Here is a 72,089-nt window from a genome sequence, read left to right as displayed (position 1 = left end):
CTGTCTAGAAAACACAATATATTGGGTGATTATTAGACTTTCATGTTATTGGTATGGAGCACAGAGCATGTATGGCATTCATGACTCCCTTTAGCCTGTCTCCCTTTGCTGTGGGAGGAAAGCACTTGAAAGAGTATGCTATGGGGGACAGGGTTTGGTGTCATCATTTACTATGACTAAGCAAATCCTGGGACTTTAATGAACCTCAGTTTTCTTATCTAAAACTGGAGTCATAGTAGCTCCCCACTGGGTAGTTGTGATAATTTGATAAGAAACATATTGGTTAAAGCCCTTTATTGGTTAAAGCCCACACATTGGCTAACATATCCAAGTTCCAGTTCAACAAAGTTGGATCATCATTCATTCATTTCATTTAACAAATATTCATTGAACACTTAGAATATGGAAAGCATGGTACCAGGAAATACTGCCCAGAAACAGACAGAACCTGCCTTTCAGTTGACTCATGGTGTAAATACTTGTGACTTTTTCATTCATGAAGCTAATGAAAAGTCTTTGTAGAAAATTGATTTGTTCCAGGAATGCTTTACCTCTTGGGAAAACTGAACTTTAAAAGACTACAAAGCTGGGGGTGAGCACAAGTCTCTTATCTCGGGGTCATGAGTTCTAGCCCCACAGTAGATGTAGAGATTACTTAAATGAGTAAGAAAAAAGCTCCAAATTTGATGAGAATGACATGAAATGACAATCTAGAAACATGATTTGTTACAAACTTTTCAGGAAGGCAATTAATCAATGTGTATTGAGTGTCATTTAAATTCTATAACCTTTGGCCTATTAATTTCATTTCAATGATCCCCAGTAGCTATCCTAAGGAAATAATCAGGGATGTAACACAGATTTACATAAAAAGTGCTTATTATTCTGTTTTCAGTAGTGAAAAAGTGGAAACAATGTCTAATAACAAAGGAACAGTATTTGAACTCAAGGATATTGCCACTTGGGGTGCATTAAATTGAACATAACCCAAGGGAGTGTTGAAAGCAAAGAACTTTTGGGACTTGTTACCCGTACAGAGACAGGGAGATAGCTCTCATGGCACTGTCTCTTCCAACACAAACTTCAGAGCTGCTTTTATACTGCCAGCTGGCAGCCTTTTGGTCAGTTATTCTTGCAATTAGGAAGCGGTTACAGGAACTTAGTAAAACCTTTGTAATCTTTCAAGCACGGCTTAAAAGGGGTTTGCTTAACTCTGCAATTTTCTAGGAGCAGTTATGATTTTCTTTGTTCTCCAACATCTGCTCTGTTGAACAAGTTGGTGGGCTTCCCAGGAACAGGGCCGTTCTCAAGGGCCAGTGAGGCTGGAAAATAAACATGCTGGGAACAGTTTATTTGTTTTAATTTCTTACTGTGGTCCCTGATGACCTCATCCCTAATTAACAAAGTAAGTTATGTTAACACACATGATGTAATACCACATGTATATAATATTTACCCACAATGTAAATAAAATACATTATAATAAAATGCCCACAATGGAATGTTACTGGAAAAATAAAATCATGATGGACATATTCAGAATGATTCCAATTAAAGAATATACATTCAAAGAATAAAGACTTAATACAATGGACTAAAAGTTAGTCCTTGGAAAAATGCCAAAGAAATGGACTAAAATAGGTCCTTTGATGAGTTATTTTATACTTCACTGAATTTTATAAACTTTTTAAATCGAACATATTTTCTTTTATAATCAAAAGTTCCTGCATTTACTCCCCCCTCATAGCATGTTTGAGAGAAGCATGATCCCTTGCCTTCCTTTGCTAGCTTTTTAAAAAAATATATTTATTTATTTTTTAGAGAGAGAGAGACAGAGAGAGAGAGAGAGACAGAGAGAGAGAGAGAGAGCGCGAGCACGAGTGGGGGAGGGGCAGAGAGAAAAGGAGACAGAATCCAAGCAGGCTCCAGGCTGTGAGCTGTCAGCACAGAGCCTGATGCAGGGCTCAAACTCTCGAACCATGAGATCATGAACCTGAGCAGAAGTCAAACACTTAACTGACTGAGCCACCCAGGCACTCCCCACTTTGCTGGTTTTTAAAGAAACAATCAGGAACTGCTAAAGAGATGTATGACATCTCTTATATCATATTAAATGTAAGTATGTTAGGTGTTCAGATATGATCATGTAAATGGGGATATCTTTTTTAATTCAGAAATTGAGTCAGTAACTCAGAGAAGCAGTTACCCATTTTGATAAATGTTCAGCTATATTTTTGCAAATACAGCAGTCCCCTCACAGGTGAGCTTCAGGTAAGGTAATCCTTTCTTAGGTCTGGAATTAACCTAACAAGTTTCCCACCTCTACCTCTGATTTCCTGGTATTTCAGTGTTATTTGTTGGGAGAGTCTGCTAACAAGAATATGTCCAAGATCCTTGGGCAGTCCCTTCAGAAGGATTATTTAGGCACAGTGGGTAAAATAATGACACATTTTAACATAGTGACTCAACTTATATACATTAATTTAATTCTCCTAGACTTTGGAGTGGGCGTAGTGAAAGCTCACTTGCAAAAAAGTACTAAACGTTACAAAAATTAAAAAAAAAAACAGTGATTTTAATTAAAACAGTATCACTTAGCAAACTCAAATCTTATTTTTGTGTTTGCTGAGGTTCATCTGATGTTAACTCTTGAAATATTTATTTTTAGGCAGTGGAGCATAATGGAATAACCATAGTTTTTGAGTTAGAAAAGATTCTGTTTTTTAATCTTTCTCACTTTAGACCTTTGACAAGTTATTTATTCTTATATCTCAATTTATCATGAATAAAACGGGAATACTAATGCCTACTTTACAGAGTAGTTTTGAAAATAAACAGTTAAGAGTATACATGCTGAGTGCCTTTCACAGTATAGCACATACTAGTTACCAAACGTGCCATAGCTGTTATTATTTTATGTTTATTGTGAGAACAACTCCCATATATATTGCTTTCCTATCTTCTGGAGGTTGGTAAATATTCGTGTCATTACAATGAGCACCAAAACACTGACTCAGGCACAACTGAAACTAGCAAGGGTATCTTTTTCCCGCACGTCATCTCTGTAAATGTAATTGTGAGGTGTTACCTCAGTCTACGTTGCTCTGTAAAATTAAAGTACCCAATTTACTCATCCCCTCCCCCTCAAAGTGCCTCTCTGTATATTCTTCCACACAGTTCATGATTTTTATTGTCTACGTCCTATAGAAAACATTAGCCAGAGGAAAAGAAACCAAGACCTTCAATAAACCTTTGGCACCTGGGACACGGATTTTGAAAGTATCTCTGCTTTTGAAAGTATTCTGCTTTTTCTAGCCTCTCACTATTCTTCCCAGTACATCATTTATGAACACAGATACGCACACGCACGCATGCATATATATAATATTTTCAGCTGTCACTTAGGGGAGCATGAAGCTGGAAATATGCGTCTCAGGATGAATTCCAGTAAACAACTTGCCCACAGATTGTTCCAGGAACTAATTTGTCTCTATTTGGAAACTCTATTTGGAATCTATGTGCAGGGTCTTGGATGCATTTGAAAGGAGAGCAGTCTAAAACACTTGCCCCTTGAAATAAAGAAAGGTGGGCAAATATATTAGTTTTTTTAAAACTCATGTTTATATTTCTCCGGTGAAATCATCTGATTCATTCTTTGCCCTTTTATACTGACAATTACCTCTGCTCAGGAAACTGGGATGGGGCTTGGTTGCAGCCCTGAGCTTGGGGTATGCAGTGGAGGAAGAACAGGACCCACTTTCATGCTGGTAAGAAGACTGATTATCATCTGAGGCCACTGCTTTGGGTCCCCCCCGTGTGTGAAGCGGACTCAAATGTTGACTTTGATCCAGAGCCTTGGCTGAAAAAGAGAAGCACTGGACCTTTGGATCATGCACAGATGATGGAAATTTCATCTTTTATTTCTGTTTCCTCAAAGGCCACGGTTGTTTTGTGATGTTGGAAGTTCTATTTTTTCACTAGGCACCGAGGACAATAATGATGGAAGTAATGCTCACAGCAAATGTTATAGGTTCCAAAATGCTTTTGCAGATGGTTTGTCATAGTCCTTGCAGGCATTTCCTCACAATGCCCACTCAGGAGCATGGTGTGATTTGCATTTCAAATTTGGTTGGCAAATTTGACATAATGTGAAGGCCCCTGACACAGTGGAAAGTTACTAGGCCAAAGAAAGGCTGGCTTTTGTGTCTGTGTTTTTATTTTTGCTATTGTTGTTCTAGGTAATTGGAATAAAGCTGGCTACAACCTGCTGACTTTCAGCCCTCAGGATTTGGGCCCCTGTGTGGATTTCTAAAATACACCACAAACTTGATCATTTGGCAGGCTTCTTCTCCACAAAGCCTCGTGAGATCATGCATTTGTCTTCATAGGCTCATTCCTTCCCTGTGCTCTCTTTATCTGGCATGCTGCTTCCCTTTTCCTTTCATAATGCTTCTGCATCCTTCCCGTCTTTTATTCATCCCATTGCCATCTCTGTAGCTCAGGCTGCTTCCTATGTGCTACAGATAAAGAACACTTGCCCAGAGGACTGAAATTTTCTTCCTTCCTTCCTTCCTTCCTTCCTTCCTTCCTTCCTTCTCTCTCCCTTTTCTTTCTTTCTTTCTTTCTTTCTTTCTTTCTTTCTTTCTTTCTTTCTTTTCTTTCTCCTTTCTTTCTTTCTCCTCTTCTCTCTCTCCTTTCTTCTTTCTTTCTTCTTTCCTTTCTTCCTTGTTTCCTTCTCTCTCTCTCTCTCTTTCTCCCCTCTTCCCTCCGTCCCTTCTTTCTTCCATCTGTCTTTCACATATCATCTTGCCTCCCTTCTCCCACTTTCCCTCAATGGCAAGCATCTTCTTAGCTAGCTGCCTGCTTCATTGTCTATTTGACACATGCTGGAGCGGATGGGGCCCTGATCCTGGTTGCCTAAATTTATTCCTGTGGATTTCTGAACTCTCTTTATTTCTGATGTTTTCCTGACTTGCAGAGCCACTCAGTTGCAGACTCCTTCCTGTGTCTCATGCTGGTGGAATATTTCACAATCTGCTCACTGCTTTCTACTGTGGTAGCTGCCAGGAGTGTTTTGAGTGGTGGGACTGTGAGAGGAACAATGGGAATCAGGCTTTTATAAAAAAAATATGTTTTGAAGTCATCCCTTTAGTGATATTGGCCACATTGCTACCTAATCAATAAGAGGCAAGACTTTTTTTTTTTTTTTTTTTTTTTTTTTTTTTTTTTTGGTCTGGGCCACATTTACAGAAATAGCCATATTGGGAATCTGTAAAGAACGTTTAGAAACTTGGCTTAATTTCAATCATGTAAGTCACTATATCCTACTTTTATTCTGATTTAGTGTGATTAATCCATTTTGTCTCAGAAACAGACTCTCACTTTTGTTTTCAACAGTGGAGTGTGAATAGTTCACATAATCTGGAAAGAGGAATAAATGAGATCCTGGAACTTGAATGTCATGCTGTGGCAGCCTGAGGCCGGGAGAAGTCCTGTGTGCTTACTGGTACTTGAACATTTTCATCACAAGCTGCAGGTCACACCGGGACTCACCTTCTCCGTAGTGGTATCTGGAAGTCAGCCCTTGGCATCCCTGCTTGGAAAATAAGGGTTAAGAAAGCAAACCATGATACCCCGGCCAGAATGTTCTTATTTGGGGCCCTTATGAGACTGAAGGCAATGACTGACCAAATTTGGGATATATGTTTGCCCTCATGGAACAAATAAATTGCATTAACTTTGTGTTGGGTGAACACGGGCTTCACTACGACTAGCTGTAGCCCTGCAAACCTGGTTGGATAGAGTAAGCTCTGTGAGTTTTATCTTCCTCACTATGGAGGGAGGATAGTGGTGGTGGTGGTGGTGGTATGATAATGAAGGCTGCCATACGGTTGTAGAATCAATTGAGATAGTATGTTGGAAAGTACTTTATATAGCATAAAGCTTTGTCTACACTATATATATAGCATAGGATGTTAACAAACTGTATCAATGTGCTCATTTTTATTTACTAATACTTCTTTAAAAATTCTTGAAAATATTTATTCATTTTTGGGAGTGGGGGGATGGGCAGAGAGAGAGAGGGAGACACAGAATCCGAAGCAGGCTTCAGGCTCCGAGCTGTCAGCACAGAGCCCCATGTAGGGCTTGAACTCCTGAACCATGAGATCATGACCTGAGCCAAAGTAGATTGCTTAACTGACTCAGCCACCCAGGCACCCCTATTTAATATTTCTAGCAATCAGAATTTGTTTATAAAGCATAACTCTTTGATGTTTTTGCAGGCTTTAGTGAGTTTTTAGCTCTGCTTTACCCTGAGGGTTTTTTTTTTTTTTAACCTGTAATTTATCTTGTGCAGGGTGCTTTGTGAGGCCATATGTACTAAAGGGGTCATTCTTCATTGGAGCTGTATTTGTTATAAGTAGTTGATGAACAATTCTTTGTTCTTTGAGTTCTAGGTGAATGCAAATGATTTTCATTGGTTTTTTATTACTTCAAAGTCACAAGCATCAAAGGAGTTCAAAAATAAAGTTTATACAGTTAGTATAAAACGAGATTATTCATGCATATACTTCAACTCACCTTGTACAAACAAAACCTAAGTATTCATTGTTCTCACATAGTATTGCAGCTTGTTGTATTAATTTTCTGACGGATTCTAACCCATATATTTCCCTGAAATGCATTACATATTTTCCTTCATTACCCACATTTCAAAATTATTTAGGCTCTACCACTTGTGTCTCTCAAAGCCATTCTTACAAGGGAATAAATGTAGAATTATTGGAAAGTATACTTCCAGGAAATTCCTTACACTTGTCAGTTGATACTGTATATTACCCCTTCATATATTCATTTGACCAGAATTTAGATAGCCCTGATGTCCACAAAGTGTCATATCTTTTTTACAAAAGTACTTAAAATCCCAACATTTCATACATGCTTCTGATAGCTCTGTGGTAATGAAGGGTCATCCCAGGTTTCTGTCTCTAAGCCAAGTGTGGGAGAGATCGTGCAGGTTTGTGTCACATTAAGTTTACGATCTGGCAAGCTGCAACCAGAATGACTACTATGGCCAATTCCATTACACTCTAGAAAAGGAAATACCCTTTGCCATGTCCATTTATAAGTGGTTGACAATGGCCTCAAGTATTCTTATATATCCAGTGCCACAGGATGGACAGAGAAAAGGCTTTAACCTTATACAGACCTAGTGGGAATTCTTGGACTGTCATATGGAGGACCAATTTCCTCAACTTTATAATGTAGTATTATTCATTTTGAGTGAAATATTGTGTATGAAGCATCAATGCACGCTGCCTGCCCAAAAAGGTGTCGCTTCACAAGTGGTAGATTTTTCTTTCCTGAGAATTCCCAAAGAAATTGTTATCATTAGCTTTAATATGAAGGTGAGAAAGTTGTGTACATGTGGGAAGCAACAGCATCCATGAGTAGAAAGGAGAAAGTCTTGAATGGCACCTGCTCATTTGGGTCACTGGCTACTCTAGAAGATACTATTCTTTCTCCTACCCCATCCAGGTGTGAAAACTCCCTGTCTCTGTTCTCATGTTGATAGTTATTGATAGTTATTGATACATTATATCTGGGTAACATGTGATAGCAGTCAACTGTCCTTTTTGTCAATCAGGAAAACCAAGTGAGAATTATGATTCCATGCCCATTCATGCTCAAACCTCAGCTGAAAGTAATCAAATGTAGTAGTTTAATTTATAGAATTCATTGTGGTATTATGAATTTACCTATTCTTGGAGAACTCTGATCTAGCTCTCATTAGATCTAGTAGATCTTAGTGCTTAAAAGGAATTCTTTAATTTTCGAAGAAATAAAAACTTTTTGAAAGTTCTAAGTTTTATTTGCAACATAGGGAGTCTTGGTTGTCCTTATGTAGTTGATAGTTCTTATTGTTCATTATTATAGAAAATTGCATCCATAAAAGCAGTGTGATAGTGGGATAGGATGGCATTTGCATCAAAAAGGGGAGAATCTTAAAAAAAAAGAATTATAAAGCTCCTTTTTTAGTATGTTCATTGTAAAAGGATGGATACTTTTCATTTTAAATTAAAAGTGTATTTTAGAAGAACAATACAACTTTCTGTTTGGATGAAATATAACATAAAACAGAAGTTTTCTTTACTCCTTTTGAGACCACTGACATATAGAAGCTTTTTTTTTAAATTTTTTATGTTTTTATTTTATTTTGAGAGAGATACAGAGTGTGAGCGGGGAAGGGGCAGAGAGAAAGGGAGACACAGAATCTGAAGCAGGCTTCAGGCTCTGACCTGTTGGCACAGAGCCTGACGCAGGGCTCGAACTCACAGACTGTCAGATCATGACCTGAGCCAAAGCCGGACGTCCAACCGACTGAGCCACCCAGGTTTATAGAAGCTTTTAAATCGAGTATTTTGGAAAGATACAATAGAATGACTAATTTGCTTTCACTTAGCTATATGGCAGGACTTCTTTATATTCTTTAGTTCAATTTCAAAAACTAGGTATTTTAAGACAACTATACACAAGATGAAAACTCTGAGTTACTCTTTGTTTTATGTATAAACACACTATACAGTAAGGATGTTTGTATAAATAACAATTCAATCAAATGACTATCAAAAGATATTTAATTGTTGTACACACATCTGTATTCCTCAATTGGACTCTGTAAAGATTGCATATTTCATATAGTGTGTATTCTCAGTTCTAACTTAATATTAGGTATTTAGTAGGAATTTAATTAATACTTTATTTAAATAATTATGATGTTGGTAAAGGGCACCATATACTGATTAAGAACAACTTTAATAATTAGGCAAGGTCAGTATTTTCTTCAATATATATGCTTACAGGTGAATTAAGCTGCAACTGTGGCTGGAAACTTAAAATAATTCATAGTTGGAATTTTTATTTATAGAAGTTTAAATATATTTATATATATAAATTCTCAGCTCAGTTTTTTAGGTATAAAGTAAAATATGGTCTGTATGGACTATGTGTATAGTACTCTAATAATGCTATCAGATAAGGATTAAAAATGTAGTTAGAAAAATGCAATCCTGAAAACCAGTGTATGTGCATCATGATTACGAATCCAAGTGAGTTCCTGATTTTTCTTTTCATTGGGATGCTTAGAGATTATATAGAACATGTAAAAGATTATGCATGATGTATTTTTATAGCAGAAGCAATTCTATCAAGAGAAAACTTAGAATATTGATTTAGTTGGAAGCTGGCCCTGCCTGACTAGGAACATTTTTTGAGGTTTGAAACTTTTCTTCCAATTTACACTTAATGAATGGGAAGAGCTGTGATTTTTATTGAAGCCTCGGCTGTTTGTTGGAGCAACACTACACAAATGGAATATTAGGCAGACAGGATTAATCTGGAACTTTCAGTTCTGACTTGATCCAGTTCTAATAAGATCTGAAGGCCATTCATTAAAAGTCCATTCTTACAGACTTTTACGGTTTATTTCACCATTCCTAAAGCAAAAATTTATGAAACCAGATTAAAATGGTGGGTCAGATTCTAGATACCACAACATCCTAAATATTTTCTACATTTCACTTTACTTCATTTTATATTTTCTTTATATTAATTTATATATTATATTCTATATATATTAATATATATCTATATGTATTTATAGTCAAATATAAAATACTTTATATATACTATATATATACTATAAGTACTATACATATTAATATATATGTCTATATGTTAATATATATCTATATATATTTATATTCAAATATAAAATATTTTATGTTTTTGGAAAGGTGGATTTCAAAATTTATTCCAAATATATGATACTTTAATATACTGTGTAAGTTTTTAGTAGTTGCCAACTAATATTGATTAAATATTATTAAGGATTTAAAAAAGATTATTGTCCTCATATCTCACTGGGTTGATTTTCTGAAAGCAGATATGAAACATTAAGCTTATAATATACTCCTAAAAAAACAGAAAATACGATGTGTAATAGATTTGAGGAAGAACAACTTATTGAACATTTTTTCAGTGGTACCAGTGCTTTTATTTTCTGTGACATCTATATTTACCAGTATGTTTGAGACTTCTAGTTGCCTGCTCAATAGCCATTTTCATCTTTTAAAAATTTTCATCTTTTAAAATTCCTGACTTTTCTGGGTGGAATGTGCTCCACTAAAACACCATATTTCTCAATCTCCCTTATAGCTGCCCATGGCTGGTTACATATTAGTAGTTCTAAAACTCCTTAATTTAAAATCAGATACTTGGCATGCTGTGTTTCCCTCTTTAAATTATCTACCTCCTGCTACGTGCAAATGGTCATGATGGCTGGAACTTCAGCAGTCATTTTGGACCAAGAAATGACTTTGAAAATGGAGGCCATGTGTATTATCTCATGGAAAAGTACAAGATGAGTTGTTCCCTCAGCTTGACTGAACTTTAGATAGGTTTCTTCCTGACCAAAGGACCATTACATTCCTTTCCTTAGAGCATTTATTTTAGAAAACTTTCAACTGTAAATTCTTTGTCTGCCTCTATGAGATATAAATCTTATCCCAGTCTCTTGTCAGACTTACAGACCAAGAATGTTACTCTCAAGGACCCGGGACAATCCCTTTAAAATGTAATAATCAAGACAGATAGCTGTCCTATCTCCCAGTCTCCATGGGAGGGAAGATAGGAGTCTAACTAGCTAACTGAGCTAAAACTAGAAAACACAGATGGCCCGATAACATTGACCAGCCACTCCCCCTTATATCCTCTAGTATCTTCTACTGGGTTTAAAATTGACATATCGGACAAAGGGCTAGTATCTAAAATCTATAAAGAGCTCACCAAACTCCACACCCGAAAAACAAATAACCCAGTGAAGAAATGGGCAGAAAACATGAATAGACACTTCTCTAAAGAAGACATCCAGATGGCCAACAGGCACATGAAAAGATGTTCAGCGTCGCTCCTTATCAGGGAAATACAAATCAAAACCACACTCAGGTATCACCTCACGCCAGTCAGAGTGGCCAAAATGAACAAATCAGGAGACTATAGATGCTGGCGAGGATGTGGAGAAACGGGAACCCTCTTGCACTGTTGGTGGGAATGCAAATTGGTGCAGCCGCTCTGGAAAGCAGTGTGGAGGTTCCTCAGAAAATTAAAAATAGACCTACCCTATGACCCAGCAATAGCACTGCTAGGAATTTACCCAAGGGATACAGGAGTACTGATGCATAGGGGCACTTGTACCCCAATGTTCATAGCAGCACTCTCAACAATAGCCAAATTATGGAAAGAGCCTAAATGTCCATCAACTGATGAATGGATAAAGAAATTGTGGTTTATATACACAATGGAATACTACGTGGCAATGAGAAAAAATGAAATATGGCCTTTTGTAGCAACGTGGATGGAACTGGAGAGTGTGATGCTAAGTGAAATAAGCCATACAGAGAAAGACAGATACCATATGGTTTCACTCTTATGTGGATCCTGAGAAACTTAACAGGAACCCATGGGGGAGGGGAAGGAAAAAAAAAAAAAAAGGACATTAGAGTGGGAGAGAGCCAAAGCATAAGAGACTGTTGAAAACTGAGAACAAACTGAGGGTTGATGGGGGGTGGGAGGGAGGGGAGGGTGGGTGATGGGTATTGAGGAGGGCACCTTTTGGGATGAGCACTGGGTGTTGTATGGAAACCAATTTGTCAATAAACTTCATATATAAAAAAAAAAATTGCCCTTTTGTTTCAGCAGAGTTGAGTTCAATCTCCCCTATTGGAATAATCTTGAATAAAGTTTTCTTTGTCCGTTTACCTCTGTCCAGCAAAGTTTTGCTTTGAGGGCCTAGAATATTTATTGTGCCAGAGGAGCTCATCTTTACAAAAGAATGTTAGTTAATAAGTGAAGAAGGAATGATACAATTAGACAATTGCCATACTGTGACTCTCCCTCCATATAATAACTATTTAGCCAAGGATCATCAATGGATACTATAACTATTAGGTAAAAAGTTGTAGGGGAACAGGATATATCAGCATGGTGCCAAAATAACACTATTCAGGTCACTTATAAATTGCAGAGGAACAGGGTACCATTGCAAAAGAGAGATCTGGCAATTTTTGGAGGGTGGAGGGACTATAAAGTATCTTTCAAACTGAGACGGTGCTTTGAGACCAAAAAATGAAGCAGGCAACTCCATACAGTTTACACAGAGTTTTATTCAGGGTAACTTAACAACAGGACAATCAGGTGGATGGTGATCAGACATCTGTGCACCTATTCTCTGCAAAATCTAGGCCTTAGTCTACAGATTTTGTAGAGTGAGGGACATGCAGAAGGGCACTATAATGAGATCAAAGGGTTCATACACATTTAAAAGGGTTTACCTGCACACCGAATTGACAGCTAACATAATTATATCTTGTGGTGCCACCTGTGTCAGGAAAGGGAAAGACTATGTTACCTTTAATAGATTTCTTGGGAAAGCAAGCCTTCCCACATTACTGCCTTGGTGGACATTTCTAATGTATGTATATGAATCTCCAAGAGGCCCAGAACCCCAAGAGAGGTCATGTAGCAGACACGAACAAGAAGAGGACCAAAGATGGAGTCAGTATTGTCAGCACTCCTACAGTCAACCACCAATAAAATGGCCTCATTTAAAACAAACAAACAAAACAAAACAAAAACGAAAAAAAAGGCACCTGGGTGATTCAGTCTGCTAAGTATCCCAACTTCAGCTCAGGTCATGATCTCGTGGTCTGTGAGTTAGAGCCCCGCGACGGGCTCTGTGCTGACAGCTCGGAGCCTAGAGCCTGCTTCAAATTCTGTGTCTCTTTCTCTCTCTGCCCTTTCCCCACTTGCTCACACTCTCTCTCTCCCACTTTCCGTCAAAAATAAATAAGCATTAAATGGTCTCATTAGCATCACTAATAAGGAACAACCTGATATTATATGCCTCCTGATGTAATATAATATAAAATATGTGACATTGTCTATGAAATTTCCTTGCCAAAAATGTTTTTTTATTCCAACCAAGTCTCTAGACCTAAATACAAGTTTGCAGGCAGCTATTATTTTTTTTTTAATGAAAATACCTCTCTTTTAGAAGGTAGAAAATAATTAGGAGAATGAATATTTTCCTTTGATCTTCACAGTTAGAATATGGTAGAGTCCGAAGATAAAATGGGCCTGGATTTTTTTGTGCTACTTGGAATTGCTCTAATCTAGACTGCAAAGCTGTCAATTCATTATTATATGATATGGAAATGAACTTCTTTCTTACATAAGGCACAATAGCTTGGAGTTTCAATTTTATGAAATTGAAACTGATATGAACAGAAAGTTTGGGAATCTAAATCATCGTTCATTGAAATCAGCAAAAATCATAACAACATTCTCTGCCACATTGAACAAACTCTGCTCTCCATTTAAGGAAGGCAAAGCCACTGCATGGAAGGAGTGGGTGAATAAAATCTACTTATACATATTTAAAACTGAACAGTCCAAAAATAGTGCAGATTTATATATTGATCACATAATCAAAAAACTAATTAGCATCACATGAAAAAGTATAATGAATAATAAATAAGTAGCTAAATGTCCTTGAAAATATAAAATCTTAGAAATATATATAAAAAAAGATCTTTAGTCCAACCTTCTCTTCCTGTAAATGTGAAAACTACATTTCTAGAAAGTAGAGTGATTTCCCCAAGGTTATATAGCTCATTAGTAAAATCGTTGGGACTAAAACATAGGCCTTCATGTTCTGAACAGTGTTCCCTTCCCACTAACAGGTATAAATAACTGAAGAAGTGAACAGGACCTAAAGCAGTTGCATCTAATTTAGACATTCTATTGAAGTAATAAAAAGGGACCATAAGTCAGAAGAATTTCCCTATGGCTTAGATGGCATTTGAATGGGATTTTGAAAAAGAAGATAAAAATATTTTTCAACCGTGGCAATAAATTAGTTTAGTTTTTAAAAGCAAGTAGATATTTGATGATACATTTTCTACCCAATGGTTACTTTCTCTGCTGTGTATTTTCTGAGAACAAAATTCTCTGCCTAGGCTTACAAACTATTACTCAAACACCTCTAAGGGTCTTCCTTGCCTGTCTTCCCCCAGTTTCATGCTTTTAATGCATTCATTGATAAAGGATGGTTTAAAGGTTATACTTACTGCTTGGGGATCATCAAGAATTTACCATTTGGAATAGGGCTTGCCTTGGAATAGAGAATGAAAAAAAAATCAATCACATGTACTGTGACTTGAGAACATTCACTGTTTACTGGACATTTGTATGGCACACAAAATGTTTTAGAATCATTTACACTAGCCTTTTCTCACAATGATAGTCAATAGAATTCTACAGATGCCATTATTCAGGACATTGTTTATGAATTAAAATTTCTCATGAGTATAATATAGAGGGTTCAAAATCAGTCACTCTCCACAATCCCAATGTAGTTCTTTCTGCCCATTGCCCTGTCCACATGCTTTAATAAAACCATCTTTTTGCACTGAAGACATCTCAAGAATTCTCTCTTGGCCATTAGCTCCAAACCCCAGTATCGCCACATCAGTGTTTTGTTTTTGTTTTTTAGTGTTTTTTTAAAATTTATTATTTATTTTGAGAGAGATGGAGATAGTATGATCAGGGGAGGGGCAAAGAGACAGAGAGAGGGAGAGAGAATCACAAGCAGGCTCTACACAATCAGCACAGAGCATGATGTGGGGCTCACACCCACAAAGCCATGAGTTCATGACCTAACCAAGAGTCAGATGCTTAACCAACTGAGCCATCCAGGCTCTCCTCCACATCAGCTTTAATGTACATTAATTCCTTAGTATTAAATATGTAACTATGTATAGTTCTGTAGCATTTCCCTTAAATAATTAAGAGCTCTATGGGCAAAACAGTTGGCCTATCCTAGCTTAAAGAAGTTTTTAATTTTAATTTTCCTGTTGCTTGCAAGAGGAATGGAATAGATCTAATTTGAGATATATTTAGAGCTATGTAGAAACATTCCCATTCTGTTACCCTGGAAAAAAAATGGGATTCCAATAGAAATGAGTATCAGAACCTCATAAAAGACAATTGTCAAATTTATCCTGTGTTTCTCCTTCTCACTTGATGTCCAAGCTACAAACCACAAAAAAGTCATAAAGATTGAAGATTTTAAAGCTGGAAATGTTATCAGGGAAAAAGGTTAGACATAAGCTCTTAAGATTAGTCCTGATTTCCTTTTTTCCCATGCTGTATGTTTTCTTTTGCCTGTACTAACATAAGGATATATTTTCAGAATGTCCAGGTATGCAAAATTATATTTATATATTTATTTATTTAAACTCTCAGAGCCTAACCAGTTTTATGAAAAACTTATAAGTTAGCAAAGCAAATTTTGCTGACTGAAAAAAAGTGGCATTGCTTGGTTAGATAAACATGATATATAGAAAATGAAGGCAACGAGAGATGAAGAAAGTATTATATATACATTTTGAGAAAATAGCATGAAATTTTTAGCTAAGGATATATGAAAAAAGTTTTATAAACTTTAACTGTTTAAAAATTTTATTCAATATTAAATAAATATTATTTAAAATATTTTATTAAAATAGGGGCACCTGAGTGGCTCAGTTGGTTAAGCATCTGACTCTTGATCTTGGCTCAGGGCATGATCTTATAGTTCATGGGTTCGAGCCCCACCTCAGGCTCTGCACTGAGAGTGGGGAGCCTGCTTGAGATTCTCTCTCTCTCTCTCTCTCTCTCTCTTTCTCTGCCACTCCCCTGTTCATGCTCTCTCTCTCAAAATAAATATTTAAAAAATGTTAAAGTACAATTAAAATATTTTTAATTTAACTAATTTAAAATTCTTTTAATTCACACAAAAAGATTTCCTAAATGAGTATTCCTTAGTATGTTTTTTTTAATATTTAAAAAGAATTTAACATTTATTTATTATTGAGAGACAGAGAGAGACAGAGCATGAGCATGGGATGGGCAGAGAGAGGGGAAGATACAGAATCTGAAGAGGTTCCAGGCTCTGAGCTGTAAGCACAGAGCCGCACGCGGGGCTTGAACTCACAAACTGCGAGATCATGACCTGAGCCGAGTCAGACGCTTTACAGACTGAACCACCCAGGTGCCCCTTGAATATTTTTAATAGAATATATAATGTTTGGGAGCTCAAGATTTGGAATTGATCTGGATTTGAATCCATGAAAGTGCTCTCTCTAAACCTCAGTCTCTTCAATCAAACCAAAATTATAGCCTTGTGAGTCTGTGGTTAGGGTTTTGTTTGTAAATTGAATGTTTACTAAGTGTTTAACATAGGGCTCTGGAGCACAGGAAGAAGTCAAGAATGCTAACACGATGTTATTACCATTATCGTTACTATTAACATTACATGTATATTATCAAGTCATGTGTTCCAAGAGACTGTTGATAGTGCAGCTGTCCTCATGGTGCTCAGAAGTCCTCAGGTGACAATTGGGAAAAACTGCCTGCAGTCTTATTGTTGTTTTTTCTTAATGACTGGTGTTAACAGATGTTATGGGGGCTATCATCCTTGTCCAGAGGTTTGTTTTTACTTCACTTAGCTCCATTAGCTGTATAAGGCCTTTACAGTAAATGTCATAGTCTACTTTGTAAGCGCTTCCATCTTTCATTTCCATATATTCTGTTTAGTACATTTGAAAATGTCAGAGTTAAGAGATTTATGAAGTCAAATCATCATCCCTTCATCAATTTGAAGGGAATCAATTTGTCAAAACAAAGTGACTTGGCTTCTCTTTGTTTTTATTTCAGGCATTAGAAGTTTTCAAACACTTAGTAGAAAATTTTAAGGTTAAAGATGCCATGTAAGTGCATAAGTCAGACATGTGACATGGGGGAGTTAAATGTGAATATTACCTCTGCGGGCTGGGATTAAAACATTATGCAAATGGTGATGTTTTGGCAATGGGAATATTCAATATAAATAAAGAAATATAGAAAAATAGTATAGCCTAAGAGATTCTTTTTTGGATAGAGCACATTGCCATGTTACATCTTTTCTATTATTAGCTGGAATGTGGCATGGGCTTTTTAAATGTTTATACTAGCTCAATCCTTAATCTTTCTTGAGTCAGAATGGCCAATTGTGACAAATTTTACTCAGTTACATGACTACTTGCCACCAGAAACTGAGATAAATTTGCTTTGTTATTGGAAACTAGAGCCAGTGCGTTGGTAAGCCAAACTGCTCTTAAAATTTTTGAAGGGCTGCAGTGGGTTTATTTTTTACTGTGGAATGTGTTCTCTGTAACTCTCTCTGTCTCTCTCTCTCTCCACATATATATTTATTTGCTCCCAGAAGGATAAAAATGCACATAAGGATGGCATTAATTTCAATGTGAGTTTAGATGGCCTGAAATTTGATGTTTGTTAATCCAGATCAATGCAATGGCACCCCAGAAAACTTATCCTAAAACTAATACCACTGAGTAAAACTGATACCTAAATCCACCCTTAGAGAATTGGTTCTGCCTGAGAATCACGTTTGACTAAAATTTGAAGTGATTCTTCTCTACAGTAAAAATTGAATGTGTGGTCAGGTTACCAGAATATTTATATTTTTGGCATGTTTGCACTTGAGGGTTCTTTCCAGGCTCAAAGATAGAGTCACAGTCAAACCAATGTATTGTTCTGAACTGATTGTACTTAAAGTGGCTGGAGAAAGATGATTGAAAAGGTCCCTTCTACTAAAGACCAATAGATCTGGTCGTACATTAGTGGATTATTCTTGCTGCAATGTTAAGATTGGAGAGGCTGAGTTGAGAGAGGGTAGAGAATAGCAGTGTTGTAAATACAGACTGATCGTTCCCAAATATGAACAAAAGTGATGTAATATTCTTAAAAAGCATGTCCTTTCATCTTCAGAAGAAATACTTGTTTGTGTGTTTGTTTTAATAAATGATCTTTGAAAAGGGGTTTTGATAAAGCACCATCTGACAGTTTATAGTATCTTAGCAAGATTACAGGCTGCTTTTGATACCCTATCATTTGGCCGAGAATTTCTAGTGTTATTAGTGTTGAGGAAGTTAAAATTTCCCATACAGTTCTTGATTCCAAATGTCAAATGTTTGGTTTTGCAATTTATTGGGTTTTTTTCTCTTAATGTTTTGTTTTCTTGGGAATGATTTGGCAGCTATGCACCCCTGTGGAATCCTGTGCCAAATGAACTGCCATCTGGATTCTAGAGGCTGGGAGAGAATTGGGATGAGGACAAGGAGTACTCTCTCTATATCAGGAAGTTCTCAAGGATGAATATTTTTTCACAGTATACTACAACCAAAACAGTATCATAGGTTTAAACTCATGATTTTTATAGGTTTTTGATTTATTACCTTTGTCCTTGCCAGAAAATCTGATCTTTTTGTGGGAAGCCTAGATGCGGTAGAGTTGGAGCCAGGTTTCGATTTAATATAAAATTCATCCAAGTCTGGTTAGATCTACGAGAGAAGCCATTATGTGGCTCTTTTCCTTTAGGTTTGTGCAAATTTATAATCCAGATTCTGAGATCCTTCTTCTCCTTTCCAGGTTTGAGATTTGACCTTTGTAGATTTAAATGTAATTGCTTGCTTAGGTAATCCTTTGCTATTTCTTGATACTTTTTATAGCAAAGATGTTTAAAATTATTAGTTGCTGAATTTCATATTCTATAATTAGGTTTGCTTTGTATAGTTTGTTGATATATGACTACATTACTTAACTTACATTGAATTTTCTTTCACTTAAATAGTTTTAGCTCATTTTTAAAGTATTACTAATATAATATCTTTTTATAGAAAATTTTATAAATCATAAAGTTCTAGATAATAAACAAAATATCCAAAATATAATACCTAGAGTGCTTGCTTCGGTAGCACATATACAAAATATAATACCCAGAGATAAATCATGGTTTGATGTGTTTTTAGTCATTTTTTTCTTACTTATTACACACACATGCACACACACACACACAACATTTATTTTAGACTAAGAGATCATACTGCAGGAACAGGTGTCTTGTGTCTGTTATTTCATTTTGTATCATGAACATTCCCCATTTGGTATCACAAACAATATTGTGTCATAAATATGTTCCACATTGTATTAATTATTTTTTAAAATATAAAAGTTTTAATTCATATTTTCCCCTAGGATCTTAGGTAGCCTTGAATGAAGTAACAGAGCTACAGTGAATTTTCTACCAGCTCAAAAACTTGTTACTACAGAAATTTGTTGGCTGTGTTACAATTCTATTTAGGTGCTTTGAGCCAATTTATTAATATTAAAATGTCAAAAGTATGCTACATAATTAACTAAGAAGTGTAATTTCTAAGAGTACATTTGATAATTTATAAACTAATACATGCATTATACCTGGTCTACAGATTTGTGGATTAAACTCAAATACTCATTCTTTCTAAGACAAACTCATTTACTATGTGCCAGGTGCTATTCTGTGTACTAGAAATAAATCAGTGAGCAAGTTAAATTACCTGCTTTCTTGGCGCCTATATTCTGGTGGATAGACAAGTAAAAAATAAATACATATAGGGGTGTCTGGGGGCTCAGTTGGTTAAATGTCCAACTTGTGGTCGGCTCAGGTCAGGATCTCACTATTGATGAGATCGAGCCCTGCATTGGTCTCTGTGCTGACAGTGCTTACAGAACCTGCTTGGTATTCTCTCCCTCCCTCTCTCTCTGCCCCTCCCCCATTTGTGTTCTATATCTCTCTCTCAAAATAAATAAACTATTAAAAATGTACATATATTTACAATAGGCAGACATAAGTGCTATAAAGATAAATAAGGTGAAGTGAAAGGATTGAGAGTTGATGGGGTACTTACTGGGTAGGCCTATTTCAGGTTGGTCACTACCTTTCTAAGGGAGGGATAGTAGGAAGGAGAATGGCCATTATCTTTGTTAGAAAATATAGACTGCTTTCTCTCCCTTCATTACCATACTTTTATCCTATGGAATAATTTTCCCAAGATAGCACTTGGCATATATTATTCCTTAAAAAATCAAGCAAATCCCCTAAACCCCAAATCCAAACAAAGAAAACCACAAACTTGCAGTGTCTCCTTAGTATGTGGAAAATAAATTCTAAACACTTCATTTCAGTGTGCAGGACACTCAGTATTCTGGTACCAGCTTCTCTTGCCAATTTCATCATTTACCTGTTCCCATCATGGAACTTCCATGTCAAGCACATAGATTTATTTCTTGACTATGACCATGTTATATTTCTTCTTCAGACATTCCTTCTTTCTTTCTTTTGGAAATGTCCTCCTTTCTACTTTCCCAAATATCTATTTTTTTAAAAATTAAAAAAAAATTATTTGTCTTGGGAGAGAGAGGGAAAGAGTGAGCAGAGGAGGGGCAGACCGAGAAGGAGAGAGAGAATCCCAAGCAGGCTCCCTGCTGTCAGCACAGTGCCTGATGGGCCGGATCCCAGGAACTGTGAGATCATAACCTGAGCCAAAGTCAAGAGTCAGATGCTCAATCAACCCACTGGGCAACCCAGTCATCCCTTTAAATATCTATTTTTAAAGACTCAACTTCAGTCTACTTAAATAATTATTTATTGAATTGGGATTTATGAATAATGATTTTTTGATGGTTATTCTAGAGACATTTAAAAAATATTTCTTTAGTATTAGATATATAAAAACCTTTCTAAATCCATTATTTGTTTTGTTACATTCTTAAACACTTAATAGTAAACATCATTTAATCAGCTTTAATAAAACTATGCTGATTTGTATCTTAGTAGCACTCATATCTTAATTATTTATTTGGTAGTAGTCAGTTTGTCTATATAAATATTCATTCACCTTCACTTCCTCCATCTATTCATCAACCTGTGATCAGTGCATGCATCCATCCTTCTCCATCCATCCATCTTTCCATGCACCCATCCTTCTGTGTGTCCATCTATCTTTTCTTCTACCCGTCATTTATTTATCCATTAACTCATCAATATACCTCTACTAATCTACAAATAGACACCCTATTTTCGATATGAAATATATTAGAAATAGCATTTATATTTTTCTCTTTAACCATATTTTAATCTTGATATAATTACCATAGGCCTCTCTGTGGTCTTAGCTTCTAATATGGTGACAGATTCATATAATAAATATTCAATGAATATTGGTAAAGGATAAAAATCCTAAATGGAAAACATTAATGAAATGTTTGTGAAATGACTTTCTCTAGAGCATCTATTTTTATTTAAATGAATGACTTAGGCCCTGTTGGTACTCAGAGGGAAGATTAGAACTTTTTGAGTTCTATGATGCAATGAGTCTCATAGTAGCTGATAAAAATAGAACTACTCACTTTACTTCTTTGTGCATCTTTAAGCCCGTTTATAAAATAGGGACACCTGTCTTTCAGCTCATTTCATAGAAAGATGGATAGGATAGGATAAAAGGGTATTTCTAAAATACCCATTAGTTCTTTAGAGTAGAGTAAGTAGGTGTTATAATACCTGTTTAGCCCCACAGAAAATGCACTTTCCTAAGTCACTGTTTTTCAAATTGTTTTCTGTAAAGCCTAGGGATCCCTTTCCTTAAAGAATCTCAAAGGGCAATTAGGAGTGTGAGACTGAAGGTTGGGTGTCAGCGGCATCCCCACTGTTGCTTCAACCAGAACAGACATTCATTTGTGTGTTGTACGTATGCTTCCACAAAAGTTTGCCTCTGGAGAAGTGCCTCAATTTCCTCTTCTGTAAGATGCAAATAAATAATAGTTCACACTCAGAAGACTGTTGTATGAATTAAATGAATTTTGATAGGAAAATGCTTGGTACAGTGTCCAGTATGTGGTGTTTGTAAAGGGTTAGTTGCCATTATTATTATTTACACATCTTTATCTGACATTGAATCTTCTCAGCCTCATGTGATTTTTTGATGTTTGTCTGCTTGCCACTAGAAAGTAAGCCCCATGAGAACTGGGTGTGATTTTTGTTGTTGTCACTCAGTGATTGTCCTCAGTTCCTAAGGCAATGGTGGCATATACTAGACATTCAGGAAGTATTTGTTGAATGAATGAATCCTATTTAGTTTTCTCTTTCATTCCTGGCTGGATCTTCCTCGCTCCCTGCTCTCATTATTACGCCTTCTGGTAGGCCTTTTCCCTTCTGACTTGATTCTTCTATTATGTTATAGGCATGGCATCTAGATATACTGGGCTATTAGAATTGTATGTAAAATAAAAATAAATACTCTGAAAAGAAAAGCCTATGCACTTGACTATAAACTTCATGACAATTGAGACCCTTTTGGCTATTCATCTATGCCCAGTGCTTGACACAGTGACTGCCTGCAGTAAAGCACATAATTCTTTTTGATGAATAAAAGAATGAATGTGTCAATAAATGAAATAGAGTGATACTCTTCTTGGCTAGTCAGAAACTGAGTTTGGGGTTGTGTTTCCCAGAGACAAACCTTTGAGATAGAAAGTTCCAGGTAGGAAAAGTATTGTAACTACAAGACAATATTGTTATTCTACACATTCTGCTTTACATTGTGACACATCACCAAAGGAAAAAGTTTACAGAACTTGAAACTTGTCTATTTTATTTCACTCTTCATTTCAAAGTTATTAAATATTCTAATTGCTAGCTTAGATAAAAGTAAAGAAGATTAAAAAAATAGGTTACACAGTATATAAAATGTTTGCTTTTGGAGCATCCCTAAAAGAAGAGAGTTATAAAATGTTTGTGTGAATCCATCTGTTTTTGCAAATTAAATTGATTTGACATCTTAAAAGCAGAGTAATTGTTTCAATTTGCAGGACCCAAAGACAGGAGTCATTCTCAGGGGAAAGTTCTTTACGTAACATGGCAGAGCCCAAGAATCTGCTAATTGGATACTTGACTCCTGAAGGCACATTTGATTTATAAGTGTGTGGGGTTGTGTGGTCTCCCTAAATATTTATTTCCTGACTTCTTCAAGTCATCTTCAAAAAGCGATGGGCTTTAGATCCTGCAGTGATTGATGCCTACAGTGATGTGGCTCCTCAGGAGCAAAAGCCCATCCCGTACATAAAATAGGATAATAAACGATCCTGCTGAAGGACTCCGTTTATTCCAGGTTACTTTTGGTTTCCTTCAAGACTCTTCCTTCACTTAAGAAGGTGGTTCCTGTGGCTCTACTCATTGTTTCTGAGTATCCAGTCTGAAGGGATCATGGATAATTAAGCCTAATAACAAAATTCACAATTAAGCCTAAAAAAATCTGGTCCTGAATTATTTGTGCTTAAAAGCATTCCACCCAGGTTTAATTTAATCAGTGAAATGGCTAATTTAAAAGCTTTGAATGCATAAGTGAATTTCAGTTCTCTCAGAATATTTTTCATATATGCACTCTATATGTGCATTTACTCTGAGATGTAAGAGTTAAATTCATTTATGAGAAAAAGATAGTGAATATTTTGTCCAGGACCTATTTTCTTTGTTAAAATAAAGTTATCTAACAGAGAGAGGGATGCTGAGAATATGCTGTCAGAGAGAAGAATCTTGGGAATATGACATGAGAGAGAGGTATGCTATGAACACCTTTCCAAGAAATGGATGCTGAGAACACTCTTAGAGGGAGGGATCCCAGAAATACTCTTATTCAGAGCTGCCCCTCCTCAGAGCACCAGGGCTTGGTACTGCCTATCCGAGTCCTTATTCAGAAGTTTAAGTGTACAAAGGGCAGATCCTAAGATGTTTAAGGCATTAAGTACTACAGACAGTAATTCTCTGAGACGTTTAGGTCTGATGGATTTTAAATCTTATATTTATTTAATTAAAGTTCATATTGTCTTTGGGTAATGTTGACCTTAAAAAAACAACAACAAAAAAACAGGAGCTAGTTATTTTACCAGCAAGAAGAGTTTATTTGGGAGTAGTAGAGCATTGCAATTTGGGGCAAGGAAACTATGGTGAGCCTCAAGCAAGTTTAGAGATTGCAGGAGAGCGGATTGCTTTTATAAGGAAAAGAAGGAAGCTGGGGTCGGGGGTGGGGGGAGGGGGGTGCTGTTGTGGCTTCTCATTGGCTGAGTGTGGATTTCTCGTTGGCTTGTCATGGGCGGTTGCTGGGCAAGGAGAAATTCTTCATTCCTCCTGCTAGGGTATGTAAGTAAGCTTCGTTTTGCCGAATGCAAGGTATATACTTCTTATAGCAAGTGGTAGTGCATGAAACCTCCCTCTCCAGGCCTTTCTGACTCCATTTTTAATGAGGTTTCTTTGATTTATTTTCATAATAGACAAGTTAAAAAAAAGGGGAAAAAAGGTATCTAGAGGGATCACGTGCAACAGAAAGAATCCAGAATCCTAGGTTTATTTCTTTTCCTCTACTGATTGACTTTTTATTTCTAGTAAAATACTTAGTCTCTTTTATCTCAGGCTTCAAATAAAAATGATCTTTCTTACTTTTGCCATAATCTGAGCAAATAAGAAAAAATGTTTGTGGCAATTCTTCCAAAATGCTATCCAAACACATTGATTTAATCAGAAAGAAGACATAGGAATATCCTTATCCTACTGACTATCCCTGAAACTTGCAGTATGGAGTAACAACAATCCTCTTAAAAAAAGTCTGAATTGTTTGCTTCTGTCCTTGAAGCTACCCTGACACCTGTCAGATAAAAGTACAGGACACACAAGTGAGCTCTGAGTGAAGAGTGATGGTTCAGTACAGTGACTTTCAAATTTGGGGGATACAGAATCCTTTGTCAAACAACATTTTTTGAGGAAGTCAAGTATATTCTACAATAAGCAAAGTTGCTTTTGCTTCAGGGACAAGGCAGGCATTCAGGTGTCCCAGTTAGTCTCTTGCTACTGTTAAATTATTGAATTCAGTTTGAGAGCTGCATAGTCTGAAGAAAGGGCCTATAGTTATAAAGCTACTCTGAGGGGCAAGTCACAGCCTTGTGGTCAGGACAGGGCTTTGCCTCCCTTGTCTGACAATCATATTTACTAACCCAGCTGCAGGGTTTCTATTGTGTTCCCAGATATCAGATCTCAAAGTGCAAAATAAAATAACTCAGAACCACTGACATGGCAACATTGGAATTTACTATTTCAGTCAGGACTAACATAACCATTGTCCAATCTGGTGGTTTTCAGGCTGTCCTGGAGGAGCCTCCTTGAAGGCCATGTGAAGGCTGGGGAGAGATTGGGGTGGGGACAGTAATGACCTAGACCTGTTTTATAGTTGGTATTTTTGGTAAGACATCAACTGAGGAAAAGATTCTCCTTTGCTGGTATAACCAGCTTTCTCTTTTGCCATGTAAGGCTGTGGAGGTCCAACAGGTTATTGGCTGGCCAAGAAGACAGGCTTCCCAGAGGCAGATCGAGATCTGGAGCCATCCAGGGTGCTGAATTCTCATTTCACTGCCCTTTTAATTATGATGGGATGTTCAGACTAGAAATAAGAAATTTGGTCACTTTTAACACCATTTTCCTTTTTATCTCCAGTTTCTGAGGGCTGGCTAGGGATACCAAATTAAAAGACTTCATTTTCTGGCTAACAGGTACACTTTTCCTAAAGGAGAAGTGAATGTAAAGAGAAGATGAAAGATGCCAGATTTGAGATAGTTTTAGTTGTAATGTGACCAAAAATATTCTGTTTTAGCATTGGCTCAACTTCCAGTTCTGTTTCCTGGCAGCTGCTTTTTGAGAAGGGTTTTTTGTTTGTTTGTTTGTTTTCCAGATCATGTCTATAAAGGTTTTCATCCCTGAGGGTACCACTCTTCCTAATATTAAACAATAACAATAATAGCTATCACTTGGTGAAAGGTTAGGTAATAGCTAAGGGCTACATGTGTATTTTCTCATGTTCTTGTCTTTTAAAACATCCTGGGGGTACATATGATTACCCAAGTTTTAAAGATGAGGAATCTAAGACTCTGCCAACCTTATAAGCATTCCCACATTCTGGTGGCTAGCAAGTTGGAGATCCTGGACTCAAACCCAGGTCTGCCCTCAACAGCTGGGATATGAGTTGTGATGCTGTACCACCAAAATCTTTGTGCTATTAAGGAAGAGAATCCTCAGCAGACAACAAAACCAACATCCTCTTGAATTGATTTTAAGATAAATACTACACTTCTAGATTCTTATATTATTTTTTCATTGTGGCTTAAATAATTTTGGAAAAAGAAGCTGAATGAATGTAAGATGTACAGAACAGATCCTTAGGTATGTGCAAGGATCATTAGGCTTGGCAGTTGTGAAAACTAAGTCTATGGGCCAGTGCAAATTGGTATGTGGAATCCCTGTTCTGCTTGGCTTGTTACATAAACATTAATCTTACCGGAAGAGTAAGAAACATGGTAAATATTCAGCAGCCAATGGAAACTCCAGCATTCCCCTGACACCAGGTACAATTGTGCCACTGTGTTTGCACACTAAACTTCTCCTAATAACTATGATGTTCGATTCTCATAACTATTAACATGAATTAAGCTGTCATCACCACTGAGATATATATATATATATAGATATAGATATAGATATAGATATAGATATATGATATACCACTATCTTATAAGGTTCCAGCACTTTTTTTTCAAACATAGTATGAAATATGTGTATAAAACATATTAAAATAACACACATTTGCTACCTTCTGTCCCCTAGAAAGAATAGTATTTTCATCACCATTCTTAATCTCATTAAAATTGTATTAGTGTTCTCTCTTGAATGAAAGACTATAATATCCCGATCTCTGTTTCCTAAACAACTGCTTTGTGTTCTGGAAAATATATGTTTACCTATAAATCAAGAAGATAAAGAATGATTGAATAAGTGGTGGAAGATGGAAACTTACAATTCCCTTACATGAACGTGATTAAACATAACATGGTTATTATAATTAACATTAAATGCTATAACATTAACATTAACATCTATCCTATTTAATATTCTACCTTCCTTGACAAAAGCATGAATAATATACCATATTAATCACTGAGCCAGTTGACTAAGACAAGAGAAGCAGCTGCCGCCTACACATCCTGACTTTCAGTGTCACTCATGATGTTTCAGAAGAGGTGATATTATACATCACATAATGGCCGACTGGTCCAATTCTACCTATCACAACATTTCAGCATAGAATAGATACCAGCTTTTCAGTTTTGAGTATGTAGCTTTCTCAGAAAGCTATTCCTTATACTCATGGAATACAATTATTTCATGAAGTATCATTAGAGTTGAATTTGTTTCTAAAACTGTAGAAGGATGGAACACTTTTATAGGTGAGACAACATCATAGAAAATGTACCCAGTACTATTCCTTTAATTTCCTTACTGATTAAAACATTCTTACTTTGGATTGTTAGGAGATGGTCTTTAAAAACAAAATCAGCCTTGATTTCAATGTAATGGTTGGTCAGATTCAGTATTTTGTTAATAGAAGTATGTACAAAAACATAATACTACAGAAAAGATTGTATTGACTGGAGAACCAAATGATCAGGTGCCTAAGTTTGTCGCTGCCATTCTACTGCCCTTACAACACGGGCTATTACATATAGAGCACAGTGACTTGCTCATGGTAAGTGCCCCAGATGCTAGCTAGTGATGATGGCAGCATAATGTCAGCTTGACACAGTCATCGCGTGCATTTCCTATTTGTGTGACATGTGTGACTGAAGATACAAATGATTTCCACAAAGGAATATACCACTGATGTGAGAGGTGAAACATGAATTTTGATTGACTGCATGATCCCAAAGTATTCCACAGTGTATTTCATTATCTCTAAAGTACTTCCAGATATAAAAGCAAACCTAGGACTTTCCAGCATGTGGAATGACTAAAACATTCATACAGTGCTGATGTAAATTGGATAATCTCTTTAGAAAATTGTTTGGCAATATCTAGTAAAGCTCAAAATACACATGAAACAGTCCAGCAATTTCACTCCTACATATATGCCCTACTGAAGTGTATGTGCGTGTGTGTAAATATATTTCTTGTTCTTTCCTTTAAAAAAATTTTTGTTTTAATGTTTATTTTTGAGACAGAGAGAGACAGAGCACGAATGGGGGAGGGGCAGAGAGAGAGGGAGACAAAGACTCCAAAGCAGGCTGCAGGCTCTGAGCTGTTGGCACAGAGCTCAATACAGGGCTCAAAATCATCAACCGTGAGATCTTGACCTGATCCGAGGTCAGACGCTTAACTGACTGAGCCCCCCAGGCGCCCCTCTCATTCTTTTCTTTTTACCTAATGACATCTACTAGCATAACTCCAACCTGGAAACTACTCAGATACCCATTAACAGTCAGATAGGTGAATACATTCAGGTATATTCACACAATGGAGAGCAATAAGAATGATTGGACTACAGCTACACAATAATTAGAGTAAACCTCAAACATGACATTGAATGAAAGAAGACAGGCACAGTAGAAAACATACTATAATTAATGTTTCTTTTTTTATAAAATACAAAACCAGGCATTATTTATACCTGGGGACGTAGCAACTGGAAATAGTGACTCCTTAATCTGAGTAGTGGTTTCATAACTGTATTTAATTAAAACAATTCAAGTTGACACTTATGTGATCTTTCATTATGCATTTCACATTCTGATGTTAACAACAACAGCAGGCTGTTACTGTGAATGAGTTTCAACTTGTTCTCTTGATTTCTGGGTATATTACTGGGTAAAAACCATGACAATGATTCTGAAGTCTCTCAAACTTATTGCACTGAAAAAGAAAAGTTTGGTTTTACTAATCAGAAAATTGATTAAGTAATTATTTGAATATTACCTGATGTTCGACCTGTATTTTTTTTTCTGCCACCCTATTTATTTGGTAGCCCATTCAGATCCTGAGATAACTTAAAATGTAAAGAACACTGGTCAGCCTATGGAACTGAGGATTTTATCTATTATTCCATGGGAAGCACGTAGTGTTCCAGCCTAAGTCATGGAGGTAAAGGTGATACCTACTTCACAATGTAGTATCATATCTGTCTTCTCTCAATTCCGCCCTTCTCCTGCACCAATGCCAATTCTCTTGGGCAATTACCAGTAGAATATTCATAAAACAGAAATCTGACCACATCACTCTCCTGCATAAAATCATTCAGTGGTTGCCTATGTTCATATCTCTGTCACTTTGGCCAAATTTCTCTCCCTTTACTCCTTGTTCATTCCCTGTAGTCATACTAGCATTTATTTTTGGTCTTTTGAAACAGCCAAGCTGGCTCCCACCTCTAGGACAACGCACCACGTGTTTCATCTATGCAAATGCCTTTTCTTCAGATGTTTCTAGGCCTTCTCCTCGTTCAAGGCTCTGTGGATAGTTCCCCTCCCAAGAGAGATCTTCCCTGACTTCAGAGTTTCCAGGGGTAGCTTACCTCCCTGTGGCACTCTCATCTTTTACATGCATTTTAAAAATACTAGATAAAATCATCTTAGTTCTTCAATTGTTCATTGTCAGTATCCTTCAACTCTCCACTTCTCCAACAGAGCAAAAATGAAGGAAACTATCTTTTGTTTTCTGTTGCATCCCAAGACCTAGAATAGTTAGCACATAGTAAACACATAAGAAAAATACGTTAAATATATGGATATAGTATAATAAGAGTGGTGACATAGACATATTTCTGCTGTTTGTCATTTTGGGGTTCTTTTAACAAAACACTTTGAATTTCTGAAGTTTCTAGACTCAATGTTTTTTTTTGTTGTTGTTCTTTGCATGGTTTCTTTATTTTAAAAGTTTCACTTACTATTCTGTAATCAGAAAAAATACATATATGAAGTATATATATTTTTAATTTATTACTATATAATTGTGGTGATTGATTTTAGTTTTCATCTAAGCCACAGAGTGTCTAGATGTTTGGTGAAATATTATTCTGAGTGTGTCTATGAGAGTATGTTTTGGATGAGATTAACATTTGAAACATACCAAATAAAGCAGATTGACCTTGCTAACGTGGGTGGGCCTCATCCATCAATTGACGGCAGAATAGAACAAAAAGCTGACCCTTCCACAAGTAAAAGGGAGCTCCATCTGCCTGACTGCTTTGAGCAGGGACTTTGATTTTCTTTCTTGCCTTTGAATTCCAACTGAAACACTGGTTCTTCTTGGGTTTTTTACTGTTGACCTTCAACTGGAATTTACAGTATCAGCCCTCCAGGATCTCTAGCTTATCAACTATATACAGATCTTAGAACTTGTCAGCCTCCACAACATGTGAGTATGTGTGTGTGTGTGTGTGTGTGTGTGTGTGTGTGTGTGTATACACAAACACATGCTATTATGCTATTGAATCTGTTTCTCTGGGGAGTTCTGGCTAATTCAGTAATTTATTTTCATATTTACTGTTGTTAGTAAATTATTTTTTTCTTATTTTTTTATTTAGCAAATTTCATATTCACTTAAGTTACCTTCAAAAATTAGGGAATTAAAAATTGATGAAGAAAGTAAAGCTATAGAACTGGTTTCTGAGATAAAGTTATTTAAAGGCCAAAATTGAGTGTAAATCTAGGAGATTCAAGTTGAGTTGAGAAGTCCTATATTCATTCTATCTTATTAAAAAAAAAATATATATATATATAAATGACACTTGAATTTAATGAAATTTGAGAGAAGTGTGTATCATACTTTTGAGAGCCTATTTGCTCAAAAGTCCTTTGGATATTTGTGTATTAACAGTATGTATCTACTTTAGAGAAATGACTCTTTAGAATCTTATGTTAAAGTCTCATGTGCTTCATTGTCCAGCACCTATATATCAAATATACTCAGTAAGATTATTCTTTGTCTTTCCCTTAATTATTCCCTATTCATGGGAGGCAATAACAGACCTTGAGCAAAAGTACTCCCAGACACAGGAACCTGTATGTCATTAGCTGAGAGCTAATGAAAATAGAAGAGCCACATGTCATTACTTAAACACAGCCAGGGGTTAAGTTCTGGGGGAGAATATTGGATCTCCATTAAAATTGGGGAAATGTGGTTGATTGAAAAAAAATTTACTTTCTATACAAGCATTCTGTCAAATTTATCTCATTTCTCACTGAGTATGCCCTTAGAAATGTTTCAGAGATTTAAAAAAAAATGCAGAGAATGTAAAATGCAATTGCCTTACTGTCTTGGCTTTGCATCATGCTTTCTTTTTATTGACTATTTAGCATTAATTGACTAAATGACCAGTTGCATTCTTTATTTTGGGTTTGTTTGGGTTTGATAAAATGTGTCATATTAAATGACTTGTTTACACAAAGGGATAGAGTGAGCCTGTGCCAGGATTAGGTGCCCTGCCTTCTTCTCTTTATGTAAACTGTGTCTTCCAGTTCCAGTTGCTGAACTCTGGGACTCTACTCTGCTTATAAATACCTTTAACACAAAATTTTCACTTATGTCTGGCTGTTTAGAGTCAAATACAGTAGTATTAGTTGGATAATGTATAGGTAAAATAGCATTGTCTGTGAGGTAAATGACCACCGTGGTAGCATGGGATGGTGATGCAGGGGATTTTCCTTGGACATTCTTAGGTGCTTAGAAATAAATTTGGGGGCCAGGGAAATGCATGGTGCTATGCTTCTTCTAGTATCACCATGGGCTATATGTAATCCTGGCCAGCCAGCACAGGCTTGCTCTATCCCTTTGTGTAAACTAATCATTTAATATGACATATTTTATCAATACTTGCAAACCAAAAACAAACAATACAATTGGTCATCTAGACAATCAATGCTGAATAGTCAATAAAACAAAGCATGATTTTTTTGCTGGCCATTCACAAGGACAGAGGTTACTCTCAGTTCAGACTATCCCCAGTAGAATGCTGCTTTCTGTAAGTGCATGCTAACAGAGGATAAATATGGGCTGGCCACATATTTCTTTATTGTCTGATCCATACCACCACACACAGAAGAATGCGTATATTAGGCTTTCATGAATTGTCGTGATGAAATTAACACCGAGTGTTCATGTAGTGAATTACTATGTGCCATTTTAAGAATTTTATATCCATTTTCTGTTTTAAGAGTTTTATATCTATTATTTAATTCCCAAAACAACCCTATGAATAGGAAATATTATTATTGCAGTGTTGTAGTTGAGGAAACATAAGCAGAGAAGGGTTAATATTTCTTATTGGCTTCCAGCAATTTTAAGATGGTTCTCAAGGTTGCTGCTCCCAAGTTTACATTTCTCATATAATCTGCTCCCCTTGAGTAATATGTGATGGGATATCTCTCCCATTATGTTATATCAAATGGCAGAAGAGACCTTTCAAATGTAATTAAGGTTCCTGATCAATTGACTTTGAGTTAATAAAAATGAAATTACCCTAGGTGGACCTAACTTAACCAAGTAAATCCCTGAAAGAAGTCCGGAGATATTTAAGGCAGCAGAGCTTTTCCTGTAGCCTTGAAAGAGCACACTGCAATGTTGTAGAGAGGGCCACATGGCAGGGAATGATAGATGGCCTCTGAGAGCTGAGAGTGGTCTCTATTTGACAATTAAAAAGGAAATAAAGACCTCCCTCTTACAACTTTAATAAACTAAATCAACCAACAACTATATGAACTTGGAAGAGGATCCCATAATCCAGAAAGGAATGTAGCCAGGCCCATGCATTGATTTTAGCTATAAGACACTGAGCAGACTGCCATAATATGAGCCATGATGTGTTCTGACTTACAGAATGTGAGAAAATAAATGGGTGCTGTTGATGCACCTAAGTTTGGGGTATTTTATTATGCAGCAATGGCATATAATTTATATGACTTTTCCTATATGATGGGGTAGTTTAGGTCTTAATGAGACCGACTCTTAATAAATGACTCATTTCTTAATCTTGCTTCTCTGTACTCCTGACTGGATCTCTCTGTGAAAGTACTGAAAAGTAATTTCCTGAGACAGTATCTTCTAAAACTTTAAGGAGGAAGAACATATTTTCTTAATTCTAATATAAAGTGGAAGACTGCCTCTCTACAATGCAATCAGTGCTCACATTATTGTGCAGTAATTGAGTCCCTCTCTTGGTAATTGTGTCCCTTGGATTCTAGCTGAGTCATATGCTCCTAAAAGCCATTTGTCTTAGCTACACAAGTACCTTGAAAGAAACTTTAAAACAATTACCTATAAATCATTGATTAGGTTCTTTAGCAAAGGTACATACTTTTCACTATTCTGTATGGCAGGTTGGGGTGGAGAGGGAAGTTGGGTTTATTTCAGTTGGTAGCATCATATGTTATTGCATATCTCTGTGCTCTTCTATAAATACATACGTACATAAAGACATGTTGAACTTATCCCACTATGAAATAGGGTAAAGTTTTGACTACCTTTCAGTATTGTTGGGGCCTTACCCATTCTTTATAAAAGCAAGCAATATATTTGAGTCTAAAATTCTCACTATTACTAATCATGGGAAGCTAAGTACATTGGTGGAGCTGACAAACAATATTTTTATTATGTAGGCATTTGAACCACTAGCTTTTGACATACTGTATCAGGTAGGACATTCCTCCCCCCCCAACTGATAGAGAAATGTTTGGTTTATAATAAAATTAGTGTGAGGTGTGTATGAGTTTTGTTCAGATTTGCTTTCTGTTAGGGGCTCTGTCATGAATCAGCTCCAGGAAGATGAAAAGCCAAGTGTGGCCTAGTTTATTGAGTGAAACACACAGCTGTGAAACAAAGCCCGAGGATGTGGAGGTGAAAGTGAGCAGCTGTGAAGCGAGCTTCCAGGTAGGAATTGATCGAGACCAACTTGCTGGGGCTGATCCTAGTCCTGAAAACCTGATGACAATGAGGTAGGGAAAATGCTGAGATACCAGTGAGAGGGGATCTCAGTTACAGCTCTACCGCAGTCACACGATACATTAAAATTTTAAAACAAAAACACACTCTATGTCGAGGAATGGGTTTTGATGCATGCAAAAAATATTTGGATGGAAAATTTTAATGTAAAAGTAGTCCCAATATATTTCTGTCATTATTGGAGATGGAAAACCTTCAGGGGTTGTCAGTAGGGGCAGTAGAAGAGATGAGCACAGTGCCTGGCACATGGCAGGTACTTAAATTAATCATTTTTGGACAAATAGAGGAGCAACGTCTAAGTCCTTATCATGTTTTTTTCAGGTTTGGGTAGGTTGAAAGGAGTTATGATTCTCAGTACAAAGTTTCTGTGTTTCGAAGAAAACCTAAAAAACCAAAACACTTTTTTGATGTTTGGTCACATCGTGTGCTAAAATTAATAGGGCTCACTGTTAAGAAGGCTGCACACACAAGTGCAACTTTGTGGCGAGAACACTAACCAAAGGAGCAACTGGGTCTGTGGGAGATAACAGACCACTCAGACAGGCAGTTCAGTACAGCTAGAGGCTGTCACAGAGGGTATGAAAATGTACAGGATAAAATATAGGGGAAATGCTGGCAACTCGTTATTAGCAAAGGGCTGGCAGCTGGATAGAAGAGATTCAAGCCAGTGGGGCTGCTTTGAAGTTGTGTGCAGGGCAGAGTGCAACCATCCTGAACAAGAGCCCTAGCAGGCTGGAGTGCTCCCTGGGTGTGGCAGGGGAGTCCCAGGCTCAGGACTCATTTTAATTTTATGAAAACGATGCTGAAAGAGCTCCAATTGCTTAAGCAAGCATGGGCTGAGGGCTTTATCTTTCACTTGGGAAGGTTCTATTTCTACTCCTGTGTTTCTGGTTCCCCTTGCCTAGAAAAAAAACTTACATATGTAGCAGATTATTTGCACATTATACCAAAATAATTCCTCTATTTCCCAACTATGTGTGAGCTAATTGGTATTGACAAAACACGTTCTATAGTACAACAGACTGTTAGTGACTTGGAATTTTGTAAAGAATGGATCAGACTGTAGGCTCTTAGATCTATGGGGATCCTTGTAGCCATTTAACAAGTTTTATTTTACAAATGAGGCAACAGAATTAGAGAAATTGCACGCTTGGTGCAAGGCCCCTATAATAATTTAATATTTACCAAATTAAAATAAAATAAAAAGCTATCATGCTGGGTAGGGGGACTTTGTAAATTTGTGTTCAGTGAGAGAAATAAATGCTAAGAAAACCTCCAATTAAATGAATTGATTTCAAAGCGATTAATAATTGCTATTATGTACAAATATTCTGCTTTTCTTGATGGCTTTATGGACTGTTGAATCAAAAAATTACACTGGACAAAGTTAAACAGGCAAGGAGGACTTTATTCAAGATTATTTCAATATGGAAGAAAGGCTAAAACCTAGTCTGAACTCAACTACATGGAAACAAAGGGCTGGAGAGTTAAGAGCCACCTGTGTTTGCTGTTGGCTTCACCGGAAGGAAAGTAAACGGTCTCTTACCTTGTAGTTCTGGCTGTCCCATACTGACTGGGAGACAGAGGTGCTATCTTCCACAGGATGGTTCCCAGGTCTTTGAGAAGGAGTCCTGGATTGTAAAACTGGCAAGAAACATTTTTTTATAAATTTTTTAAATGTTTATTTTTTGAGACAGAGAGAGAGAAAGAAAGTGTGAGCAGGGGAGTGGCAGAGAGAGAGAGAGAGAGAGAATCTGAAGCAGGTTCCAGGCTCTGAGCTGGCCACAACGTAGCCCAACACAGGGCTCAAACCCACAAAGTGTGAGATCATGACCTGTGCCAAAGTTCGACACCTAACTGACTGAGCTACCCAGGTGCCACCCAGGTGCCCCAAGAAATTTAAAAACACAATTACCTGTCAAAGGGTCAGAGAAAGAATTTATAACTACAGGCTTTCTAAAGTAAATGATCTGAAGTCTAGAAACAGGAATAGCCTGTCTAAAGTTTTGTCAAGATGAAGGGAACATTGAAGCTATTTTGGTCATCTCTTTGCACCTACCAGTTCTTTCTGTGACCCAATGTTAACTGACCTTTTCAGGACTGTTATATATTCTCATTGTTTAATTATTCTAGCTCCTTCTTCTTCAGTATTAGGTCTAATAGGGCATGTATTTATATGTTACATTAAAGGGATCTGATATTGTCACACTTTGCTGGCAGGAGGGCACATTGATATAAATAATCCTTTGTTAGGACAACTTATTCATGTGCAACAAAAACTTGAAAAACCTTCATACTCTTAGCCATTTTAATTCCTCTCTAAGAAATAGCCTTAAATAAATAGAGATGTTCTCAAATATATGCACATGAGTTTAATGATTGCAATATTTGTTTTAAGAGTGAAAAATGGAAATAACTTATAGGTTCACAAATAGGAGATGGCTCAAAGGGGCGGGGGCGGGGGGAGAAAACAGTAATATTCACATTTATATTATTGATGCCAGCAGGCTGGTTCCGGGAACCCAGAGCAGGTCCTGCAGGGCCAGCCAAAAGGATCCTTGGTTTCTCACAAGATGAAAATCAAACTCAAGCCATTGGGATGTGAGAGCAGAGTTTATTGAAGACATATAGAGAGCAGATACAGATGGAACATCCGGGAGACTCTGAAAGGAAAGGAGCATGAGTCTCATCTTTGTTCAGGGTCTGAGGGTTTTTCCTGAGAATGGTGGTCTGGTGTACATGGTCCTTTAGGCAACTAGGAACTGGTTAGAACAAAGACTAGGGCCCAAGGATTATCCTTGGAGCCAGGGGGACCTTGGCATTGAGATGTCTAGTGCTGATGGTCTGGAATATGCACACATATGATAGCTTTGTCTGGTCGTTCTTATGCTTATGCTTAACATTCTTACGCTTCCTTAGATGTTATCTATTTTAAAGAAATCCTTAAGTCCTGGGACCTTATAAGGAGGACATACACTATTTGCCTTACAAGGCACAAGTAAAGTACGTAGGGTGGAAGTGCAGGAATAGAAGCAAGAATAGAAGCAGGAAAAGAAACAAAAAGCAGATTTTTATGGGTCCCTTCAGTTTCCATATCTCATCATTATGGAATTCTTTGCAGCTATTAAAAATAAAAAGTAGAAAAGTACTTGAAAACATGTAGATATACTTTAAATAAAAAAACAGCATTTCTTCAATGCCGTTGTGTATTTATATATAAATATATAATATATTCTATGACAATATATTACAGAATTTGTAATATAATCTTTTTCTACTTCCTAAAAGTTTATATTCTCATGGTTACTTCCTCTTCAGTCTGATTTTTTTTATATACCCCTAATGTCTTGCCTTCTGCTATCCTTTATTTCATTTCAAAAAAATGTGGAGTGTACTTTGACTTCCCCTAAGTATCATCAGTATAAGGCAGTTGTATATAGCAGTCCACTTATAATGAATATTTAAGGGCAATTGAGAAGGATTCTTGTGTATCAGATCTCAATCTAAAATCAAATGATAACATCCCTCTTCTGAAAGTCCCTTAGCCATTTCTTCTACCAGGCATTTCTCAGATTGTTCCTTCACCGTGGGCAGTTGCTTCCTGCCAATATCTCTCCTCTTCTCTCTAGACCTCTTCAGCATTATCCTTTTCTAGACACCTTACTTTTTTTAGATATGTTTAGAAAGCTCCAGAGTCTTTGTAATGCAAAGCAACATAGCTTTCTCTTAGTTTTATTTCTCAGACTTCAGGAGCATGCCCTGGCGCTTTCTATTAGCAAAATGGCTCACTGGTTTCCTTTCTTAAGAAGAGAATAAATTTTTTTTTTTCTTAGTATCTATCAATAGATTTCATGTCTTTTGACAGTCTTGTGCAAGCTCATGGGTACAAATTGGACACACAGTTACAGTACTGTGAGAAATAAGCTCACTGACCCAATCAAAGGAGGGAGGCAGAAATTTGGAGCACAGTGAAGCCAGGCTTTAATCAACGTTCTTGCAAGAGCGATGTCTGATGGACAGGCACACTCGGGGCAATTTATCTCCTACTGTGCAAGGCCCTCCCCTGATTCTTCATTGACTGAGTACTACAAAGGTTACAGCCTTACCCAGAGTCACCTATGCCCACGTAAGGCAAAAAGTAGTCTGATTGGAGCAAATGTGCATTTCCTGAGATGATGCAGAGACTTTCAGTCCTTTCTTTGTTCTTTGGCACATGCTCATTGCAAAGCCCATGAAAATAAGCCCGCGAAACAGAGAGGGGAAGAAGAACCAGGAAGGAAAGTGTCTAAGAGTTTGGGACTCCATATGGGTGGGGGGGGGGTTCATACATATTTCCAATAGGTTATAAACCTACTGTTAACTAGACAGCATGGCTTTTATTTGGCATTTCTGAAAATGAATCATCTCCCTTACTTCTCACACGTACTGATCTATATTTCCCTGTTTTTTCCCCTGTCTCTGAAATAAGGCCCTGCTGTTACTCAAAAGTCTTTTTATTTCCTGGAGTTCCCATGCTGCTGATATATTACACCTTTGAGGTATTAATGCTACTAAGTGGTCTGGAATCTTCACTGCCAAAGGTATATGCCAAAGCCAGACCTGTTCTTACTGAAGGAAGAGTGTCATCCCTCATTCTTAACGTGTTGCAGTTAGCCCGAGAGGATCAGAGTAGAACAGCCTTGCATCCACAGTATCTTCATGAGATCCTTGAGAAGGTAGTCTTCAGTAATTCATTTGTAGCTTCCTGCTCTCTGGGATTCACTTGGAGCTGGACAATGGGACACACCTGAGTGACAGCCTCCATACCAGACCTGATGGCCCTCTTTGCTGGCTACTGGTTTTGTTGGTAGGTCTAGTTGGTTTGGGTCAGGTTTTGGGATGATTGTGGGGGCTCCAGAGCCGATGTCCAAGAGAGAATTCTTCAAGATGTCTTTGGTACAAAAAAGCTGACTTTATTAAAACATGGGGACAGGACATGTGGGCAGAAAGAGCTGCCCCAGACCCTGTGGAGAGACTGGTTATATATTTGGGAGATGGGGGAGGTAAAGTCCAGGGTAGGTTTCCAATGAGATTTTCTTTTGTTAACGAAGACTAACAGGATAGTGGAGGCCTAGTTATTGTCAAGCTAAGGTTGGTTTTCCCTCTAGCAAAGCATTAGCATTAAGACAGTAGGTAAGCCTAGAGAAACCTTTTACTCTGCCTGCTTCAAGTAGTTGTCAACGGGCTGCAGATTATAAGGAAATTTAATTTTATCTGCCATTTCCTTCTGCCTTTGTTTCCCATATCAGTTTTGTTTTCTTACCCCCTTAGAATACATTATTCCTAGGAAGCTCTTTAAATGTGTTTGGAAATAGAATCCTGACTATCCTACTTTACCCTATCCTAATAGTTTATTAGAGAATCCTGAAAATGTCTGACTGTTGGTAGTAGTTAACGTTATAGACGGGAAGGAAATATATCAAATCTTTGAGTTGCTATCTTTAAGGAGTAAGACCATGAATAATTTTTAAAGGTTTATGCTTTTCTGTTTTCCATATTTTTTATGTTGAACATATATTAATTTTATAATCAGAATAGTTAAAATACAAAAATAAAAGTAAAAAAATTGAGGTACTTGAAACACATTATAGTTTGAAAATTTTGCAGTAGTATGAGAGTGATAGATAATATTCCTTTACGTGCAACAACAACTAGTCTAAACACAGTTATTCTACTCCCTCAAACATGGGCTCTATGGGCAAATATTTATGGTCCACTTTATCCAAAGAATTTTTTTGTTTTAATTCCTGAAAAAAAATTTATCCAGGGATATTTATGGAGAATTATGTATTTTGGCAAAAATGGGGCACAATTGCCAAAGCTGTTAGAGTTGTGTTTAGTGTTAAGTCTGTGGTTTTTTTCGTTTTTGTTTTTTTTTTTGTAGGAACTAGATGTTTCGAAAAAGAGACAAAAATTACATTTCATCAATTAAAAATACTTCATTTCTAAATTCCTTCATTTTCTTACTAAGCTGTTGCTCCGTGGCATGCATTGGGATCAGTGGTGGATTATCAGTACTTACTAGAAAACTATGGGCTCTAAGGCTGATGGTGGTATGAAGTACTCCTTGCTGAATTTCACACCAAGGGGAATGCTGTCTCTACTTTCTTCCACTGAATCATAATGGAATTGTTGAGATGTAGAGAGAAACAGCATCAGATGAGTGAGAGGATTCTACTCCCCCCCTGCTGTGAGGCATTTGGATGACTGATTCATTGGCTATGGCTGATGTCCCGGTGCTATCAGTACTGATGCTCTTGGCCACCAGTTCTACAATGTTTTGATGGCGGTAGCAGCTGTGCTTTGAGAGTCTGTCAGAAACTTGCTGTGCATTGACTGAGAATCCATAGCCTCAGGGAACCCCACAATGGCCTGTTTCAAAGAGAGGTTTTCAATTAGGACCTAATAGTATACGGAGACACCCTTTTTTTCTGGAAAGTTACAGCTCAGAAAGTTAAGAAGAGTTTTCTTACAGTGGCAAGTGGGGACTTGTAGTCATATTCATTTTTATTGTTAAAGTCACATGTTCTTAGTTTGTACTCCATGCTGAAGATGTGAAATTTTGGCTATACCTAGAGTATTCATACCTATGATATGGACTGTTTCATCATATTAGAGCATTGGTTAAAGAACGTGAAAATATTAATACTTCTGTGTTGAATACATCCTTAAAAGGGTTTACATGGTATAATGGTTAGCACTCTAGACTCTGCATATATTCTAATACAAAACATTGTGTTAAGATTTGATGGTAGACAAAGATATATGTGTGTTGTTTCTTCTAGAAATTCACAAATTCATTATTGTAATATAATAATGTAATTGTAATATAACATTATAATAGAATAATTATTTTAATAGAGATACATTACAAGTGCTATGGAAATACAAGTAAAACATGGATGGACTAAAAAATAAATAATACCCACCTAATTGTGATCTCCATGAATACAAAGGCCACTTTGATCTTGCCTGAATTACAGGCCCATACTTAGCACAGAATCCAGTGGTGGATAGTTATACAGATAATATCCGTTCTATAAATTACTTTCTCTTTGCCTAACACCATTACTGTATATGACATTTCACTTTTATTCATTTTTGAGAGATAGAGTGAGACAGTGTGTGAGTTGGGGAGAGGCAGAGAGAGAAAGAGACATAGAATCCAAAGCAGGCTCCAGGCTCTGAGCTGTCAGCACAGAGCATGATGCAGAGCTCGAACCCATGACCCATGAGATCATGACCTGAGCTGAAGTCAGATGCTCAACCGACTGAGCCACCCAGGTGACCCTGACATTTCAATCATATTACTATAAACATATGGGGAGAGTGTAAGGAGAGAACACCATTCTGGGATACTAAGCTGATGGGAGGAAAAGGGAGGAGTTATCCCTGTAGAGGTGAAACAACGCATACACTTTGGAATCAGAAATCCCTTTACTCAAATACCGTCTTCATTCTTATAACCTAGAGTTATTTAATGTCTCTGAGCCTCAGTTCACTCTTTTGCATAAAAGTTTAGACAATGATAATAGCACCTACCTTATCAAATAGCTGTAAAAAATAAATGAATTCATTGTTTAACACTTTATTTTTTATTTGAGAGAGAGAGAGAGAGAGAGGAGAGAGAGAGGAGAGAATCTCAAGCAGCACAGATCCTGAGGCTGGGCTTGATCCTATGATCCTTGGATCATGACCTGAGCTGAAATCAAGAGTTGAATGCTAAAACAACTGAGTCACCCAGGCACCCCAATAAATTCATGGTTAAAAACAAGTGGTTTAACTGTTGGAACATAGAATGTTTGATAAACAGTAGCTATTATTATAAAGTTATAGGATTTTCTGGATTTACTAAAGGCAGTTTAAGAAGAGCAGGTGCAATTAACCCAGTGCTCAGGATACAAGGAAACAATCATTTTAATGAAATCATTATGAGATGGGTACAACTGTAAGATGTAGAAGAGGATCCACATATGAAACATAACTAGGTTGATGAAGGAATGGCATCATCAAGCAGAAACATGGCATTGTATATATTTAGGTGTATACCTTTTGATGTTAGCCACTTAGTCATTCTATCTATATGTGTTTTTTTCTGTATCATACTATCTATAGCATTCTTTTCTCTTAGCAAAATGTGACGTTATCTGTCTATTTAATAAATATGTACTAAACATCATGAATTTTGTATCCTATCAAGGGAAGGATATGTATATTTGCCAGACTCCTGAGAATAAGTGTGTTCAAATTGGGAGGGACACCAGACACATGCATGCATGATAAAGAGTGAGACAGAGACAGAACAAAAGAATACTGGTTCTTTTCAACATGTCACTAGAGCCTAGCCCTCTCACCACTCAAAAAGAAACAGAGTGGAAAAGACATGATATCCATATGTGGTGGACGTTTTAACCTTTTGAAAGTTCAATCCCTGCGGTTTTGGTGCTGTTTGGAACTGAAGCACTTCTCATCCTTAGGAATGCAGTACAGTTTTTAGAATTTACCTCATCCTTGTTGGAAGAGTGATGAGGAGGATCATAGAGGAAAGAAGAACATTAATTCCAGTTTCTCCCCAGGGAAGAGAATAAGCTTTGTATCTGTCATTTATTTTCATCTATTATGGATGCTCTGTTGATATTCTTACCCTTTATTCTATTGGGATATGCATTTTTATATTGAATTATATGTGCTGTGTATATATTTATGATTATTATCTATTTCCATGTCACATAGGTTACAAGTATTGATTCTCAGGTTGATATGAACCTTCTATTTTGCTTATGGAGTTTTGGGATCTATAGATATGAAAAATTATAATGCTGTTGTATATTCTGGTGCTTTCCTATATGATTTCTGTCTATAGTATAGTGTCACACTTAGAAAACCTTTTCATTCTGTAAGTATTTAAGTGCTTATCTATGTTTCCTTCAGCCTTTCCATTAAAAAACATGGGATAGTTCTCCATTTAAAGTTAGTATTTATATTTCTTGATAATTTTTATGGTTTTCTACATATTGGTACCATATTTTTGTTGTTCTGTTATTCTCACACATGTGATATACTTTCTTATTTTGGGAATGGTAATATATTTCCTTGGTTTTTAAAATGTGTTATTTGAGCCATAAAAGAAAGGTGTGGAGATACCTATTTTTTTTTTTTCAGAGAGAGAGAGAGAGCAAGTGCACAAAGTGAGGGAACAGGAGAGGGAGAGGAAGAGAGAAAATCCCAAGTGTAGCTTGATCCCAGGACCATGAGATCATGACCTAAGCTGAAATCAAGAGTGGAATGTTTAACTGATTGATTCACCCAGGCACCCCAATATTTATGTATGTTTTTAAACTGGATACTTGAGTGATCTAGTTACTCAAATAATTTATCTGTGATTATTTTGAGCCTTCTAAAAAGAAACTCATTTTATCTGTAAATATTGGGAACTTTGTTTCTTTATTTTTATTTATTCTTTCTTCTTTCTTTGGTTAAGAATTTTTTTTAATGCCACAGCTTTTTCACTCTTGACTTCTTTTATTTGACTTACCACCCCCTCTAGGAAATATTTTGAAGTAGTTTTTATTTTAGGAATGACACGTGCTTGACTACCCCAGAATATCTTTATTTTGTCTTTGAACATCATTATCAACTTGGTTGGTACTAGAATTTCAGGTCATAGCTGTTGCTCTCAAATCCATGTAGACCTAGCTTCACTAGATCTAGCCATTTTCTATTGCAGAGGTATTGAGTTTGTTCTTTTTTGATTAGTAACATTAGTACAACAAAATAACTTATTTTTTTCTCAGATAAATCACCTATGACACTAACTATCTTTAGAACATTTGCCCTTTGTCCCATTAAGAAAAGAAGCCCTTAAGGAAATCTTTAGAAGTTAGGATGAATGGGGGAGGGTGTGCAGAGAAGAGAGGGAAACAAACTGCAAGAGACTTCTAATGATAGAGAAAAACTGAGGGTTGATGGAGGGAGGTGGATGTGGGTGGGCTAGATGAGTTATTGGTACTAAGGAGGCCATTTGTGATGAACACTGGATGTTATGTTGCACTGTATGTTAACTAACTAGAATTTAAATAAGATATATTTTTTAAAAAAGGGGAAAAGAAAGAAAAAAAGAAATTAGGATGAATGGAAGCCTTTTGGCTGTGGCATGCAAACTTATCTGCTTATATTTGTCTGCTTGTGATGCTGTTAAACTGTTCAAAGGGTTCTGATGAAGATGATGAGGAGGATGATACTGATCAACTACCTACTAGGCTTTATTATATCCATGACTCTTAGGGATTTGAAAATGATTATCTCATTTATTTTGCTTTGATGTCGATTCCTTTGTCATGGCACCATATAAGTTTGCTTATACAAATAAAATAGATTTTTGTGTGCTTTTTAATGAAAAGTTTTAATACATTTAAGAATCAAGAAATATTTGAGCTCTTCTGATTGGGGCAAAGACCTTCCAGTGATTCCACATTTATTGACCAACATGTTGCTGACATTTTCTGGCTATGTTCTGGAGGTGAGCACCAGAGGTCAGAGTAATCCCTGAGTAGACTTCTCTGACCTGACCATCTGGAATATTACTAGAAAATGCCAAATAAGGGAGTTTTACTACTTTATCTTTAAATCAGTATCTAGTCTCTTTTGGGATAATGTGATAGGAACATTAGTTTTGCTTTTGCAATCAGGCTACTAGTCTGTGTAATCCAGATGAGGTATACGGATACATGCTAGAAATTATGGTTTAAATATTTTAGCAACTATGAGCTACATTAAAAGCCTGGAATACATCTCCACACCTCCTCAAATGACCAAGAGGATGAAATATTAAACTTTTTCTGCCTGACTGTTATGGAATTTTTCATTTATTCTTTAGGATTTAAAAACAAATTATCTAACTTGAAAATTTTTATTGTGATTTTGCTAGGATTTCACTTTTTCATGAATTTTGCCTTGGACCTACTGATGCAGCTTGTGTCTCTAAAAAGTGGCTTTTCTTTAGCTAAAAATAGTTTTATTCAATTGTATCTTTGATTTTTCTAATTTATTCTGCTCTTTATTAATACCAGTTATTATTAGATAACTGGCATTATTTTTCTTCCTCCTCTACTTCTGTCCTCTCTTTTTCATAGTTTTCCTCTGTTATTTTTCTTTGCCTTTGGAGAAGCATTTCAATATTTTTTTCCATACCAATAATTCAGATTTCTTCAGTGCAGAGTCTACATCGTACAGGTGGATTTGCAGTTTTATATTTTACCATGCATTTTGTATTTTAATAGGTTTTATCAATAAAAAAGTGCCTCTCAACAATAGCCAAATTATGGAAAGAGCCTAAATGTCCATCAACTGATGAGTGGATAAAGAAATTGTGATTTATATACACAATGGAGTACTACGTGGCAATGAGAAAGAATGAAATATGGCCCTTTGTAGTAACATGGATGGAACTGGAGAGTGTTATGCTAAGTGAAATAAGCCATACAGAGAAAGATAGATACTGTATGGTTTCACTCTTATGTGGATCCTGAGAAACTTAACAGAAACCCATGGGAAGGAAAAAAAAAAAAAAAGAGGTTAGAGTGGAAGAGAGCCAAAGCATAAGAGACTCTTAAAAACTGAGAACAAACTGAGGGTGGATGGGGGGTGGGAGGGAGGGGAGGGTGGGTGATGGGTATTGAGGAGCGAACCTTTTGGGATGAGCACTGGGTGTTGTATGGAAACCAATTTGACAATAAACTTCATATGTTGAAAAAAAAAGAAAAAAAAGGTGCCTATAACTTAACTAACCCCTTGTATTTACAGAGTTGCCTTATCATCTCATTATTCATCTTTTATTTCAGAGAATTGATAATTTTTTAATTTCATTCAGCAAACTATTACTTTATTCAGCACTCTATTATTTTATTTCTTTATTTATCTGGGAGCCTCATTGTCAGACACTGTGTTTAGTACTGTGGTTTTAATAGGAGTTTGCAGTTCTAGTGGTTGCGACGGGTGCAGATAATTTGGCATTTATGAAAGTGATGGGATATGCTGTGTGGCCATTTTGGAAGTTACTTAGGTTTGAATAGTCAGGATATGTATTGTGGAGAAATAAAGTTCAGAAGAATGGGAATATTTGATCTATATGAAGTAAGCAGTAAGGGTGATGGAATTGGGGTGAAACTTGGTGACAAGATAACATCATATGGAAAGACCCAGGGACAAGAGACCTGGTTTGACACTTCAGTGTGGCTAGATATGATGATAGAAGGACAGATGATTAGAGAGATAGAAATGGGTAAAGCTTGGCAGGGTCCAGATCATGGAAAATAGTAGTGTTACTTAAGAGCAAAGAAATGCCACTGAGGATTTTAAGTAGAAAGGTGGCAGGATCACATTTGAATATTGAAAAAACCATCCTGACTACAGTATGAAAAAAGGAGCAAAGCAGAAAAAGCAATGGAGTCTGGCAGCCCAACAAAGGATGTGTAGTATTCAAGGTTAGAGATAATGGAGTGTTAGAAATAATCAGATGTTAGAGATAATGCAGTGTTGGGAAGATGTGAATGGCTTTAAAAACATTAGGAAAATAGAATCTAAAAGTTTTAATGAAGTGCCAAAAGAATAAGCAACAAAAGCAAAAATAAACAAGTGGGATGACATCAAACTTAAAAGTTTCTTCACAGCAAAATGATCAACAAAATGAAAAGGCAACCTACAGAATGGAAGAAAATATTTACAAACCACTTATGATAAGGGTTTAATATCTAAAATATATAAGGATCTTAGGGCAATAGGAAAAATGCAAATAATCCAATTTAAAATGGGCAAAGGACCTGAACAGGCATTTCTATGAAGATATACAAATGGTTAATAGATATGTAAAAAGGTACTCGACAGTATTAATCATTAGAAAATGAAAATCAAAACTACAATGAGATATCACCTCACATTTGTTAGAATGGCTATTATCAAAAAGATAGTAAGTGCTGACAAAGATGTGGGGAAAAGAACCCTGTACACAGTTGGTAAGAATGCAAACTGATGTAGCCACTGTGGAAAACAGTATGGCATTTTCTCAAGAATTTAAAAAAATAGAACTACCTTGTGATTCAGTAATTCTACTTCTGGACATATATGTAAAGGAAATGAAATAGATATCTTGAAGAGGTATCTACACCCTCATGTTCACTGCAACATTATTGATAATAGGCAAAATATGAAAGTAACCTGAGTATCTATTGATGGATGAAAAAAGAAAAAGTGGTGTGTGTGTGTGTGTGTGTGTGTGTGTGTGTGTGCAATGGAATATTATCCAGCCATAAAAATGAAGGAAATCCTACTATTTTCGACAACATGGGTGGATCTTGCAGGTATTATTCTAAGTGAAATATGTTGGAAAAAGACAAATACTGTATGATCTCATTTATATCTGGAATCTAAATAAACAAACTCAGAACAGAGAACAGATTGATGGTTGCTAGAAGCAGGGATGGGGTTGAGGAAAACAGGTGAAGGGGATCAAAAGGTAAAATGTTCCAGTTATAAGATAAGTGACAGAGAGAGAGAGAGAGAGATAAGGATCTTAAAAGTCTTATTACCGTGGACATCTGGGTGGCTCAGTTAGTTAAGCCCCTGACTCTTGATCGTGGCTCAAGTCATGATCTCAGTTTGTGAGTTCCAGCCCTGTGTTGGGCTTTGCACTGACAGCACAGAGCCTTGCGTGGGATTCTGTCCCCCCCTCTCTTTACCCCTCCCCAATTGTTATCTCTCTCTCAAAATAAATTTAAAAAATAAACTTCAAAAAACAGTTGTTTGGGGTGCCTCCGTGGCTCAGTTGGTTAAGCATCCAACTTTGGTTCAGGTCATGATCTCACAGTCTGTGAGTTCGAGCCCTGCGCCAGGCTCTGTGCTGACAGCTCAGAGCCTGAAACCTGCTTTGGATTCTGTGTCTCCCTCTCTGCCCCTCCCCCACTCGTACTCTGTCTCTGTCTCTCTCTCTTTCTCTCAAAATAAATAAACATTAAAAAATTTAAAAAAGTTCTTATCACAAGAAAAAATTATAACCGTGTGAGGTGATAGATGCATCAACTATATCTATCATAATAATGATTTCACAATATATGCATATATCAAACCATTGTGTTGTACATCTTACATTTATATAATGTTATATTTCAATATATCTCAGTAAAGCTGGGAAGAAATAAAAACCTTAATGCTTGATTATTTGTATAGGAAATATGAAAGGCAGAGGTCAAGGATGACATGAATTCTGGTGCCACTTACCAAGAAAATAAAAACCAGTTAATTGACTTCTGTTTCTTATGCTTACCTTTTAATAAGTTTTAAAAGTTTTTTCATGGTGTGTGTGTGTGTGTGTGTGTGTGTGTGTGTGTGTATGTATTGTTTATTTATCCTTAATAGAGGCAAAATCTAGCCTGGTCTGTTAAGTTATTCATTTGGGTAAAGCTTATAAAATTACTTGGAGTAATGCAGCTGAAGGACAAGTGAGGGTAGTTTGAAGGGGGGAGGGTCTCTCATGGTCATCTATTATAATTACCAATTAGCAAGATGGAAACTTTTTTAATCCTTTCATCATCATGGATGTTGTTTGATGAATACATAGCGTATTCTAAGTGATAGTGTCAGTGGCCATGGGTTAAATATGACCCTTCTACATTGAGGATTACACTTTATTCCGCTTTCTGATGATCTTACATTGTACAAAAGAATTTATTCGGGAACAATTTGCAGGAGCCTTCAGTTCTTTTCTTGTACCATTCATATAACTTTTTTTTGTTTGTTTTTATGATTTGTTGTAGGGATGGTCTTCTTATTTTTTTTAATATGAAATTTATTGTCACATTGGTTTCCATATAACACCCAGTGCTCATCCCAACAGGTGCCCTCCTCAATGCCCATCACCCACTTTCCCCTCCCTCCCACCCCCCCATTAGCCCTCAGTTTATTCTCAGTTTTTAACAGTCTCTCATTCATATAACTTTTTACTCCTTCTCTCTCTTCCTTCTATTAACTTTATACCCAGGGCAGCTGTGTGCTGCTGGTTTCTCTTATACTTCTAGCTATACGGTATTACATGGAACTATCATCTCTAAAAGGATGGAGATAGGAGTCAAACTTGACAGGCAGAGAGGCAAGGAGATGGTTGTAAAATAGTGTTGGTTATTTCCAAACAGAACTTTCCAAACAGAACTTCAGCATGCAGAGATCTTTCTTGTCCTCTGGATATTTTAGGTCCATGTCTCTGAGGATGGGTCACAAAGGACAGGCAGATGAAAGTCTTTCACCTTACTCTTCTTATTCCAACGGAGTCTCAGAATTCATCCACATTAAAGGTGGTGAATGCTCATCTAGGGTTCTTGAAACCTGTATCAACAATTACCACACCCACAACAATTACCACACCCAATTCTCTCTGCTTAAGAATTGTAACCAAGTAGGACATCATTTCTTCAGTAACCCTCTCTCTACCCACAAAAACTAAGTATATAAGAGCCATTTTGCCTTACAGATTTCATGCTAAGTTTTGAGGACTTTGAATGAGAAAATTGAAAATAACCATTCTAGGAAGTTAAACAAATTTGTCCCTTATTTCTGCCTTCCTTTTTAGATTGACTGTGGACATGTGCAGTCACATGGGGTGTCAAGTTTATGTGAGATGATTGATTTTATTGATCTTCTCCTCCCACCTTCACTGTTGTTCTTTCCTGGGGCTCTATCAGTCTCAGATATTTTGCTGCATTGAAATAATAGGTGTGAACTAGTGTTAATCAATTAGTTTCTGGAAACCTGTGTACAATTTACTTTTCAGAGAAACTCTCAAATAGGTGACTGCTTAAGAAAACTTCCTATGCTGTATATGGGAACTTTAGAGCCATTCGCTATATTCTGTTCCTTAGAGGTAGGTTCAGATTTCTTCTTTCAGGGTCAGTCTAACAATGTGTTCAACAGCCCATCTCTGTAAGAGTTCTTCATTATGCCCTGCCCCACCACACACACTCATACACATACAGCCAGTAATTTCTTGCTATTCTTTTACAGTGGTCTCTTTACTGGTTTGACTTGATGGGTTTAGAAAAGGCTCTCATTTGTGCCAGCTAACTCAATATTGCCAGTTATCTTAATGACTAAATATATATTATTGTGTACATTAAAGGATTAACTCAGCAAATCTGGGTGGCACAAATTCTGCATATTCTGGAGACATGTTTGGCATTTACCAGGCTCTTAGAGATAACCTCTAAGTTCTTGGAATAACTTGCTTAACCAGAATGTCTGTTTATTTGGGAGAGGGCCCTTAAGTCACATAGTATCAACTTGAACTTTGACAGTTACCCATGCCTACATGACTCACCTGCCAGCGAAAAACCTGGACACTCAGGTGAGCTTCCTTGGTTGGTAGTACTTCATGTACACTGTCACACTTTGTTCTTGGAAGAGTAAGCACAGTCCACATGATTCCACTGAGAGAGGACAACTAAAAGCTTGCATCTGATTTTTCCTAGACCCTGTCCTATATGCCTTTTACCATTGGTGATTTTAATCAGTGTTCTTTTGCTATATAATCAACTAACCAGGAGTATGGGAGATTTGCTGAGTGCTGTGAGACCTTCTAATGAATCATTGAACATGAGGATGATCTTGGGTATCCCCGAGCATATATATTGCAATCTATATATTTGGAATAGAAAATCTTCTTTGTGCTTTCTTTTTAAAAATATTTTTAATGGAAAGCACAAAATATTAAGTTGTCACTACTCTAGTAGTAGTGTGAACTTCCTGACTGGTTGGATGAAGGGAAGCACTCATTCATTCCTTTAACACATATTTATTAAGGACCTGCTCTATGCCAGAATATGTACTAGATGCTGAGGACATTGCAAAGAGCAAGACTGAAAAGGCTCCAGTCCTCATGAAGATTAGGAAAAGAAATGTAAATAAATAAGTAAGGTAAGTGTAGCTGTGGGAAGTCATATGGATGAACTTACTTTGATGATATGGAGAACACATGGGGAAGTTCACTCTAAGAGAAGGTTTCTCTGAGAAGACATTTTCAATGATCACAGAGGCTTAGAATGATGTAGACATTTAAAGAGCACTGGGAACCACCAGCTGCAAATGACTTAATTTCCGAAAGTACTTGACCTATTCTCAAAAGAAAAAGGAGGCTGGTGTGGTGGGCATATACTGACAGAGGGGAAAAATTGTGTGAGACAAGATTAGAGAGGGAAGCAGGAACCTGGTCATGTGGCTCTTGTAGGTAAAAGTAAGAAGCTTGTAGTTTATCTTAAGAACAATGGGAAGTCATTTAAGAAATGTAGGTAGTTTTATATTTCTACAACTGCACTTAATTTTTTGAGACCCTATTAACCAGGTGTAAAATATGTAATAATCTTAGTCATCTTGGGAGAGTTTCTTATATTGTTCTAAGACATTTGGGAGGGGAGACTGAGATATGTAATTTCCCTCAATGCTGGCATCTGTTAAGGCATGTTTGTCTCTTTCTTTCTTTCTTTCTTTCTTTCTTTCTTTCTTTCTTTCTTTCTCTTTTTCATTTTTTAAGAAGTAATCTCTATACCCAACGTGGGGCTCAAATGCACAACTTCATGATCAAGAGTTGTACACTCCACCAACTGAGCCACCCAGGCTTTCCATCTGGTCCTTGGTTGTGACTCACGAAGACTGCTTCTTTTTGTCCCTCACCTTGGCGTAGGGAGTCTACAGATGCCAACTCTTTTCTTTATGTGTCCTTGGGGACACAGGAAATATTTGGTTGCTTGCCTGTGGTGGTCTGGAGATGAGGTAAACTTTTGGGGGTCTTCCCTGCTCTCTTTTGTTTAGATATATCACACAGCCATTTCTCCTTCTTTACTCCTAGACCGTGCTGGGCTCAGAAAACTGGGGCTTTGTAACTGCCTCAGAACCTCTTCAGACATAAGACATAGGGTTTCCCAAACATACCCAGAATTGTGTTCTCTCCTTGGAAGAGAAGGAGAGCATGTGGGGATGGGGCCTGAGACCACTACTCTCCTGACCAAATAATCTTTTTCTAGCCTATGGTTGGCCAGTCTGGTTTTTATTTGTTCTTTCCAAATCATCTGTTTACAGTAAAAACTTTCTGCCCTGAAATATTTGAAACCCAAAATGTCTTCTTATTTTTTTTTAAAAGAATGCCTCTGCCAAGAGTTTTGAAAATCTTATTTTCTTGATGTCATTCTTTCCCTGAGGCAATGAGCATAAAGTATCCTAGCAGCTGCCTGAGTTGGGATATTATAGGAGATAGGGAAAAAGCCACTTTGGTGAACAGCTAACTTACTCAAGTCAGGAATCCATCTAATCATTTCACATGTGTTTGCTCACTTAATGTTCAAAATAATTCTGTGATGGAAGTATTCTAAACATTTGTGCATAGTAGATGAAAGAATGGAGGCACAGAAAAGTAACTTGCTGATGGCCACACAGGTAGGAAATGATAGGTCTGGAATTCAAACCCAGGGGTTGACATGACTTGATTTACATTTTTATGTTATTTTCTTTAATGCTGAGTGAGGAGTCCATTATAGAGAATAAGAGTAGAAGAAGGTAAGCTAGTAAAGGGACTATTATACAAATAGTAAAAAGTATTGTTGTGTGTGTGCATGTACACGTTGAAGCGTGGCACACTGAAGGAGAATAATTCTTTCCTAGATGGTTCGATGGAGACAGAGATGAAGAAAACACACTTGTACTACTCTGTAATTTAATGCAGACCAACTCAGATTTCAAATGACAATCAGTGCATATACATTGGACAAATAGGAGACCATAATTAAAATAAGGTAATAAGTTTTAATTTGGTCAGATTATTGGTAGATATTGTTTATTTTTCATAAAAATTTAACCTAGAATGTTAAAATGGTTCTATAAAAAATTTCTCTTTCCTTTGGTATTGCTGTGGCACTGATTATATTCTTTTTTGATATTCATACAGGAAATAATTATATTGTCAGTAGTTGGGAAATACTATGTGGTATCCACAAAGAGCTTGGAATAGAGTAGAAATGTACTTTCTGACAGTTAAAATAAGAAACCAATTCATAATGGGTAAGAGAGTGAATTTATTCCTCAGGGTGTATTCCCAAACCCAGCATCTGCCAGATGTATCAAAGACAGCATATATTTATGGAAAGCATGGATGAACTAAAATCATTTTATAGAGACATAATGGTCCTTAATCCTGCAAGACTTGACTATATAAATGAAAAATATCCTAAAAGAGGAAATGTACTAATCAGAACTGTATATGTGGAAGGAGTTTGGGTGGGATGGGGGATATAGCTGTTGCTTTGAAAACTCAGTAATAGAGTCAGAGAGATAAATTTTGTCAGTGTAGATTCAGTTACTTTTTAAGGATAGACTGCTGTGGCCTATTATGGCTTCAGAGAAGTCATAAAGGTAACAGAAGAGGCCCAGACTATGTTAGTCTGATGTCATAAAATATTTGAATAGTATAATTAACTCCCCTCCATCTGAATCTAGACTTACCAAGCATACTTTTGAATATTTGACTGTAAGTTAGTTTCTCGTGCAAATGCTACAGTAAAAAAAAGTAAACTGTCAGGACGCCTCAGGCTCCCAATCCTCCCGACAATATATATTATTGCATTTAAACAAATTAGCACTCTGGATTTTATCATGTCTTCCCAAGCTTTGTGGTCATGGATCCAGGTTTCTAAGATAGGTGTCTAGCTGAAAGGATGAAAATAAGACTTTGGTTAATGTTAAATGCATCAGGTAGTTCCATCCTGTAAGCTGGCAAGGTTTTCACAGAAAATAGAATCTAGCCCGGGTGGTTCAAGCAAAGAGACTTAATTAAGAAACCACTTGCCAGATGTGGATTGGGTTAAGAGAATGAACAGGGAATAGTGAGGTAACGGCAGAGAGTAGAATGAAAAGCCTTCCTCATTCCCAGGGCCAAAGGGACAAAGAGAAGAAATGGAGTTCATTAGAGTTCAGTGAAAGCTGGAACCACTGAGGAGAGGTTACCTAGTGGGAGCTGTGATTATGGAAGAAAGTGTCTACCTTTAAGCGGTGAGCCTCTAAAGCAGAGAATAGGACAGAAATACCACCACTTCCTCTCTCCCAGCCTTCTAATCTCTTGCTCATGAATTCCATTGGCCTGAATAAAGCGGGGCCAGCAAGAAAGCTCAGGAGATGCCATCTGAAAGTTAGTTTCTCAGGCCACAGAGCAGGCAATGCAGGGCAGAAATGGACAAAGTGGGGTGGGGTGGGGTTGCGTGGGAGCATGTAGAGAGAGGCAAGGGAGAGTTAGCAACACAACGTCAGAGAGAGCCACCAAACTCAAGAGACAGCCCAGATGGACGATAATGTCTTTGTTTTTTTCAATCAGAATTTATTAGTTTCTCGTATAATTTTGATAGGACAAATAAAATGTATTGTTTATTTGTGTACAACTGTGATAAATTGAAACTCTTAGTTCAAACCAATTCAGCAAGGTTCTTATTCTGAGAGCAGATGCTGGGCTCTTTTGAAGTTCCAGTGTTCCGCTGAATTCAAAACAGACTCATTTCCTCCTATATTCGTTGCTCTTTGAGGTGCTTTAGGCAGAAGGTCAAAAAGTAAAGACTTCACACTCTGCATTTGGTACAAAAACAAAAACTCCCCCACACAAAGCCATATGTAGAATATTTAGAACAAAATATTTTGTCTTTCCCATTATTGAAATTTATTACTATTCAGTAAATGCAATGCCATGCTTGTTTAAAAGCTGGCCAAGAGAAAATCAGTTGGCCTTTCAAACACAGGAAACGTCTTTGCCTGTTTGGTTTATATGGAATGTTGAAGGTCAGTGATAATTACACCGTATCTTTAGCATCACAGAACTTCATATGAACTCTATGTCCACTTCTGAATTTCAGACTTTAAAGGGATGTAGAAAAGTTTTAGACAGGGGCGCCTGGGTGGCGCAGTCGGTTAAGCGTCCGACTTCAGCCAGGTCACGATCTCGCGTTCCGTGAGTTCGAGCCCCGCGTCGGGCTCTGGGTTGATGGCTCAGAGCCTGGAGCCTGTTTCCGATTCTGTGTCTCCCTCTCTCTCTGCCCCTCCCCCGTTCATGCTCTGTCTCTCTCTGTCCCAAAAATAAATAAACGTTGAAAAAAAAAAAAAAGAAAAGTTTTAGACAAAATTCACCATCAAAACTTTTCCCCCAACCTTGTAGATAAAAAATAAAAAGAGGTGACCCCTCAAGAAAACCCCCCAAAACTAAAAAATCAAAACACCATCTTTTAAATTTTAAGTACCAATGAAATAATGATTTCAGAGCAATTTGAGACTAAGTACCATACAAGTCTGTGCATGTATATTTGTAGTATTGCATAAAATACTGGTTATGGTTTTTATCCATAAGTAACAGAGACTGACCCATCATGGAAGTTTGGATGGATGCTGGGCAGCTCATAGAATTTCTGTGAGAATGCTGGAGAAAAGGCTTGGGAAATAACAGGAATGAGGAGAGACTAGGCCATCAGAACCAGTCTTGTGAGGATCCCACTGCTGACACCTCTGAATACTGGACACCATGGCTTACAAGGCCTCCCAGGACACTGGTCACAGTGGTGTCCCCACTGCCACTGTTGCCATTTAGGAATGGAGTCTCTCCTGTATCACCAGCTGCTGAATCACATATCCAGCCTATATCACATGCCTGTACCCCATCTGGAGGCGGTTTAAGGTCCTGAGGACCTGGGTCTTTTTGCTTCTGTAGGGAAAGATACACTGTGCCTCTGATTAAGATTCATAAGTTAGAGAATACTACAAACAAGCCAGATTTTTAGATGTTGGGTAACCAAACCAAACCAACAAAAAAAAAAAAACAAACAAACAAACCTTAATCATGGTTAATATAGATGCAAAGATTCTAGCATTATCTCTGTTTCAAACAAGTTTGTAGCATAAAATTTTCAAGATGTAGCATTAAATTTTAGACCAGATCAAAGGAAAGTTACCTGATTAGCAAATATTAAACATGACTTACTGAGGTGAGTATGGTGTCTCTTTTTCAGAGACCTTTTAAAACAAGATTCTCAACTGATTAGAGAGATGTAGTATTTTGCTCTATTATTACCTCTTTGAGTTTGCAATATATGACTCAACTGATACTTATTTTGAAGGTTGTGTTATTAAATGAGGAGAGAGATTGTTAAACATGAAGAAGACAAAAACTTAATAAAACTTGATAAATGGAAAAAGAGAGTCAGAGCAGGATCTAATGAATCTTGTAAGCTCATGCTTTATGTCTCTTAGCAAAAACGTCCCAAAGATTCATAGGACATAGAATAATATTGTGAATCCAGTGGGTGTTTTAAAAATGTAAATGTGTTTCTCCAAAAATAGACAACCAAAAGATGCCATTGTATCTTAGCATTTTAATTTCTTAAAAAATTTAAATCCAAGTTAGTTAACATATAGTGTAATGGTTTCAGGAGTAGAATTTAGTGATTCATCACTTACATATAACACCAGTGCTCATCCCAACAAGTGCCCTCCTTAATGTCCATCACCCATTCAGCCCATCCCTCCACCCAACACACTTCCAGCAACCCTCAGTTTGTTCTCTGTATTTAAGAGTCTCCTATGGTTTGTCTCCCTCTCTGTTTTTCTCTTTTTTTTCCCTCCATTCCCATGTTTGTCTGCTTTGTTTCTTAAATTCCACATATGAATGAAATCATATGGTATTTTTCTTTCTCTGACTGACTTATTTCGCTTAGCATAATACATTCTAGTCCCATCCATGTTGTTGCAAAAATGTCAAGATTTTATTCTTTTTGACGACTGAGTAATATTCCATTATATATAACATATATAATATGATACTCCATTATATATATAATATACTTTACTATATATATATGTGTGTGTGTGTGTGTGTGTGTGTGTGTGTGTGTGTGTGTGTATCCACATTTTTTTAGCCGTTCATTAGTTCATGGTGATTTGGGCTCTTTCCATAATTTGGCTATTCCATTATATATATAATATACTGTGTGTGTGTGTGTGTGTGTGTGTGTGTGTGTGTGTATCCACATTTTTTTAGCCGTTCATTAGTTCATGGTGATTTGGGCTCTTTCCATAATTTGGCTATTCCATTATATATATAATATACTATGTGTGTGTGTGTGTGTGTGTGTGTGTGTGTGTATCCACATTTTTTTAGCCATTCATTAGTTCATGGTAATTTGGGCTTTTTCCATAATTTGAGTATTGTCAATAGTGCTGCTATGAACAATGTGCCTCTTCCAATTAGCATTTTTGTATCCTTTGTATAAATACCTAGTAGTGCATTTGCTGGGTTGTAGGGTAGCTCTATTTTTTAATTTTTGGAAGAATCTCCATACTATTCTCCAGAGTTGTTGCACCCGTTTGCATTCCCACGAACAGTGCAAAAGTGTTCCCTGGTCTCCCCATCCTTGCCAACATCTGTTGTTTCCTGGGTTGTTAATTTTTACCATCCTGACAGGTGTGAGGTGGTATCTCATTGTGGTTTTGATTTGTATTTCTCTGATTATGAGTTAGCACTTTAGTTTGAATTTACTCTGAAATTAGTTTCAAACTGACCTATCTCCTTGTCCATTCTTAAGAGAAATTGACAATGACAGAGTCAGAGTCCTAGTGTGCATTTTAGTAAGTATTTATAAAAATGATGAATTTTTAGATGAATTCTACAGATGTTTATTAAATACCTTGTACATTAAAAGCACTGGGATTACATGTGAAAGATGAATATGACACTATTTATGTTTTACTTTGTAATTTAAATTCAAGTTAGCTAACATACAGTTTTAGTCTTGGCTTCAGGAGTAGAACCCAGTGATTCATCTCTTACATATGACACCTGGTGCTCATCCAGAAAAGTGCCCTCCTTAATGTCCATCACGCATTTAACCCACCCTCCCTCAACCCACCACCCCTCCAGCAACCCTCAGTTTGTTCTTTGTATTTAAGAGTCTCCTATGGTTTGCCTCCCTCTCTGTTTTTATCTTATTTTTCCTTCCCTTCTCATATGTTATCTGTTGTGTTTGTCAAATTCCACATATGCATGAAATCATATATCTGCCTTTCTCTGACTGACTGACTTTGCTTAGCATAATACCCTCTAGTTCCATCCACATTGTTGCAAATGACAAGATTTCATTTTTTTCATCACCGAGTAGTATTCCACTGTATATATATACCAAATATTCTTTATCCATTCACCTATCGATGGACATTTGGGCTCTTTCTATACTTTGGCTATTGTTGATAGTGCTGCTGTAAACATTGGGTGAACATGCCCCTTCAAATCAGCATTTTGGTATCCTTTGGATAAATTCCTACTAGTACAATTGCTGGGTTGTAGGGTAGCTCTATTTTTAATTTTTTGAGGAAACATACTGTTTTCCAGAGTGTCTGAACCAGTTTGCAGTCCCACCAACAGTGAAAAAGTGTTCCTCTTTCTCTGCATCCTTGCCAACATTTGTTGTTTCCCGAGTTGTTAATTTTAGCTATTCTGACAGATGTGAGGTGCTATCTCGTTGTGGTTTTTGATTTGTATTTCCCTGATGATAAGTGATGTTGAGCATTTTTTTATGTGTCTGTTAACCATCTGGATGTCTTCTTTATAAAATGTCTGTTGTGTCTTCTGCCCATTTCTTAACTAGATTATTTGGTTTTTGGGTGTTGAGTTTGGTAAGTTCTTTATACATTTTGGATACTAATCCTTTATCTGATATGTCATTTGCACAATCTTCTCCCATTCTGATTGTTGCATTTTAATTTTGTTGATTGTTTCCTTCACTGTGAAGAAGCTTTTCATCTTGATGAGGTCCCAATAGCTAATTTTTGCTATTATTTCCCTTGCCTTCAGAGACATGTCAAGTAAGTTGCTGTGGCTGAGGTGAAGAGGTTGCTGCCTGTTTTCTCCTCTAGGATTTTGATGATTTCCTGTCTCACATTTAGGTCTTTCATCCATTTTGAATTTTTTTTTGTGTATGACACCATTTCTGTTTTGAAGAGTGTTTTAATTCAGTGGGGTAAGAGACATGAGTGGTACAAACCAGAAGGCCTAAGAAAGAGAAATTTCAAAGTATGGAAGACTAGAGAAGGGAGGGATTCATTCTGGTGTAAGTGATCAGATGATGTTGCTTTTTGAAATTGATGTCAGGAGATAATTATGATTGGAAGAAAGTAGGGAAGAATTTCATAGAAGATGATGAGACTGAATTTTCAAAGGGAGGATGAATATAAATGCTTGACTTATTCAGAAAATAGCAGGTAAAGCTGCAGCGAATAAATATAAGGTTTGTGGAAGAATGTACTTGAAGGGCTAAAAGGATGGATGGGAGCTTACATGTGATGGTAAGGAATTTGGCTTTTAGCTTCCACTATCTGGAATTCTCCTGAAACACACATGGCTACTTCTCTGTCTCACAACCATCACCCTTCTTTGTCAGCAAAATCTGTATTTTACTCACTATTGTGCACCCCAAGTGTTGAATGTCTATTAGCCTAAGCCAGGCATAATTTCTTCTCCTTTGGCAGCAATTGCTTTAGGCATGCAAGTGGGAAAAAACCTTACTCAGTAAGATGTAACTGGATGTATCCTGGGGACCTTCTGGAAAAGGGACCCAAGACATCATGCTGACCCTTTCAGCCTTGGACATTGTCTGGGAATGTGTTGTTTGGGAAAGTGGCAAATAATGAAGATCCATGAGTTAGAGCAGAGAAGTCTATGTAGAGTTCTCTCTGTACTGGGTTACTGAAATAGCCAACCATGGAACCAGCTTTCTGGGCACTTAGGAATGATGAGGAATTTACTTCTTGCTTATGGCATTTTTCTCTTGATATTTCATTGTAGTGAAAGCATTGGAGCGATGTATCTCTTCTGTTATGACCCAGTACTGCATTTTCTTTGGAATATTTAGAATTCAGCTAAATGCTTAGTTTTTCATCTGTCACTCTATGTACAAAGCTTTTCCTTATTTATCACAATTACTTTTGTAATCGATACTTTTTTCTTTATGAACAAGTTTACTCTCTGAAGTTCTGTTAAATACTTATTCAGTGCTTGTATTCTTTTAATTTTTTTTTTAACGTTTATTTACTTTTGAGACAGAGAGAGAGAGAGAGAGCATGAATGGGGGAGGGTCAGAGAGAGGGAGACACAGAATCTGAAACAGGCTCCAGGCTCTGCGCGGGCAGCACAGAGCCCGACGCAGGGCTCGAACTCACGGACCGCGAGATCATGACCTGAGCCAAAGTCGGCCGCTTAACCAACTGAGCCACCCAGGCGCCCCACATTGCTTGTATTCTAGAAAAGAACAGATCAGTATGGGGGAAAAAGTTCAAAAGTATTCAAATACATTCAAATGGTAGAGTGTGCTTGTATTGTTTATAAGAGAATATTAATTTTTCTGTAGAAACGTGGATATTGGTAGTTTCTGCATTACTTGGGAGAATGACAGTCAGTTTTGTTAGCCTTCTTATTTGAAGAAAACAAACAAACATTCAGCAAAGTTTTCATGAAAGAGATTATTCCTTACACTCCAGGGAGTCCTTGAAGATCTGTGCTATGGATCAGAAAACTGAACCAGGCAACAAAGACTCCTTTGGAACCTAAGTTTGCTTGTTGAGATTTTGCCAACTCAGGCTTTATTCTTTTTTCCTCACTTCTGATGATTCTTTTATTTTCCCTTTGTTTTGAGCAGACACGAATGGAATTTTATCTATTCTGATCTTCCCACTCAGTGCCAGATCTTCTCCTCTGATCATTGTGTTAATTTATAATTAGAGTTGCTCTGTGTAACTTGAACATGACTTCATCTGATCAGGTGAAGCCTGAAATTCGATTTACAAGGCACAGTCTCCTTCACTTCCATGGTTATTTAAGGCTAAGGGTGTGGTAAACTAACTGGGGGTGAAACTTGGTTGGAACCCAGAACTTCAGACACAGTGTTGTATGTTTTAAGTTTAACTTCATGAATTTCTGAATGCCTAATTGCCCAACTTCCTCAAGTAACGAATATTTTTTGAAATACTTTAGTTTCTCCATTTAAAGATAAGACATAGAGGCTGAGTTGTACTTTGAAACCATTATTTATGTAAACCTTCTTATGAAAAGTGTTTTAAATTTTCTTATAAAATTTTTTTTACCGTTTATTTATCTTTGAGAGCGAGAGAGAGACAGAGCGTGAGTGGGGGAAGGGCAAAGGGAGAGGGAGACACAGAATCTGAAGCAGGCTCCAGGCTCTGTGCTATTAGCACAGAGCCTGACGCAGGGCTCAAACTCACAAACCATGAGATCATGACATGAGCTGAAGTTGGACACTTAATGAACTGAGCGAACCAGGTGCCCCTAAATTTTCTTTTTTAAATACTCTGTCTGTTTAGAAATTTGGAAAATACTGAGATAATGCAAAAAAAAAAAAGTTCCAAATCACATCATCCAGTGTAAATTGTTTTTGATCAATGAGAAAGCCTATTTTTTCTACTTATGTGTTTATGAGTGTGTATATGATATGTGTGTTATTGTACACATGTACACACATATATGACTATATATAGATAAATTTAGATGGGATAATTCAGATTGAGGTAATTTTTTATGTTAATATAATTTGAAACCTGCAATTTTGTAAGATTAGTCTGCTCTAGTATACTCTTAACTCAGATTCAACAATTGTTCACATTTCCCCCACTGTGATTAGAGTTTTATAACTTGCTCTTTTACTTAGAATATATAGCACATTTTCTGGCATTTACCAAATATGATTGTATTGTGTCATTGTAATGATGATAATGTGGATGAAGTTGATAATAATGATAATGATTGCTAAATGCTTATTGGATGCTTTCACATGCCAGGCACTGCTGTAAGTGGTGTATATGTATTATCTTACTTAATCCTCAAATACGTTATTATTACTCCTCTAGAATGAATATTGATACCTCTAGAAACTGTCACAGTATTATATTAAAATAACATAAGTCAGAGCATGAAGAAATGAAGCAATGCAAAACTGGTAGATGAAAAGGCAAGAAGTTGGTTAAGGAAAAACCCCAACCCTCATAACAGAGGTGCTAAAAGTAAACTATGATGCTCAGTGTGTCCAAACAAGACAGCATCTTACTTTCAGCACAGCAAACAGTAGGAACATTCACAGGATAGTGCCAGGTATGTGGCTCCAAGTCTTTTGGAGTGATTTAATGGCCTGGATGATAGCTATGCACACAGTAATTTGCAGTGTATTTCAGGAACCCAGAACTAAGGACTCCGTTTATTCTAGCAAGCAATAAACAAGCACCTTTTGAGCAGTCTCATAGTTGTCATGTTGTGGTTGTCTTGACCTATTCTAGAGATTTTGTGGTTGTCTTGACCATTCTAGAGATTTAATTTATTTTTATTGTTTTCAAATGTTTATTTTTGAGAGAGAGAAGAGAGAGAGAGAGAGAGAGTGCGCACATGAGTGGGGAGGGGCAGAGAGAGAGAGAGAGACAGAGAGAAAGACAGAGAGAGACAGAGGATTGGAAGTGGGCTCCTGAGCTGTCAACACAGAGCCTGACGTGGGGCTCCAACTTGCAAATCTTGAGGTCATGACCTGAGCTGGAGTCAGAGGCTTAACCAACTTAGTCACCAAGGTGCCCTGGTTGTCTTAACCTGCTCAATTGCCTTTGTGTCCAGCTATCGAAACAGTATCAGTTCAGAAGAGGTTAGGCCTTGGAGCTGGGCACACTGAGCATAGACTTGCAGTGACACTCAGGGCCCATGACCAACTGCTTTTCCCAGCTGATTTGTAATCAGATAAATTGAGTCCAAATAATTGATTATATTGTGATATCTTTTATCTTATTTTATAAATTCACTATAGATCATTTGCCTAATTCCATGGTGTAGGCCACAAGAGGTGTTTCCATTTTTATTTTAAGCCAGGGAAAAAAGCTATGATAAATACCTTTCACACAAATGTTTGTTCACATCTCTGGTTGGATACTTGGGTAAATTTCTTGAACTAGAATGATTGTATCAAAGACAATACATATCTTAACGGCTTTTTCCATAGTGCCAAATTGTACCCCTGAAATGTTGCATTAGCCAGTTTTCCAGCAGCTTTTCCTACAAATAATAATGTTGCCTCCTCCTTTCTAGTATTTATATACTAGAAATACATCAGATATATCAACATATCAATGTAGCAGATACCTTTTTTTTTTTTTTTGTCTTACTGAATTGGTTAGAAAATCCAGAGCAATATTATTGGGAGTATTTATCTAAGCAAAGATCCATTTCTAATGGAAATGTTATGTTTTCAAGTGATTTATTGCCTATCCAGACAGCAAGCCTTGTTAAAAACCAAATTTATTTGCTCACCTGTTTTGTCTCCATAGGGATCAGAACGTTGATGAATATATGGAAGGATTGTTAAAGTCAGTATTTTATAAAACAATAAAAAGAATATTTTCTATTCCTTGTAACAAGAGCTGCGTATAGTGGTGCTGAACTGTGAACTTGTTTAATTTATATTCTATATTCATGGATTCTTAGCAGTGAGTGCTATCACACGCTTTCATTTTTGTCTCGTAATAGAATTGCTAAAAATCATGAGACAGTGTGAACAAAGGAGTGGTTTGTTCATGTTTGATTTTCATGTTTCTTCTTCCAGGTTCTGCTGGGCCCCATCCTGTTCTTGTTCCACGATATTTTAGTTCTGCGTCAGTCTGCTCTAGGATGTTATGCTGCAACTGCAATTTGCATAAGATTTCTTTGCCTATGTCTTTGCTCAGCATTCATTTGAATTTGAGTTTTTATCACTGTCTTACCAAGGTATTTTCATTTCTGTCCAAGATACTCTGCAGAATGCTTGCTCTTGATTACTCATTCCCTGCGAATGGCTTTGCTCTCTGTGAGGCACCAAAGTTCGGACTGTCTTCTCTCATTACTCCATGCTTTTGCTGCCTCTGGCCTTTTGTGTTTTGAACCCCCTGTGGCCAGTGGCTGCCACAAGAAGGTCAAGTCTCTAATATGACTAAAATGACTGGTGGAGAATCAACCTGAGAAGGTATTGATCAGTCCCTCCACGAGATGGCACTGAAAATGTCTCTCTGTTTTTACCATGTATCTGGACAAAAATTTAAAATTTTAACACTGTCAGAGATAAAATAGACTTGAATAAATAGTATAGTTTATTTAATATGACTGTGTGGTGGCTCATCACATAACGATATCAAAATGTTCTTCCTTGGGAATACCTTTGGGACCCAAGAGAAGGCATGCTTGAATCTGAGGGAGAGGGGTCCACCAGTTCACCTCATGGGGTCTTGAGACTGTTGACTGATTTTCTTTGCAGCAGAATGAGTTCCAATTCTAGCTGCCCTGCTGGTACAGATGTCCTTCAGAGCCACTTTGAAGGGAGTGTTGGGTTCTGTCCACATTCTGCAGGAATCTGGTCTGGCTGTGCCAGCATCTTTAATAGTCTCATCTGAAAGACAAACAGCAAGAAAACAAACAAAAAAGCCCCATGTTGGTGTTAAATTTCCTATCTTGGTTTCAGTCATCCATGTTCTCTTGACCAGGCGGAGAGGTTTTGTTTTGTTTTCTGCAATTAACCTTCTTGTAGACTTTGGTGAAATTCTTGTTGATATTGTTTGGTTTGGGAGAGCTCTGTTGGCAGTAAAGCAAGCCAGAAAACTTGATGCCTCATGGTGCTGTGTGTATTTGCTTGGCCTCACTGTCACACCTGGGTTTATCATTCTTATCGAACCCTTCCTGGAATTACAGGACTTCATATTTATCTGCTATGGACTTAGTCTTAAGGCCTAGGAGAAAAACAGTGGCCAGCAGGGCACATTTCTTTAATCTGTTCAAGTATGTTCTTCCTGAAGCATGAATTCCAGTTTAGCTTTAATGGATTTGTTAGGTTGGAGCTAGAATATGGCATATAGTGGGGGTATTCCTCGAAGGGGCCCATGGGTAATGATTCCATTCTAACTCTCCAGTTAATGCACATATTACCTTTCTGAATGTTAGGATACTGCACCTTCCCCCTTCCGCCCCTATCAGTATATTAGCCTAAAGTACAGATATATGATTATTCAAATAGTTTGGATGCTATGTCTTGGTGAGGTGCATAATTTCTCGATCTGGAACACAGCAATCTTAAGGTGCTGGCCTCATTTTCTTCTTTGTCTCTAGACAGGAAATTCCTTTCTCAAACTTGCTTCTTTGCTGTATGTTTTGCAAGTTGTAATCTGCATACTCTGATTCTTTAAACTGACTATGACATTCTTTAAAGCCTCACTTTTTTGTGGAAATGTAGTGTGAATTTGTCAGGGAGAGCAGATGATAGCTGAACGACTTTGTTACTGGCAAACAAACTGCTGGTTTCCTATTCCTTGGTAGAGCAATCAACACTGTCCCTCAACCTGTACTCCAATTTGTCTAGTTTTGCATGAATTTTTTTTTAATGTGGATTTGTTCATTGTAACTTCATTTCTCATATTATTTTGTGTTGTTTTTAAGACTATTTTGGCTGAAAATAAGTGAAACCCATCCAAAAAAGCTTAATAAAAAAGAAATTATTAAAAGTACACTGACATCTCATATAAGCCTATGGCAGGAAGTATATTGGGCTTTTGGAAGGAAAAAAACAAGGCCATTCTCTTGTTTCAACTAAGTTGATCTTCCATCTCTGTGTGTCTGTTTCATTCATTTCTACCTTTAGACCAGAATTCTGTTTGGCCACAGCACCAGTTCTGATATGACGTATATTTGGCTACAGTGTCTATGTCGCAATCCCAGCCCACAGGTGAGAGGATCTGACTGGTTTAACTGGGGTTAATTATGCAGTCCCGTCCAGTCAGCTCTGGCTGTGAAATAGGGCCACATAGGGCAAAGAGAGTTGTATAGCTATAAAGATCCAGGGGACAGAATATAGGATGGGGATCATTGTCTTGTAGACGTCTAAAAGGTAATTGATTACAACTTCCATTTGGTAGAAACATGGATGCCATGGGACAGCATTAAATATTGTTTCAGCTGAAGAATCTCAGAGAGTTTGGTAATTTTATCTATATTGTGTAAGCTACACCCAGTCTCCAGGATAATTTCGAACTTTGAACTCAAAATAGCATTATTATTTCATTTTTCTTCTCTAATATCTATACACTATCCACACATGTTTATCCCTAGTTCAGTATTTAAATTGATTTTTAAGCACACCTCCATTTAGCTTTGTCTCTCTTGGTTTCTTTATTTCACTTCATTTTTTCTTGGCTGGATTTCATTGGCTGGTAGTTTTGCAAACAAAGCTCATGGGTGCTGTAACCTTGGAAGCCGTGTCTACTTGAAAATGTCCATTTTCTTTATTGGCGAAGAACAACTTGGCCAGACAGAGAATCCCTGGGTCCTATTGTCTTTTCCTCAGAACTTTGGAGACTGCACTTCACTCTACCTGCCTAGAGTGCTACTGTGGAGGTCTGAGACGGTCTGTTTATTTCTGTCTTACTTGGGCTGTGCTTTATCTAGCTGAAGATCTATATGATTCTTTCCTTATAATGAAAGTTCAATAAATTCACCGGGGTATATCTTAGGATTGATCATTTTGTGCCAGTTTTTTCCTAGGATATGATGTGCTCATATTTCGGGGAGATTCTCCTATAAAATACCTTTGATAATTTTCATTTGATGAGTTCTTTTTTCTCAAGAAAAACAAATATGCATACTTTGGGTCTCCTTTGATGTCATTTTTCAGAAAAAGACAATCTATTTTCCCCCCAATCCTTGTTATTTTCTGTTTTATTTGTGTTTCCTCTGGCCACCCCATGATGTTTCTTCCTGGATTTCAGTCATGTTATTTTAAGTTGATTAAAACCTGGCTTTCTTCTTGGTGATGATTTTGCAGTACTCTCATTTTTTTACTGAGCTATGCCAGTTTTATTCTTTGTTTCTTTCTGTCTTCTTGCAATTTCATCTTTGAAACTTTATCTCTCTTCCCTGACCTTTGTTCCCTGTTGTACTTTATTATTTATTTATTTATTTATTTATTATTTATTTATTCTGAGAGAGAGATAGAGTGAAAGTGGGGGGGGGGAAGGGTCAGGGAGAATGAGGGAGAGAGAGAATCCCAAGCAGGGTCTGCACTGTCAGTGTAGAGCCCAATGGGGGCTCAAACTCACAAACTGTGAGATCATGACCTGAGCCGAAATCAAGAGTCAGATGCTTAACAGACTGAGCTACCCAGATGCTCCCCATGTTGTACTTTAGTTGGGACTGGAAAAACATGGAACAATTTTGTGATTTAGTTTCTTTGTATACCTTTTGTTTTCATTATCTATTCCTAGCTTTCTTTTGGTTGCTTTTTTGAAGACTACTCATGTTTAAATGGGATCAGTTTTTTGTTTGTTTGTTTGTTTGTTTGTGTTTTACACAAATAATGTGGGAGAAGCATGGTGACTGAACAGATACAATTCAAAGTGTTGAGTTAGGACTTACTGTCTCAAACATGTTCTTACCAAATTTGCTATTTACTTTGCCTTAGATGTGCATCTCCTTTCAATTTGTTTTCTGTGTGTGTGTGTGTGTGTGTGTGTGTGTGTGTGTGAAGTTGGTGATTTGTTAGCAATACTCATTAAATCTCTAGCTTTCTGACTTGAAATCTGGTTGTTTCTCCTTACACGGATCTTCCTCCTGTTCTTCACATTGGACTGGACTTTGATACTGAACTTCTCACCAAACTGTTCTTTGCTGTCCCTTTTATTTTCTTAGATATTTTCACCTTGATCAGTGATTGGGTAGGCTCTGGAAGCCTGTGACACTGACTTTTCTCCTTAAAAAAAATTTTTTTAAATTATTTATGTATTATTTAATTTACATCCAAGTTAGTTAGCATATAGTGCAATAATGATTTCAGAAGTAAGATTCCTTACCCATTTACCCCATCCCGCTCCCACAACCCCTCCAGTAACCCTCTGTTCTCTATATTTAAGAGTCTTTTATGTTTTGTCCCCCTCCCTGTTTTTATATTATTTTTGCTTCCCTTCCCTTATGTTCATCTGTTTTGTATCTTAAAGTCCTTATATGAGTGAAGTCATATGATATTTGTCTTTCTCTGACTAATTTTGCTTAGCTTAATACCCTTTAGTTCCATCCACATAGTTGCCAATGGCAAGATTTCATTCTTTTTAATTGCCAGGTAATACTCCATTGTTCTTTATCCGTTCATCTTCTTTATCCATTCGTCTGTCAGTGGACATTTGGACTCTTTCCATACTTTGGATATTGTTGATAGTGCTGCTATAAACATTGGGGTGCATGTGTCCCTTTGAAACAGCATACCTGTATCCCTTGGATAAATACCTAGTAGTGCAATTGCTGGGTCATAGGGTAGCTATATTTTTAATTTTTGAGGAACCTTCATACTGTTTTCCAGAGTGGCTGCACCAGTTTGCATTCCCACCAGCAGTGCAAAAGAGCTCCTCTTTCTCCGCTTCCTCACCAGCTGACATCTGTTGTTGCCTGAGTTGTTACTGTTAGCCATTCTGACAGGTGTGAGGTGGTATCTCATTGTGGTTTTGATTGTATTTCCCTGATGATGAGTGATGTGGAGCATGTTTTCATGTGTCGGTTGGCCATCTGGATGTTTTCTTTGGAGAAGTGTCTATTCATGTCTTTTGCCCGTTTCTTCACTGAATTATTTGTTTTTTGGGTGTTGAGTTTGATAAATTCTCTATAGATTATTGATACTAACCTTTTATCTGATATATCATTTGCAAATATCTTCTCCCATTCCGTCTGTTGCCTTTTAGTTTTGTTGATTGTTTCCTTCACTGTGCAGAAGCTTTTTATTTTGATGAGGTCCCAATAGTTCATTTTTGCTTTTGTTTCCCTTGCCTCTGGAGACATGTTGAGTAAGAAGTTGCTGCAGCTGAGGTCAAAGAGGTTTTTTGCCTGCTTTCTCCTCTAGCATTTTGTGAAATCCTAGATGAAATGAAATCCTAGATTAAGTGAAAACATATATTTAGATAATTAAAAAATTTTGACACAGAGGTGCCAAGATTGAAGATGCAATTGCTGGAGGGCGGGCAGGGGGGAGGGCTGTGGACTTTAAAGTGTTATGTTCCATTGGCTTTTTTTTTTTCATTTTATTGGAAATGTTTTTTTTTATATATATGAAATTTATTGACAAGTTGGTTTCCATACAACACCCAGTGCTCATCCCAAAAGGTGCCCTCCTCAATACCCATCACCCACCCTCCCCTCCCTCCCACCCCCCATCAACCCTCAGTTTGTTCTCAGTTTTTAACAGTCTCTTATGCTTTGGCTCTCTCCCACTCTAACGTCTTTTTTTTTCCTTCCCCTCCCCCATGGGTTCCTGTTGAGTTTCTCAGGATCCACATAAGAGTGAAACCATATGGTATCTGTCTTTCTCTGTATGGCTTATTTCACTTAGCATTACACTCTCCAGTTCCATCCACATTGCTACAAAAGGCCATATTTCATTTTTTCTCATTGCCACGTAGTATTCCATTGTGTATATAAACCACAATTTCTTTATCCATTCATCAGTTGATGGACATTTAGGCTCTTTCCATAATTTGGCTATTGTTGAGAGTGCTGCTATGAACATTGGGGTACAAGTGCCCCTATGCATCAGTACTCCTGTATCCCTTGGGTAAATTCCTAGCAGTGCTATTGCTGGGTCATAGGGTAGGTCTATTTTTAATTTTCTGAGGAACCTCCACACTGCTTTCCAGAGCGGCTGCACCAATTTGCATTCCCACCAACAGTGCAAGAGGGTTCCCGTTTCTCCACATCCTCTCCAGCATCTATAGTCTCCTGGTTTGTTCATTTTGGCCACTCTGACTGGCGTGAGGTGATACCTGAGTGTGGTTTTGATTTGTATTTCCCTGATAAGGAGCGACGCTGAACATCTTTTCATGTGCCTGTTGGCCATCTGGATGTCTTCTTTAGAGAAGTGTCTATTCATGTTTTCTGCCCATTTCTTCACTGGGTTATTTGTTTTTCGGGTGTGGAGTTTGGTGAGCTCTTTATAGATTTTAGATACTAGCCCTTTGTCCGATATGTCATTTGCAAATATCTTTTCCCATTCCGTTGGTTGCCTTTTAGTTTTGTTGGTTGTTTCCTTTGCTGTGCAGAAGCTTTTTATCTTCATAAGGTCCCAGTAATTCACTTTTGCTTTTAATTCCCTTGCCTTTGGGGATGTGTCGAGTAAGAGATTGCTACGGCTGAGGTCAGAGAGGTCTTTTCCTGCTTTCTCCTCTAAGGTTCTGATGGTTTCCTGTCTCACATTTAGGTCTTTTATCCATTTTGAGTTTATTTTTGTAAATGGTGTGAGAAAGTGGTCTAGTTTCAACCTTCTGCATGTTGCTGTCCAGTTCTCCCAGCACCATTTGTTAAAGAGGCTGTCTTTTTTCCATTGGATGTTCTTTCCTGCTTTGTCAAAGATGAGTTGGCCATATGTTTGTGGGTCTAGTTCTGGGGTTTCTATTCTATTCCATTGGTCTGTGTGTCTGTTTTTGTGCCAATACCATGCTGTCTTGATGATGACAGCTTTGTAGTAGAGGCTGAAGTCTGGGATTGTGATGCCTCCTGCTTTGGTCTTCTTCTTCAAAATTCCTTTGGCTATTCGGGGCCTTTTGTGGTTCCATATGAATTTTAGGATTGCTTGTTCTAGTTTCGAGAAGAATGCTGGTGCAATTTTGATTGGGATTGCATTGAATGTGTAGATAGCTTTGGGTAGTATTGACATTTTGACAATATTTATTTTTCCAATCCATGAGCAGGGAATGTCTTTCCATTTCTTTAAATCTTCTTCAATTGCCTTCATAAGCTTTCTATAGTTTTCAGCATACAGATCCTTTACATCTTTGGTTAGATTTATTCCTAGGTATTTTATGCTTCTTGGTGCAATTGTGAATGGGATCAGTTTCTTTATTTGTCTTTCTGTTGCTTCATTGTTAGTGTATAAGAATGCAACTGATTTCTCTACATTGATTTTGTATCCTGCAACTTTGCTGAATTCATGTATCAGTTCTAGCAGACTTTTGGTGGAGTCTATCGGATTTTCCATGTATAATATCATGTCATCTGCAAAAAGTGAAAGCTTGACTTCATCTTTGCCAATTTTGATGCCTTTGATTTCCTTTTGTTGTCTGATTGCTGATGCTAGCACTTCCAGCACTATGTTAAACAACAGCGGTGAGAGTGGGCATCCCTGTCGTGTTCCTGATCTCAGGGAAAAAGCTCTCAGTTTTTCCCCGTTGAGGATGATGTTAGCTGTGGGCTTTTCATAAATGGCTTTTATGATCTTTAAGTATGTTCCTTCTATCCCGACTTTCTCAAGGGTTTTTATTAAGAAAGGGTGCTGGATTTTGTCAAAGGCCTTTTCTGCATCGATTGACAGGATCATATGGTTCTTCTCTTTTTTGTTGTTAATGTGATGTATCACGTTGATTGATTTGCGAATGTTGAACCAGCCCTGCATCCCAGGAATGAATCCCACTTGATCATGGTGAATAATTCTTTTTATATGCTGTTGAATTCGATTTGCTAGTATCTTATTGAGAATTTTGGCATCCATATTCATCAGGGATATTGGCCTGTAGTTCTCTTTGTTTACTGGGTCTCTGTCTGGTTTAGGAATCAAAGTAATACTGGCTTCATAGAATGAGTCTGGAAGTTTTCCTTCCCTTTCTATTTCTTGGAATAGCTTGAGAAGGATAGGTATTATCTCTGCTTTAAACGTCTGGTAGAACTCCCCTGGGAAGCCATCTGGTCCTGGACTCTTATTTGTTGGGAGATTTTTGATAACCGATTCAATTTCTTCGCTGGTTATGGGTCTGTTCAAGCTTTCTCTTTCCTCCTGATTGAGTTTTGGAAGAGTGTGGGTGTTCAGGAATTTGTCCATTTCTTCCAGGTTGTCCAATTTGTTGGCATATAATTTTTCATAGTATTCCCTGATAATTGTTTGTATCTCTGAGGGATTGGTTGTAATAATTCCATTTTCATTCATAATTTTATCTATTTGGGTCATCTCCCTTTTCTTTTTGAGAAGCCTGGCTAGAGGTTTGTCAATTTTGTTTATTTTTTCAAAAAACCAACTCTTGGTTTCGTTGATCTGCTCTACAGTTTTTTTAGATTCTATATTGTTTATTTCTG

Source organism: Lynx rufus, unplaced genomic scaffold (assembly GCF_022079265.1).
Source record: "Lynx rufus isolate CCGP_SWC_20201006 ecotype Redwood Valley unplaced genomic scaffold, mLynRuf1.p SCAF_6, whole genome shotgun sequence".
Classification (NCBI taxonomy): domain Eukaryota; kingdom Metazoa; phylum Chordata; class Mammalia; order Carnivora; family Felidae; genus Lynx; species Lynx rufus.
The sequence above is the reverse complement of the archived record's forward strand: the minus strand, read 5'-3'. Positions refer to the sequence as shown.